At 31.8% G+C, this 72,089-nt stretch overlaps 2 protein-coding genes across 4 annotated transcripts; both read left to right on the forward strand.

The window, feature by feature from the left end:
* The first annotated feature begins 11,710 nt into the window (after positions 1–11,710).
* On the forward strand, positions 11,711–58,854 carry LOC134710589 (mucin-2-like). 3 transcript variants are annotated; one of them, XM_063570982.1, is made up of 6 exons: positions 11,711–11,934; positions 54,216–55,106; positions 55,844–56,005; positions 56,903–57,013; positions 57,509–57,593; positions 58,538–58,854. In XM_063570982.1, the coding sequence occupies exons 1-6, from the start codon at positions 11,799–11,801 to the stop codon at positions 58,650–58,652; spliced, it is 1,500 nt and encodes a 499-aa protein (XP_063427052.1). In that variant the 5' UTR covers positions 11,711–11,798; the 3' UTR covers positions 58,653–58,854. The 3 variants fall into 3 exon arrangements, with proteins under 3 accessions (XP_063427052.1, XP_063427044.1, XP_063427036.1); XM_063570974.1 differs by lacking the exon at positions 11,711–11,934 and adding an exon at positions 17,683–18,078; XM_063570966.1 differs by lacking the exon at positions 11,711–11,934 and adding an exon at positions 52,378–52,911.
* Positions 58,855–64,151: 5,297 nt separating this feature from the next.
* LOC134697914 (mucin-17-like) lies at positions 64,152–67,729 on the forward strand. Its single transcript, XM_063560234.1, has 2 exons — positions 64,152–64,193; positions 66,882–67,729. Exon 2 carries the CDS (start codon positions 66,962–66,964, stop codon positions 67,727–67,729), a length of 768 nt encoding a protein of 255 aa, XP_063416304.1. The 5' UTR covers positions 64,152–64,193; positions 66,882–66,961.
* Positions 67,730–72,089: the final 4,360 nt, after the last annotated feature.

Consider the following 72,089-nt stretch of genomic DNA (forward strand, 5'->3'; position numbering starts at 1 on the left):
TTGATAACTACTAGTAATTAAATATCTAGTGCAAAATTGATGATATTTTTTCCCATGTTTAATTTTAATGTTGTTTGTCTAAATATATAAATTAAAAAAAAAGCTAAACATAACATTAACGAAGCATTTTTAATATTAATTCCCATTTTTGTAAACATTATCAATGCATCGCTCATATATGGTTTTCCTAAGCTAATGCATACATATAATATTGATGATACTGATATCTTGGCCATTTACATACGAATTATAGGACTTTAAACGTTACAATTTAGTTATACGGTCTCAGCAGTAGAAGAAATGGTTAAAGCAGTTTTTATTATTCTCATATTTTCTGACACATTAGTGAAAGTCCAAAATCAATGCCAGAATGGATTTCAAACATGCGACATAATGTCTTGGATTGCGTGGTCAAAATGTGATTCCACCTGTGGAGGGGTTAGATATAGAATGAAACCAATTTGTTGCGAACAAATACCACATCAACAGACATTTGATGAATGCTTGCTGGCTTGTAAAATACCACAAGCATTGTATTATAAAATTTACTATGAGGAACAAGCATGTAAAACATGTAATCACGGTAAGATTGACATCATTTGTTTATGGATCATGTTAAGTTTATGCTTCTAGTAAGCCTTTATATTTTGGACTATAAATATAATATCAATGGTTAATCAAGACGGGGAGACATTTCAGTGTGTGCAGTTAGTATTTAAGTGGTAGATTATAACATAATAATATAGTGTTTGTATCGTTTGAGTAGTTTGATTTACACTTACAAGTTCATAAGTATTCAACTTACAGAACACAAATTATGTCAATTCTAACATGACGTCCTTCAAACGCTTTGATTTTGGTAAAATATGAATATATTGTTTGGGCTGTTCCGATCGTAATCCCAGGTCATATGCTTATTTATGATTGAGATACCCGACGTCATAGAACGATGACATCAGAGTAGAAGCTTTTTACGGGAAAACCCAAACATTGAAACCAAAAATCATCACAACAAGAGAATGCAAACAAACGATGCTAAAATGTGTTATATAAGCCATTGTTTGTATACATAAAAGACAAATAAGTAAAGTTATCATTTACAAGCATCCAAACACATCTAAAAACGTTATTGTGAATAGTTTAAGCATGTCATTTATTTCGTTTGCTCCGTTCTTTTACGTCAATTTAACAGTGCGTTAATTTATTGGTACGGCAAATAATGCCTTAACCTAGAGCGCTTCAATCCAAAGGAATTACCGTATTCGTCCGATTAAAATCGAAATAATTCATTTGGGCTTGAATAAATCATGATTTTACAAACGGGTTGTCCCGTAATGCCGATATTTTACCCCTCGCTGTCGCTCAGGGTAAAATGTTTGTCATAAAGGGCCAACCTGTGGTAAAATCACGATATATTCAAGCCCCCATATATTATTTCATAATAAGAATACCCTACAGTTTTCCACATAACCAAAATCTTTGAAAGCAGATTGAAGAAAAGCGCATCGGACGAATGAAATTGATGATGTGGTGCTTTCAATTTTATTCTGCTTGTGGACTAACAGTTCCCATCGGTTTCATCAGTAGTCAGTGCCTTCGTAATGACATAACTTATAACTAACCTTTCTAAAATAGATATACATTTTGAAATCATAGAACAACTGAATTTTCAACTCATGCGAGTAAAGTTGGTCTAGGATGGGTTTGGCTATTTTTTTTTATATCCCTTTATTTGAGTTGAATAGCTCTCCAACTGTTATGGTTGCATACATCCTTGTCTTTTAATTATGTTATCACAGGAAAATGTTTGAAACGCATGACCCTTCAATGTTCTATGAATAATTGTCGGTTCAAGTAAACTGCTATGTAGGATCATACGCTACTGAATATAGAAAATGTAAAGTAGGATATTGTTGGTTCAATCAAAACAGATAAAGTAGGATATTGTTGGTTCAATCATTAAACAAAGTGAGGCAGTCAAATAACAATTCTCTTTTGCATAGACAGTTTGGTTCATTTTTTTTAAAACTTGCATAGAAATATCGCTGAGGAATTATTCACTTGCAAGTTAATAATTGAACCTCATTGAATCCGTATGTATTTGACTTTAATTTTACCTGTTAGCTAGAGATGTGTGAAGTATACGCGTGTTTAGCTATTAAAAGAAAAGGAATGTCCATATTTAAAGTGGAACATAGGTTAAATATTTAAATGATTGATCCTATCTACAAAAACTCATTCCTATACAGGTGAAAAAGATGATAATCATATTTTAAACCTTTTATACGAAATCAAACCGACCTAAACAAAATTCCAATTGAACGTGATCCCTTTACAATGACAAATTTAAAACAACGTTCTTACCTATGATTGCGTTTGATAAAAACCGCAATTTGTTTACGTTTGCATGTAAAACAAATTTCGTTGAAGATGGGTCTAAATACAGCACAAACATTTTTTTTAAATTCCTTAAAGAATGAAAAAGAATATTTTAACAAAATGCATTCGACTAACACATTGTAACAGGTCGAACAACTGGTATTCTTAAACCCTGCTACCATTAACGATTGCCAAACAAATTGATCACAAAGATATAAAAGACAATGGGTAAAATTGAGAATGAACATGGGGAATGTGTCAAAGAGACAACAACCCGACCAAATAAAAAACAACAGCAGAAGGTCACCAACAATAATACATAAATAACAACAGACTACTAGCAGTTAACTGACATGCCAGCTCAATTAAACTGACTGAAAGATTATGATTTCATCATATGAACATCAGGCACAATCCATCCCGTTAGGGGTTTAGTATCATACCATCATAACATATATGAGAAGAACATTACCCGTGTCATACCAACAACTGCTTTAAGAATAAATGTGTTTAGTTCCGATGCAAAGACCTTATCAGTTACTCAATATTAACGATAAAATATGAAATCTTTAGTGACTTGACAACAGTATCGTAATTATATCCCTTCTTAATTAGTCTATTCAAAGGTTTTGTAAGTTTCTGAGGTGAATACTGATACCTTTGTGCTTTATAAAGAATATTTCCATAAAAAATTAGATGTGAAATACCTGAACGTATTAGAAGTCTGCGTGTTGAGCTATATTTACGAATGATGTCTTTATACCGATGATAAAATTTAGTTAATGTTTTGACTAGTTTGTGATATCGAACACCTTGGTGTTATAATTTTTCAGTAATACATAAATACACAGGGGAACGTCACCATCTAAAAACGGATAATTCACGATAGGAAATGAAAAATCATCCTTTTAATCATAAATGTTAGTATTCAGCTTTCCATTAGTGATATAGATATCAAAATCGACAAAAGGGCAGTGGTCATTGTTAGTATTAGCTTTATTTAAAGTAAGTTCAACAGGATAAATTTCATTAAAATACATACTGAAGTCGTCATTATTGAGAGCCAAAATATCATCCAAATATCTAAAAGTATTATTAAATTTGTTTATCAGATGTTGTTTCGATGGGTCTTTGCTTATTTTTGTCATAAATTGTAACTCATAACAATACAAAAACAGGTCCGCAATAAGTGGTGCACAGTTAGTCCCCATTGGAATTCCGATAATCTAACGATATACGGAATCCCCAAAGCGGACAAAAATGTCATCTAGTAAAAATTTAAGGGCATAAATAGTATCAAAGCATGTCCAATTAACATATTTTTTTTGTTTATTGCTACTAAAAAATGACCTAAAAGAGTTTAAACATATATATTCACATTCTGATTTTTTGAATGCCCATTTAATTAGGTGTGTGAATTTTTTCTTAATGAGAATGTGGGGCAATGTGGTATACAAGGTAGAAAAATCAAAACTTTGAACAAATTAAAAATCACCAATATAAGCATGCAATTTATCAAGACTTAGTACTTCCAACGAGTTCTTGACACTCCAAAAGTAATTTATTCCACTATTTTCGAAGGCCTTATTTGAACAATTTATTATCAGGTTTTTAATTGTACCAAGTGTGCTGGTAAGAAGAATAGACAATTTAGTAGTTGAACAATGGCTTGAAGACGAAATAAATCTATATGTGTAAGGGGTTTTGTGTAGCTTCGGAAGCCAATACAAAGTATGGACTTTCATTGTATGTGTCTCTGCTTGTAAAGCGGGGGCTAAAAGTTTATGTTTGTTACAGATTTCGTTTCTGAAAATGGACAATGGATATTTATATTAGTTTTATACCAAATAGAACACAATAAACTTGAGGCAAAGATGTTTATATTAGGTAGTAATACACAGTTAGGAGTTTAGTTTCGCATTTTGGCCCCATTGGATTTCATAAATATGAAAGTAATTGTGTAATAAAATTCATTTTCAGACCGCTGAGTATGAATTTAGCCTTCAAAGATTGTTTAAAAGAACCTCAAGATTATTTTTAACATGTTTTATGGGCTATTTTCTGTTTGACTCTCCGTATTTTCATAGCTAGACCGGAAATGTTTACAAACACTTATTTTCTACACGAAGTTTTTGACGCAATTTTACAAAAATGAGAAGAAAGACATATGATTTTCATTTGATTAACTGAAAGATAAATGTGAACAACTTCAGAAAAGGTATTATTTCAGGCGATTGAAATTCTACATTTAGCCAAATTTGGGGGAAATATGTGACATCTTTTCCCCCCCTATTAACAATATTTTAAATCAAATGAATGCAGTTTGTTGCCATGGATACACCCAAAAGAAACTTTTTTTTACCCTTTTATATACTGGATATAAAATCTATGGAAGATTCTGATTCCATACATATGCACATATATGACACAAATAATATGCTTAATATTGCAAGAAAGTAATGAAAAGGGGATGGTAATTTTTTTTAGGGCTAATTTTGAAATTTTTTCCTAACTGTTTATTGCTGCCTTATGGCATACTTACCAAGCTCAGAATTGCATAATTAAAGACTTTACATACCACAAATCTATTGATATATAGATTCTAAATCAACTTCTGAGGAAATTGAGTGTTTAAGAATGTTAATTTAATTGTTTACAATCCTTAGCAACCAAAATTAGACATTTTGACACAAGGCTTATATTTGTACTCTATTTGACTAACCCTTGCTTTTGATTGATTGCGCTGTATGTAGTAGACTAAGTATTCAACGCTATGGTTTTTTTCTTGCGAATATATCAAATTATTATTTTTATCAAGTTTTTCATGTTACATTTTGACATATATCAAATGTATAGTTGATTCAGATGTAAGAAATTGATTCCCTATTACCAAGTTATTTAATCAAGTATTTGGTATGCAATAAACCTAAAGATTAACATTTTCCTGCTTGAAATTGCTAAATTTTGGACAATTTTGCATCATCAGAGATCTTATTAAGATTTTCAACATTAAAAAACTGACAAAAGAGGTATAGTTTTTGAGATTTTGCCAAAAATTGAGGAAGAAACAAGATTTTTCACTTTGCACCTTTCTTTAAATCAGTTTTTATCGCGTTTCGGTGTCAACTTCTAACCTTCATAAAATATTCATTACTCAACCAATTTAAAAAAATAAAAGGCCACTTTACTAGTTTAATCTAGCAGAATACAGAAAATTAGTTCAAAGGGAGAATTTGAAAAAAATATTTACTATTGAGGTAGCATTACACAGTTAGGAGTTTAGTTTCGCATTTTGGCGCCAGTGGATTTTTTTAAATAAGAGAGTTATTGTGTAAAAAAAATCATTTTTAGACAGCTGAGTACTAATGTAGCCTTCAAAGATGATTTATAAGAACCTCAAGATTGTTTTAACATGTTTTATCGGCTATTTTCTGTTTGACTCTCCGTATTTTCATAGCTAGACCGGTCATCGGTCTAGAAATTAATGTAATGTTTAAAAACACTTTTTTTCTACACGAAGTTTTTGACGCAATTTTACAAAAAAATGAGACGAAAGACATATGATTTTCATTTGATTAAATGAAAGATATATGTGAACAGCTTCAGAAAAGGTATTACTTCAGACGAATGAAATTCTACTTTTAGCCAAATTACGGGGAAATATGTGACATCTTTTCCCCCCTTTTTACAATTTTTAAAGCAAATGAATGCAGTTTGTTGCCATAGATACACCAAAAAGAAACTATATTTTACCATTTTATATACTGGATATAAAATTTATGGACGATTCTGATTCCATACATATGCACATATATGACACAAATAATATGCTTAATATTGCAAGAAAGCAATGAAAAGGGAATTGTAAATTTTTTGAGGGCTAATTTTGACATTTTTTTCTAACTGTTTTTTGCTACCTTATGGTTTGAATCCATTGCTTAAACTAGAGGATAATAAATGTTTGACCAAAAGAAAGAAAATAAAACCACACACACAAGAGAGGCGAACATCCTTATTAATAAACAAAATAAGTGTTAGATACACAGATATTAGCCAGAGTAAGGCAAATGTAAGGAGAAATGTTGAAAGGAAAGATAAAATCAGCTTAAATGTAACACATTAACTACGTTTTAAAAGAGCATAAATTGTATATTCTAAGGTTGCAAAATTTAAACACAAATCTTCATATTATTCTTGATAGAAACGTTTTAATAAATACTTAAATATTAGTATCCTCTGCTGTTTGTTGAAACTAATTATATGTATGATAGAATATAACACATTTGATCTTATCTGACAATGTCTGATAGTTGTTATTGAATCGAATAAATATAAATGTAATAAAAATAACACATGATATGTTAAATTAGCTTCAAATTTCCGATAATGGAATAATATAACAATCTGTGTGTTTAACTTTCAGCTGATGGATTGGTTCAACACTTTAATAAATATTTCATATATTAAGATGAAATCAACAAAGGTAAATTTGGATAGTTCGAAAACCTTTTGTCCTTATTATAAATGACACATCACTGTTTTATTAACTGAACAAAATTATTTTCTGCTAACAATAAACAAACCGATATTTCCTACTAAAAAATAAATAGACGAAAATAAAACCACACACACAAGAGAGGCGAACATCCTTATTAATAAACAAAATAAGTGTTAGATACACAGATATTAGCCAGAGTAAGGAGAAATGTTGAAAGGAAAGATAAAATCAGCTTAAATGTAACACATTAACTACGTTTTAAAAGAGCATAAATTGTATATTCTAAGGTTGCAAAAATTAAACACAAATCTTCATATTATTCTTGATAGAAACGTTTTAATAAATACTTAAATATTAGTATCCTCTGCTGTTTGTTGAAACTAATTATATGTATGATAGAATATAACACATTTGATCTTATCTGACAATGTCTGATAGTTGTTATTGAATCGAATAAATATAAATGTAATAAAAATAACACATGATATGTTAAATTAACTTCAAATTTCCGATAATGGAATAATATAACAATCTGTGTGTTTAACTTTCAGCTGATGGATTGGTTCAACACTTTAATAAATATTTCATATATTAAGATGAAATCAACAAAGGTAAATTTGGATAGTTCGAAAACCTTTTGTCCTTATTATAAATGACACATCACTGTTTTATTAACTGAACAAAAGTATTTTCTGCTAACAATAAACAAACCGATATTTCCTACTAAAAAATAATATATCAAAAATACTGCACTCCGAGGAAAATCCAAAAACGGAAAGTCCCTAATCAAATATAACTATAGTGATCGTAGTGTCACTGGTGAGTCTTATATAGACGAAACGCACGTCTGGCGTATTAAATTATAATCCCGGTACCTTTGATAACTATTTGAAATACTTTCAAGATCACATAAACGTTCGAACTATCCCCGCACTACCTTATAAGAACAGAGTTATGAGGAAGAAAGATTAAAAATGTCAGTCCGTATTTTTATGGACACCATTACGAATTGGGTAATCTATACGATGTGCCTATGTCTAAACTTACGAATGGCATTGTTATTACGTCTTTGATGATAATTTAACGTCTATGTCGTCTGTATGTTAGGAACCAAATGTGACCTTTTCCAGATTAAAATTGATTTGCCTAGTGAGAAGTTGCAGTGCTACACGACGTTTCTCGGTATTTTTTATTTCAACATTCATGTATTTAATTATGATGTTTCTGTTGTGGTTTTGGTTGGATAAGATGTTATGTCTTGTCGTTTTTAATTCAAATAATTATAAAAATAACTTTTCAATTCCGTAATTATCATGATAATTGTTTGAACTACAATAGTAAGAATGATTGTATGAATTTGAGGATCATATATTCGTTACTAAAATACGTCACTGTTTGTGACTTTTCTATCTCTATGAACAACAAACATTTCAGCGCCTTCCTATAAAGTATGTTCCAGTTGAAACGATATGCAGTGCTTGCATGTTCTATCCCAGTTCACGTTGCTGCTAAAAAATGAAATTATCAAACAAAGACTTCTAGTAAGTGAAGTAAAACATCTTCTTTTCGAACCGTTTAGGGACACCATCACGAATAAGTTCCAATTTTCAATACCATAATCCTGTCCTCTTCTTGGAATGTAAACTACCGATTTCATCGGGTTTTGAATTATATGAGTTAAACGATGGCTACAACACGTGAAGCAGGATATGTTTGCCCTTTTACAGCAACTGAGATATTTCTTTTGGATTTCACAAAAGAGGGACGAAAGATACCAAAGGGACAGTCAAACTCGTAAATCTAAAACAAACTGACAACGCCATGGCTAAAAATGAAAAGACAAACAGAAAAACAATAGTACACATGACACAACATAGAAAACTAAAGAACAAACAACACGAACCCCACCAAAAACTAGGGGTGATCTCAGGTGCTCCGGAAGGGTAAGCAGATCCTGCTCCACATGCGGCACCCGTCGTGTTGCTTATGTGATTACAAATCCGGTAAATAGTCTAATTCGGTACGTCAAATTCATGAAAGGGAAGGGGATTGTAGTTACGACGTAAGGAACATATCCGATATCATATGTGAAACGGTTATTCCATAACGGTCAACCAACTCGTGATGGCGTCTGTAAAACTTACGAAGGGATGATTTCAACTTCACCATTTGGAACTCTAGGTTTAATAGCTTCCTTGTGAGCAGTAACCCTCTATCAAGAAAATCATGATAGGAAATGCAAGTACGGGAATATCGTATCAATTGGGAGATATATACCCCGTATGCAGGTTCTGCTGGAATGTTGCTACTTAGAAATGGAAAGTTCACAATTGGAAAGTTAAAATCATCTCTTTTGTCGTAAAGTTTTGTCTTCAACCGACCCTCATTGTCAATTTCTAGATGTAAGTCAATATATGAAGCCGACTTAACTGTATTTGTAGTATCCTTTATCTCCAATTCGATGGGATAGATGCGATCCACATAGTCACCAAATTTTGAATTGTTTAGTGAAAGAACGTCATCTATATAGCGGAAAGTAGAGTTTAAGGATATTGCTAACTTCTTATCTTTTTTCCTAAGAAGTTCCTGCATGAAGTCAGCCTCATAATAATACAGAAACAAGTCAGTAAGTAGAGGGACACAGTTTGTTCCCATTGGGATGCCGACAGTCTGTTGAAAAACACGTCATCCGAACGTAACAAATATGTTGTCAATCAAGAAATCAAGCATCTTGATAATATCGGTTTCAGAGAATTTTTTGTTTGAATCAGAATGATTCTTTACAAAGTATGATTTATCCATCCCTAAGACAAGATACTTGTATCTACGTTGGCCATTCTTTTTTATGAAGCAAAGTAATACCAACTCTTTTAATTTGTCTTTTAGTTTGGAATGTGGAATACTTGTGTAAAGAGTAGAAAAGTCAAATGTTTTAATACTGCTACAAGATGAAAGATAGTTAGATTGTATGTACTCTAAAAGATATTTGGAATTTTTAAGTATCCACATCTGATTCACGCCACCTCTAGAATAGGCAGTTTCACAATAACTTTGAAGCCCGTCTTTGATTGCTGATAAAATGGATGTTAATAATTTAGAAAGGGGTTTCGTGGAGCACTTGGAAGACCCAGCAATATACCGTTGTTTGTAAGGACACTTATGTAGTTTAGGTATCCAATACAGTGATGGAAGATCCAGTTCTTCATCTTTGGTTGAAATACCAAAGGAACAAAGAACAGACCTATGATTATCCAGGATTTCCTCTTTGGTAAGTGTCGTGAGGGTATATGTTGGGTTTCCAAGTGAATTGTCTATACCTAATTCGTTTATCAAGCAATTAATGTAATGACTTTTACAGATAAAAACGATGTTATTTGGGGCTTTGTATGCGGGGACAACAACATATTCATCATGGAGGTCAGATAGGTTTTTAGCAAAATTTGGATCTTTGAAGATTGACGTAGCATGGGCATTGATGGACCCATTCAGTTTCTTAATTCTGATTTGTATTAACGACCTCACTGCCTTAATCCATTCGGATAGAGTGTCAACGTCTTCCTTCTCGCGCTTAGCCCATTGCCTGGCATAATCCTCGACTGAATCCATCAAAATTTTAAAGTTGTGTTTCCAATTGATGGATTTAGGCTCACGATATTTCGGACCTTTCGATAACACGTTTCGTAGAGAAGTGTTATTAACAATGTTAAGGTCACCGGTAATAACGTGGCCAGCAGGATTATATGTGAATTGGTAACTAGCACAAGTGCAATCAGGAGGTTTAGACTTGAAGTCGTCAATATCGAGATCCTGCAAAACGCGTTTGTAATTGAAAATTTTAGTTCCAATAGGTTTGGTATAGGTTTAAGAAATTATTGGTACAGACTGGTCTTTGAAATAAGGAGATATTTTCGATTGAACTAATTTATGATGAAGGATATTGCCTAGGTTGACGTTTGTTCCGCCTTTGGTCATTTTCGATTTTGCCATGACATTTTCAATATATTATGAACTAGTCAGCTTGTATATCCCATTTGGTATCATTCGTTTCTCTTTCTTTTTTAAATTGGTGTCATTATATACATTATATAAACCTCCATGGTTTCATCTTGTAGAAATATATATATCTTTTTGTGTGTGTTCTCTCTCCATAAAAGGTGTGCTTTATTCATTTAACATGTTTAATGTTTATTAATAAAAAAATCTTCAAATCCATACATTCAATTTCTACATAACTTCATAATCTCGGTCAAATATTTATAATAATGATCTTTTAATCTTTATGTTCGGTTTTCAAAAAAAATTGAAAATGGGAGTTACATCATCATTACAATTACACGCCCATATTTAAGTTGTTGCAAGTTTATGCCTGTCACCTTTACTTGTTAATAATTTTTCTGGTTTAATTGTTTCACATTTTGCCTTGTCTGGGCCGTTACAAGGTGAATATACGATATTGGTTTGCTTTGTTAGGGAGATACCATAACCTGTATATGCTTACATTCTTGTGATTTGAACTTATGGTTTTGAAAATAATACTACGTATCCTTATTTTTATAATGTCATTAATCTAAAACCCACATGAAGGACATGTGATAGTCACAAACTTATAAGAGATATTAAAGCAAGTTATCCCTGCATTATATGTACAATTGAGGTGTTCATTTTAATCTATATGCACAAAATAGTGTACATTATAGATTTTCTTAGATATCTCGACTATTTAAATACGAACAAGATATTTCAACGTTAATAAAGTTCAGCAGTTTGAAAAATGTTTATTATACATTTTTGTATCATCACATTTGTCATCTCCGTTGTAAAAACCCAAACTCATTGTCAATATGGGTTAAAAGCATGCGAATTTTATGCTTGGATTGCTTGGACACCATGTAAACCAAGCTGCGGAGGTGTGAGACACAGAATGCAACCATTGTGTTGTGAACAAGAACTAAACAAAGCAAAGACATTTGAGGAATGCTTGCAGTCTTGTGATATTAAAAGAGAGCATTATTTTCAAACAAACTATGAAGAACAAACATGTAAAGCATGCACTCATGGTAAGTTATGTAATTTATTAGCTCCACTTATGACAAACAAATGAAAATAAAGATTATTTCGATTGTATGAAACAGTGCTAGTTAAAATAAGTGAAGAAATTAGAATATTGAGAGGAGGAAAATCGCCAACAATATATATAGTGTTGAACTTTACAGATTAGGAATATATTACGCTTATGAAGACAATACACTTACTATTGTCGGAATAGCCAGTTATTCATATACTATTATACAGAAAGACACTGGTACATATTCAAAGACAATGTATGTTTTTCTCTAAATATTTCAACTATTGTAACTGTTCATAATGAAATAGTTTTTTTTGTTAACCATAACTTTTCCAATTTGAAGCGTACGACGGGAACATTTGTCAATGCGGTAATTGCAATTTGACTGCGCTAACAGAACATTTGCCTTACAAACTATTGTTAAGAAGACTCTTGTGGGGGAGTATGAGCCTGTATAAACGACACTAAAAACACAGAAAAATGTTTTGTTGAAATAACGAACTTGTTCTTCATTTAAAAAAAAAAAGTTAAATCTATTAGTCAATAAGTTTGATGCATACACTCAGTGGTATACTTAGCTCAAACCAACGTTCTACAAAGTAAGTTATTTTCATATGGACAATAAAAAAATAATATTTCTCCATATCCATAAATTAACGGCACTTTGCTTATTTGAAAATTATACTAAATAAATCGAATACGGGTCACGGAAATAACATTAAAATGATAGGGACTTTTAAAAAAATGTCTGTTTTAATTTTAATTTAAATGATAGACAGTTTGCCGGGGCAGAAAATAAATATACACAACAATATACACCATTTAAACGAAACATAATGACTGTTGTTGCAAAAATACAGGTTCCAAAGCTATTTTAAAAATCGAACCGAGAGGCTTTTAACATTGCAGTGTAAAATACAGGCTAAAATGGCTGAGACGTCAAATTTCGTGTTGAAAATGTTGAATTTCCAAATAATAAGCAAGTCCAAACCTTGTATGTGTAGTCGTTGAACTCTAGGTTCCCACGTAAACTTAAAATGTTACTATTTCAAGAAAAATAAACTCACGAAAGCACGAAAATTCACTGAATTCGCGTTCATTGTTTTGATTTTGACCGCCTGATAACTTTACGGAAATATCAAAGTGATTGTAAATATGGACTCTGTGACGGACAACTAATAATATCCGTGTTTTAAAGATTTTATTTATATCAAGCCTATCAAGCCAGTCCAGTTCAAACTACTATCACGTGGTACAATTCTCATTTACATATTATGAATATTAATTAGCAAAACCACTACTCATTTTTATGCAAAACAAATTATTTTTGCTTGTTTTAAAACGATCGTGTGTTGAAGGGGTATTTTTTTTTGCTACTTCAGTTTCTGTCCACTTGTATATGACGTTTTTTCTTTAACTGTAATGTCGATCTCTTTTTCTCATCAAACGATGGCATGGCTTCACAGAATAAGATGAAATTAAAAGGTAAACAACGAGGATAGAGATATTTAGGCCAATTTGACCAATTTATATTTCAAAACTGACTGATATATTTATAAAAAACGTTAGGTTTTTTTTATAGATAAATACATAATGATCACTGTTACATGTATAAATTTCCATATCACTGTTAGATAAGTATTATTATGCTAAATGATAATATTTTAAAATTTGGACCCAATTGCAGAACTATACCTATACAAGGTTTTGACTTGCTTATTATTTGGAAATTCAAGTTTCAAATTTCACCCCGGGACCAGTTTTTGTAAAAACCTTGTAAGCCAATTTTCAACACGAAATTTGACGTCTCAGCCATTTTAGCCTGTATTTTACTTTAGCCTGTATGGGTTACTTATTGAGCTAAAGATTCAAAAGGAAGTAGCAAAAGCGTTATTGCAAATCAAGATAAAATAACCATTTGAAAACCTCCTGAAGCTTAAACAGACAGAAGCAGATATTGTGAAACCGATAAGCCCTGCTTGCAAAACTCAGTATAGGATGTGGTTTGAAATAAGTATATCCAAAAATATATCCATCAAAACGTCTTTTCGTTTGGGCCCATTCAGAGTGTGTAGTTTCAAACCCATTTAAAAATCTTTGTAGACGTGCTTTGTGAACGATCGACTAAACAAATGAGTAATAAAGCCTATGATCCTAATTTTAGCTCGTTACATATTTCCTCAAGACTAATATATATTTATATAAATCTAATAATTAGTTAAACATTTGTGTTAGCTTAAGTCGTATTTATATTTAAGAAACCCTTTGTTACCAGGACTGATTGCACATATTTTATCTAATTATTGTTGTAATTTCAATAAAAGTTTATCATCTGTAGACATATCAATCTCGTTTGTCGACAATCGAACTTATTTCTAATAATATCATATATAAAGACTACAATTTTTACTTATTGCATCATATTGCAAATGTAGTGAAAAGGGTAATTACAGATATTATTTGATTTTATGTCTTTTTTCTGTGGACATCGGGTTGGAGAATTCCCTTTGGTTTATGATATATATTATGAAAATATGTTCATGGTCATAAGATCTATATGATTTTGACCTTTTGTGGGTAAAACAAGGCATATATTTCTTTATAAGCTAATAGAAAAAAAGAGCAACCTTAATTTATCAACAGTAACAACTAAATATAAGAAAACGAATTAAAAAGCTTACAGCAGGGGTGAAACTAATTCCTAGTCTTCGAACTTACCTTTTCGTCGTGATCCTTTATATCGTAAAGTATCGTAAAGCACTTGAACGAATGAAATCACGGTACCTCTGACAACAAAAAGGAGGTTACCAATAAAACTGGACTTAGAGATATCGTAACAATTTTTTTTTTATGATATTGACTATCTTTTGATGTAAAAAATAAAGAATTCATTATTATAATAATGGCTGCTTTTTTATGTTTGCATAAAAAATAGCAATAGTTGTCCTGATTTGTACAAATCTCTTTCAGAAGGAAAACCTTTTTTCAAAAATTTACACGATACAAGTGACAACTTAATAATGATTATTGCTCACATCTGGCGTGTCAAATAATAAGCCTGACAATTTTGATAACTATTTACACCACTTCGGTGGAGATTTCGTGCCCGAGGGTATCACCAGTCCAAACAGCGGGCACTTTGGTGTTGACATGAATAATAAATTAACAGTTTGCAAAATTATGGAGTATTTGAAATGCTACGGATTGTCTTAACCCAAGCACAGATTACCTTAATGCTCTTCAGGTTTAAACTTGATTGGCTTTCAGACAAAGACTTAAGAGTGTTCCCTTGTCTTTAATAATGTATTGACGGAGACCAAAAGTGAAAACCTATATGTTCCATCACAATTGAAACCATGGACAGAGTAGGTGGACATTTAATGAAGAAAAAAAACCATATACACAAAACGGTAAAATTGTAGTTCGATAGAGGAATCCTCCAGTGAAACGTTGCATCGATGTCGATAATTCATTCAATTTCATACAAAATGTATAACAAGCATAGACAAGTTGATTAAGTGTTTTAATAAATAATAGTACAATAAAGTATTTTTGTAATTTTACTTTCTACAACTGTCATATTCCTGACTTGGTACAGGCATTTTCTTATTTAGAAAATGGTGAATTCTACCTGGCTTTATAGCTAGCTTAATCTCTCACTTGTACAGTCGCACAAACATCCATTATATTGACATTTGACAACGATGTGTGAACAAAACAAACAGACATAAATGATAAAAATATGGATACATCAGTCAACATTGCGTTATAATTTTAACGATTATGAAAAAACAAACAAATATGTTAACAAAGAAAAACAAAAAGGCCAATAGACAAAGCACATTAACAAAACCGAAAGACAACCCTTTTTAATTGGACCATTCATTATATTAAGCATATCACTACACTTCCGGTAACTGTCTCATGATGTATTTCAAACCTATTGTATTTCAACCTATATATGTATTTCAAACTTACTTTAAATAAATCAAATGTATTCGGTAATAACTGTCCTTTCCTGGATTAAGATATAACGGTTTTAAACGGGAAACTACACACTAAAATTTACGACAAAAGAGACGATTTTTCGTTCCCTATTGTTAATTTTCCATTTTTAGATGGTGATGTTCCTTTGGCACCATCTTACGGTGTTTATATTTCACAACTTGTTCGCTATGCCCGTGTCTGTTGTGACGTTTTTGATTTTAACGGGGAACGCAACCTATGTATTACTGGTAAATTAATAAACCAGGGATATCGTTACCATAAATTACTTAAAACCTTTACTAAAATTTTCCATAGATATAAAGATTTGGTTTTGAAGTTTGGTTGTACCTGCAGAAAACTTATTTCAAACGAGATAGCACATCCTCATTTTCACGGAAATGTTGTTAACCGTGCCCGGAAATTTAGAAATGATCCATGTAAACTTGTTGTTCCTTTAAATAAACTTATTCTAAGAGGTTACCTATTCAACACTGTAATAAGATCATTGAATATTGTTTTTATTGGTATAAATATTGATTTTGTTATCAGTAGATTAAAAGCTAACTAAAAATTACTAGTATGTTATATACATATACATTTTCATGGATCTACATTCTGTCGGTACCTGTAACTTGGCATTGCACAAGGTCATGTTCTTCTCTGGCTGTTTATGACGTCTTTACACTAAATCCATTGTATGTTGAATGTGTACGGATTGAGTGATTAGTCTTAGAGGCATGAATTTTTTATTAGTTGTTAGTGGCTTTGAACACGCTGTCAGATAACTGCGAGTACTCTCAGATTTGTTCATTGTGTCTTTTTGTGTCGGGATGTATAAGTACCCGGCCACGTCAACTTGTATTTTTTGTCTATCTGATGAGGTAAGCCATTTTCAACTGATTTTTATAGATCGTTCTTATGTTGTACTGTGATACCACTGTCCCAGGTTAGGGGTAGGGTTGGGATCCTGCTTACATGTTTAACCCCGCCACATTATTTAATTATGTGCCTGTCCCAAGTCAGGAGCCTGTAATTCAGTGGTTGTCGTTTGCTTATGTGTTACATATTTGTTTTTCGTTCATTTTTTTTTTACATAAATAAGGCCGTTAGTTTTCTCGTTTGAATTGTTTTACATTGTCTTATCGGGGCCTTTTATAGATGACTATGCGGTATGGGTTTTGCTCATTGTTTAAGACCGTACGGTGACCTATAGTTGTTAATGTTTGTGTCATTTTGGTATTGTGTGGATAGTTGTCTCATTGGCAATCATACCACATCTTCTTTTTATACTATATTGCAATTATCATTTATTAATGCCTATTTGTTTTTGTTGTATGTGTGATATATCAGAAAGAAATTCAGGCAGAATTTTTTTACGATAATACATCGATTCAGGTGCTGAATACATTGTAGTCTTGATGATTTCGAAAACTTCGCGAATAAATTACATTAAAAGAAGGAAACACGTTTAAAATCATATTTGATTAATTTCACATTTGTGATAATTGATTTTCCCTTAATAAAATGTCGAGCTATCAGATTTCTTGAATATTTATAAGCAGTGAGATTAGCATAACAAAATAATATAAATTTTGGATTATTTACAATGTAAATTAACCTCCTGTCCATGTGAAAATTAAGACCAATTGAATGAAAGTTTTACCTATTTCACTGATCACAAGTATTAAAATTTGAATTTTGTTTTACGAACAACTGATATTCAATAGTGTCTACTATCGTGTACTGATATGAAGTATAAGAACGTGTCTGGTTAATGATACCTATCTTGATCATTGTAATACAACTGTGATATCGTCATACTTAGATAGGTTAACAAAATTTTAACATTTATTGATAATGTTTTGGATCTTGTACTGTAGCATCATTTATTGCAGTATTTCTTTATCAAGGACACAAAGTTCATGCTCGTATGGACTAAAACCATGTGAATATTATCCTTGGGCTCCGTGGGCAGCATGTAACAGTACATGTGGAGGCTTTAGGTATAGAATGAAACCACTTTGTTGTACACATACACAGGGACAGCAACAGTCATTTGACGAATGCTTACAGTCATGTAATGTTACGAGATCGGTATATTTTAAAACGCAGTACGAAGAACAGTTATGTGATAAATGCTCGACGCACGGTAAGCTATGTTCTTTCTTTCTTCTGGTTCGGTGTATATCGAAATTGTATGATAATTTAATTCAGTAAATATCAAACAGTCACTGGCGCTGTTATTTAAATTTGTCTACTAGCATATTAAAAGTCCAATACAAAATGAATTTGAAAATATTATTAGGAAACACAAGATACTTATGATTTTTGAATGATAAAAGTCAAAACATAAAGCGTGTCAATTTTTTTTCTCTACTAAACAATGCTGTAAGCTTATTCCTTATTTACATAGGAAAAAGTAATTTCCTTTTTTTTTTTTTTTTAGAAATTCAATAAACTATTTACAATCGGCTACATGAGCCATGTGAAAGAGAAAATATATTTTTTTTGAAAATGAAAGCTTGATATTTTGACAATTTAACAGCGGTCTTTGACATGCAGAAAAATATTCCTTCAAAATTCATGACAGTTCATATTTTGATATTAATGTGTTGTTAACAATTGTTTTATTTGCTGTTTACAAAAGCAATTATGCATCAGAGTTAAAACACAAGTACATAGATGTATACAGGGTTTTTAAATTATAATTCTTAGAATGGTATGAAAATAGTTTACTCTTAGAAAGAAAATGTAGTAAATTCTTGAAAGAAACATTTAAATATATATAATTCACCACAATGTTATTCAATAGGTGAGGCGTACAAGTACTTATGATTTTGTAGTTGTGTGACAAAGAGTGTGTGTGTGTGTTAGTTTTGTGACCAAGTTTGTTTGTAGGTACAGGTGTGTGTGTGTGTCTGTTTATGTGACAGTAAATACATTATACTCCATGTACTAGCAGAGCAATATCATGTTTTTCATTTATGTTTTATGTATACTGTTTCTCTGTTTACACGAAACGATTGTCAATACTTTATACAAAGTATCAAAAAACATCTCATTCTTTATCCATACCATGTTAAATTACCATTAGAATGTCATCAATGTTTGATACTCATAATAGGCTAATGCATCAAGTTTTTTAGTATTCTATAGTGCATTCAAATTATCGTTAAGGAAACAAAACAGTTATATCATTAAATTTTAAACTTACCAAATAAGTTAAGAATATTCCAACATACAAGAATGAATAAAATACACGTGTTCGAGATACATAATAAACATCTATACCACGTGATATACAATTAAAATAATTAGAAAAACGTAAACAGAGAGAACGTATGTTTTCCGAATTTAATTGCTAAGATTTTATTGCGGATTTTGTAAACTATACAGATTGTAATAATTTATTAACCACTTTTGAAACTTATAATAAGTTTATCTTGTGAATCCCCTGTTTCATTTGATAATTCACACACAGGGATATACCTATCTGGGATAGTTGTACCTTTTAGGGTATTTGTTAACAACCAATAGTGCAACAAACTGAATAATTATTTAAAAAAAAAAAAAAAAAAAATATTCTTTCAATGCAAGTATAGATTTTAGAATAAAATAGAACTGAATACTCCTCAATGTTAAAGCAATAGTAGCACATATTTAATCCGAAAGGAAAATCTGGAGGTCAACATGCATTCTATAAAAATAGACATATGTCTATACATTATGTCAAGGTTTAACCATAGGCACATGGGGACAGGAAATAAACTCATCATAAATACCAGCACTAATTTTTGTATATACACCAGACGCGTGTTTCGTCTACAAAAGACTCATCAGTGACGCTCGAATAAAAAAAAATTAAAAAGCCCTATTTTCCCAAAATCCGTAATTTTTTGGTGTTTCCATTAATTTCAATTATTTTTGTAACTTACAGTACATTATGAACATAAATGTTTTAGGAATAACCATTTATGTCAATTCAAAGTTTGCTATCAACAGCGGCCTCTGTAGTAAACTTTGTCAAATGACCATTTTGGCAATCTTGACTCATTTGTAGATATCAACATTATTGATGTTTATCTATATCTATATCTGTGTTAGCTTCAAGATAATAACCCAAACTGCAAAATTTCAATTGAATTACCAATTCAGGGGAAGCCATCCAATTACGGGTTGTCTGATTTGACTAAAAAACTTTATTTTATCCTCCTATTCTATGTTAAGCAAAGTGCGAGGGTATCACCAGCCTAGTAGCCAGCACTTCGGTGTTGACATGCATATCAATTATATGGTAATTTTTATAATTTTCCTGTTGCAAAACTTTGAATTTTTCGGAAAACTAAGAATCTTCTTATACGAGGAATAGATTACCGTAGCCGTATTTAGCACAACCTTTTGGAAGTTTGGGTCTTCGATGCTTTTCAAATTTGTACTTGTTTGGGTTTGTAACTTTTTTGTTCTGAGCGTCACTGATGCGTCTTATGTAGACGAAACGAGCGTCTGGCGTATTGAATTATAATACTGGTACCTTTGATAACTATTTGCACCACTAGGTCGATGGCGCTGGAGGTGGACGTTTCGTCCCTTAGGGTATCACCAGCCCTATAGTCAGCATTTTGATGTTGACATGTATATTAATTATATGGTCATTTTTTAAAATTTCCTGTTGCAAAACGTTGAATTTTTCGAAAAACTAAGAATTTTCTTATCCCAGGAATAAATTACCGTAGCCGTATTTGGCACAACCTTTTGGAATTTTAGGTCGTCGATGCTCCTCAACTTTGTAATTGTTTGGTTTTATAACTATTTTGATCTGAGCATCACTTGTGAGTCTTATGTAGACGAAACGTTTCGCGCGTCTGGCGTTTCAAATTATAATCCTGGTACCTTTAAGAACTATCAGCTTTATGGGTTGACAGGCGTGGTCATTGGACACATTTTCAATTTCAAAACTTGATACCCTTATGATGATCGTGTCCAAGTTTGGTTAAATTTGGCCCAGTATTTTTAGAGAAGAAGATTTTTGTAAAAGTTACGACGGACGCCAAGTGATGATAAAAGTTCGCAAATAGAGGAAAAGTTAATTTTATTCAAGTGGCATAAGAGCTAATACAACCACAGCTGAACCACTTAAACTGAAATTAATACCATGTAAAAGAATGTTTCAGTTCATGAAAGAATTAAAATCGAAGTTGATTTGAAAATGCTATAGACATTTTAAAGGCGATGTCTGAATTTAGTCTGAGCTGAAAATTTCAGCTTTATTTAGCTGTTAATTTAATCTTTTAATTTCACAGTAATGATCTAAACAATCAAATAGCATCGAATTTTGTAAGTTCATTCAAGTTGAGATAGATGGTCTGATTCAGACCTGTCGATACCAAATTTAAAGGTCTAGACTGTTAAGAAACTGTTTGAGAGTGGTAGTTACTTGTCAAGACAGGCCGAGTATTGATCGAGAATGGTCAAGCATTCGTCAAGTTTGGTCGGGCATTTGTCGAAACCATATTCTTTCTATACTAATATCAATTGCCCACTCAGACTTATTTTAGAAGTAAAGTCGAGACCAAAGTCGAATACAGTTTAGTACCGTCGAGATTATGTCGAGTCTTGTCAGGTAAAATATGTGCTCGACTTTACTGGTCGACCGCAAAATATGGTATTATTAGATTATGAACAATTTGTAGTATTACCTTATCTTACGCTAATACGGAAGAGATCAAACAAGATACGATATTTCAAGTCTGTTTTCACTATGATATAGAATGAGAACAAAGGATTTCAATAAAAGGCTTATTTTACACCGAAAATTTGATATCGGATACAACATAAGTAGATGGAGAGAAAGAAAACAAACTCTATCTAAGCATAAATAAAGAATCTGGAATTAACTCTTACGCTTAAGTCATTAAGTCAGTTATAGATACGATTTGTATTTGATTGCTTTGTTTGCTTAAATCATTATGATCACTTCTATGTGGATTCTATGTGTATTCTATCGAAATTAAAAAAACACGCCTTGTACTTTTCCCCGACATTTGGTCTTATAGTCTGTCATTCACCTATAAAAATTTTCATATTTCATGTTGGTCAAACTGTGCAAGATTTTGTGGACGACCATTTGATATAAGGGGAAAAAGGAGGGGGATATTTAACGGCCTGAATTTTTTCCACAGACTCATTGCACGAAATTTATTTTTACTTTTGTACACATTTATACCTGGAGTGTGTATTTCCTACTGTTTCTACAGTTTTTGATGTAATTTACGTATACTTTCTTCTTAACAATACTACTTAGTATTTTTAAAAGCTTGGATAGCCTCGGTAGTTATTATACAATAAAACAATATGGTGGGTAGTTGTTATAACACGTTTAGTCACAAATAAGGAACATCAGTGAAGACGTTAGTTAGTAACGAAATAAAAAAAAACACACACAGTGACAGTTTACTAAATAATGAAAAAAATAAGTTGTATTCTTATAAAATTCATTTAAAACAAATAAAAGAATTGTAAAAAGATACATCTGTATTAGAGAAAATTCTTCTTCATATCATTAGGTTGTTACTAAAAAGATTCAGTGACATTTAGTCAATATCTGGTCGTGATCTACCCCGCAATGAATTACAATCAAATTCTTCCACATTTGATCTACCCAACTGTGAATTACAATTAAATACTTCAACTTCTAGTCTACTAAATATATTCATTTAATAATATAATGTATATTATGATTTCTGATGAATATGAGATAAATATTGGAATGATTTTTATTGTCAATTATATCTTTGATTGACAGTATTCCTAATGTTTATGAATACTTTGAACATTTTGTGATAATGTCCCCAGTCTTCTAGTTAACATTAAATTAAATTCTTTCTCTCCCAAGGAAAGTATCTTCATTGGATACGTAAGATGCAAATAAGTAACTGTTAAATATCAGTGATATAGCGTTATTTTGGAATATAAGATTATATGCACTTTAATATAATTCATAAATTATTCCCACAACAGTACATATATAACCCATATCAAACGGAATTTTTGCAGCACTTACACGACAAATTAAAATGCACCACATCTGGAAAATGTCTTGCATGAATGTCCAATGTCGATTTTCGCCGTTTTGTACAAGTAATCTATCAGTAGCGAAGTCATTTATTGATTTTTATTGCTTTTCCGTAATTGTACTTAATCTATACAAAACAGTTAACTACTTTTTGATAATTTGCGTTGTCGATACGGGATGCTGTATATGTCTTTTAATATAAAATCGAATTGTTTGTTTGCTTTGTGTTTTGATGTTAAACGCAACTTTAAGAACCCTTGGTGTATCATATTGGACAGTTGTATATGGTAGAAGGAGTTGGAGAACCTTGGTTGTCATATGAATTGATTGTAAATCCTTGGAACAGACTCGAAAAAAATATACTAAAATATCCACAAATCGTGTTACAAATCTCCTTGTCCCAGACTTATCGTGTATCATTTGTGATGACTGATTTAATGGAGCATGCTATGATTGCAAAAAAACGCTTTTATTGGAAATTACAAAAAGGTAAAAATAATTACGAAATGTCAGGAACTCGAACTTCGAAAAAAGAAATGATGACCATTGCGATTCAAATTATAATATAACCGAAAAAATGGTTAAAAAAGACATGATAATTGCGGTTTGGCAGACGTGAAGTTGTAGTAAAACAAAACCACACACTATAGTGAAAATGCTGTATTACGAAAAAATAAACAAAACAGCAATTGATTTTCAAATTTGGAAAAGCGTAAAACCGTGATTTGCTATTTCTCTGCAATACGATTCATATGTATAGAAATTAATTATGAAATTGAAATTGTAATACCTTAGTGGTTACATACTCCTCTGTAGCACAAAAAGCTGGTTAAGATATGGGATGAATATAACCATTTTTCTGATAATGTTTTGTTTCATAGTTTAAATATTCTGTTATCAAAAAAGTTAATTGTACTTTTTAAAAAGTCCAGTTTAGGTATCTTGTATGAACGGATATCTTCTACTTTCAGATTTAAATTGGAAAGCATTGCATTTTATAACGTCTTATGTCATTTTAAAGGACACATATATTTATTCTAGTGAGCTTCCTCTAGGCATGCTTGGAGGATGCTCCGAACATTTTAGAGAAGCTAATATCGTTAATACACCATTACATTCCCATTAATGTCAATCAAATATAAAAGTTATAATTAAGAGCCTGTATGAGCTTTTTGTAAGCCTTTTGTACGCCTGTATACTAAAGTTTTACCATGTTGCCCTAGAAAATTGGTTAATTGATACAAAAATTGATACATCAAAACTTGAGGTTAAAGGTTGAGGTTTAGAGACATTTTATCAACATGAGAACGAAAAGCTCTAATATAACTAAAACATATTTATATAAAGCCGATCAAAATAACACAACAGTGCTTGTAAATAAAATATATAACATCAAAACAGAAACAAGACAATTTAACAGTTATCATTATATGAAATAAATATTAAAGTTGTTGTCAAGTCTATAAAATATATTGGTGAAAAACTATATAGGAAAAAAGAAATAGATTCATAAACTTAAATTTTTGAAGAATTATAACGAATCAAAACATGGACACATATACCTTCTTTCAAAAATTTATAAAATCAATCTAGAAATAATTGATGGGGCATTTCGAACTGGTCAAATAATTAGCAACATGAACATTTCTTATTGACCAATCATCCATAAGTGTAACTCGACTATGAGATGCATTGACAGATTACCTGATCTAATTCTGAAACTGTTATTGAAGAGTCACCATTTTAACATTCAAGATAAGGAAGACTTCATTTATAAAATAGAGTTGCACAAGGTCAAGAAAGAACGCATCCTTATTGCCTATTATGTGATGTCAATGTACACAAATATAAAGATTAATAACTAAGAAGAAGCAGTTATCAATGCTCTTTCATCAGTTGACAAACAAGAATAAGCTTTAAAACTTTCAAACAAACAGACTAAACGGCATTTGTAAAGTTAAGAAATAATGAACCCGAAGTAAATGAACAGTTATTCAAACAAATTATAGGAGCGCCTATTGGTGGAATATTTTCTCCGACATGCAGATTTACACCTGTCTGACCTATCAGAAATATCTTAGACAAGTTCCAATGGATAAAAAACATCAAATTGCACTGTCAATACAAGGACGACAGTTTTATGTTTTTTCACAGGGACATTAAAACAGGTTGAAGATTTTCTTAACTTAGCGAACAACATTGACCCTCTGCTTAAATCTCATTTGAAATGTCTAGATTTAGTATGACCTATTAAGAATTTACCGAGGTGTACAAAGGTGAAAGATTCCATAATAATAACAAACTTGATGTTAAACCAAATATACAAAAACATGAAGCATATCAATATTTACCAATCACATCTTAGTTATATTAATCTTAATATCTGAATACTTTTTGGTAATGATTCAAAATTTCATTTATGAATTATTGAGTATTTTGTAAAAAAGGGGGAGCCTTTTTTACATGCCGCGCCGTATCTCAAAAACGATTAAAATTATTGCTTAAAATTAACACGCTACTTTGTTTTATTAATCTGAAGATCTGTAAACTTTGTAGTCTTGATTACAAATTTTGTTTTTGAGTTATTGAGTACATTTTATTTTGTGTATCAGTGTATCTCAAAAACAATTTATAATTATTGCTTAAAACTTTACACACTTCTTTGTTATATTAATCTGAAGATATGAATACTTTTCAGTCTTGATTCAAAGTTTTATTTGAGTGACATTTAGTTTTTATAAAAAAACTGGGGGGGGGGGGGGGGGGGGTTCACATGTCTTGCGGTATCTCAGAAACAATATATGGTCATTGCTTAAAACTTTCTCAGAAACTATTTATTATTATTGCATAAAACCTCCACACAAGACGTTAGGCGTATCATGCGCTCATGACGCAGCTGTTTCTTTTATATTTAATTTAACATCAAGTATTTTATCTTTATTGAATCTTTCACCTTTGTACACGTCGGTAAATTATGAATAGGTCATACTAAATCTAGACGCCTCAAATCTGATTTTAAGCAGAGGGTCAATGTTGTTCGCTATGTTAAAGAAATCTTCAACCTGCTTCAATGTACCTGTGAAGAACATAAAACTATCGGCTTTGTATTGACAGTGCAATTTGATGTTTTCTATCCATCGGAACTTAATATCTAAGATATTTTTAATAGACCAGGCAGGTGTAAATCTGCATGTCGGAAAAAATATAACACCAATAGGCGCTCCTATAATTTGTTTGTATAAATGTCCATTTAATTCAAGTTCATCGTTCCTTAACCTCACAAATGCTGTTTTTTCTGTTTGTTTGAAATTTTTAAAGTATATTCTTGTTTGTCAACTGATGAAAATGCATCGATAACTGTTACATCATAGGCAATAAGAACGCATTCTTTCTTGACCTTGTGCAACTCTATTTTATAAATGCATGAAGTCTTCCTTATCTTGAATGTAAAAGTGATGCCTCTTCAATAGTGGTTTTAGAATTAGATCCAGTAATCTTTCAATGCGTAGCGTGGTAGAGTTACACTTATGGATGATTGGTCGGTATGACATCTTTATGTTGCTAACTATTTGACCAGTTCGAAATGCCTCATCAATTATTTCTAGATTGATTTTATGAATTTTTAGGAGAAGATACATGTGTCCATGTTTTGATTTGTTATTACACTTAAAAAAATTACAAGTTTGTAAATCTATTTCTTTTTCCAATATAGTTTTTCAACAATATATTTTATAGACTTGACAACAATGTTAATAGTTATTTTCATGTAATGATAACTGTTAAGGTGACTTGTTTCTGTTTTGATGTAATCGATTTGATATAACCACTGTTGTGTTATTTTGATTGGCTTTAAATTAATATGTTTTAGGTTAGAGCTTTTCGTTCTCATGTTGATGAAATGTCCCAAAACTGTTTAACCTCAAGTTTTGATGTATCTAATTTTGTGTCAATTTACCAATTTTCTAGGGCAACATAGTAAAACTTTATTATACAGGCGTTCAAAAGGCTTAAAAAAAGCTCATACAGGCTCTTAACTACAACTTTTATATTTGATTGACATTAATGGGAATGTAATGGTGTATTAACGATAGTAGCTTCTCTAAAATGCTCGGAGCATCCTCAAAGCATGCCTGGAGGAAGCTCACTAGAATAAATATATGTTAGTATATGATTGAGAGTTGTCTTATTGGCACTCATACCATATCTTCTTTTTTCATAAACGATATTTTCTTACCAAAATACATATATTGTGTTGTTTGTTGGTTGCGTTTTTTCCAGTGGGACATATTTCATGCATATTCAGTACAACTAAACCTTTAGAAATATTTATTACAGCTTAACATTTAGAAATTTTCATATTGATGTGAAAAAAACAAATAAACAATTATCCTCAATAATAGGCGTATACGTCATATTTAGACGTTACCAATTGAAACACAAAAAGATTCACCAGAGTTCAAATGAAGTGGATGTGAACAGTTATAGAAAAAAATAAAATCACAAAAATACTGAACTTAGAGGAAAATCAATTCGGAAAGTCCATAATCACATGGCAAAATCAAATAACAAAACGCATCAAAAACGAATGGACAAGAACTGTCATATTCCTGACTTGGTACAGGCATTTTCAAATGTAGAAAATGGTGGATTAACCCTGGTTCTATAGCGCTAACCCTCTCACTTTAATGACAGTCTCATCAAATTCCGTTATATTTACATTGATGCGATAAATAAACATAGCAACCGCAACTCCTTAATTTTTTTTTAATATAAAACACCAAGAAGCAATCAATCCATTATTTATCTGATGACAGTATAGGGCAACCTGATGGCAGAAATTAACTTGTAAAACGGTAAACTTAAGTAAACGTTTAAAATTAATTAAAATTGTTTTGAAAATCTATCACAATAAAAACTAATACATGATTGATGATCGGTTAAATTCAATATAAGAGATTAAGGAGAACAATAAACAAATAAAAAATATATAAATAAAGTTTCACCTTGCGAGGTGTCATTGTTGCCAAATATTATGATGTTTTATCAATAAATATATTTTGAACTACCGTTACATAAGTTTAGTTCACTTTGATTCGTAAAATGGAATTCTAAGATATTTAAAATGAAATACCTGGATGTGAAACTTTTGCTGATATGTTGCATCCTCCTCTTTAATGGTATTTCCCTATCAATGTCAAAATGTAGTCATGGATTAAAAATTTGTGACTATGAACATTGGAGTAGCTGGTCTCCATGTAGTGCAAACTGCGGAGGAACAAAACACAGGTCCAAACCGATTTGCTGTAAAGAAACGTTAAAAACATTTGATGAATGTTTGCAATTTTGTCATATTCGGAGAGACAAATATTTAAGGACCAACTATCAAAACATGACTTGTGGAATATGTAAACATGGTAGGTTACAAAAATATGTATTTTGGAATTGTTGACCTCTAGATGTACTATGCAGGGCAAAACCGATTTGTTGTAAACGTTACAACGGTTATCATTGAACATTTAATCACTACGCATTGTGCTGCTGTCCACTGGACGTTGTCTTATATCATATTTTGTTCGTATTGCAAAAGATATTTTTTAAATATAAAAAAGTATAACACACTTACAGGCAGTCAAAATATTTGTAAGAAAAATCACTCAAACTGAAAACAAATTTAGATTTCAACATCAAAACCGTCATTGGAATATACATGTAATTTATAAAATTACTTGGTACTACTTGTTGAAACCCTGTCACAATTCGTTTATTTCTGTGTCTAAAGTCAGGAATATGTTATTGAGTGGTTATCACTGGCAGCAGTATGCCAAATTTCTTTTTCCGTAATAGTTATTCCACGAGGACGCGGTGTGTTAGTGTAAGATCCCCCGATTGCCGAATCCCGTTTAAAATATTTTTAAAAACAACACGCGATTTAAGAAATAATTCCTTCGTGTCATGCTCTATGCTCATTTTAACATGGGTAGGCATTATATTTATCGATATTTTACACTGAGTGTTAGCGAGGTTTATGGTCAAATATAATGCCTATCCATGTTAAAATGAGCATAGAGCATGACATAAAGGAATTATTTCGATTCTAATAGGACAAATACAGTATTTTTATAGGTCGAAGCGTACGAAAATACCGTAAAAATGTTAGATTTTCCCAATTCCTCCCAAGGAGTCTGTGCATGACATTTAATATTTGATAAGTTTAAAATCTATGAGCAGGGTAAATATATGTTGTTTTATAAAATTACATAATAACAAATTTATACTAGCTGCTTAAATGTATATATTTTAAAGGATAACGATGGAAATAACGTTGATATACACAGTAAGTTCGTGCGTATGTGTCAAACATATTTTTTATGCTCATTAGATCACGGCTTTGTTTACAAAGCGTAAAAAAGACGTCATATTAGAATCTCTAGTTTAATCGGAGCTGCTTACCTTTCTGGCTCACAAGAGTGTACATACGTTGAGTGAAGTTCGAGTACTAAGTGTTTGTTAGTTTTTTTCTGTTCTGTTTTATGGATAATTGTTTATTTTTTTCCTTTTTGTTTTCTTCGTAGATTTGTGTGTCCAACATTTACACTTGTATTTTGAGTATCCCCCAAAACCTCAAAAATTAAAACATTCAAATAGAAATGTATATCAACGATGAGGAGTTACAAGTTGACATAAAGTAAAAAGCATATGTATTTCAAGAGTTGTAATGACGAGAGTTACACTTCGTTTCCTTATTTTCTAAAACGAGACACTTACTTTACAATGTTTCCAATGGTAAAATATATTTTCTACGTCAAATGAAAGATTATGGATTTATGTTCTCTCAAAATCACCCCACTAGATAAGAGTACATAAATAACTGAGAATAACGGATGGGAGGGTTCAAATCAAAGACGCAATCACCTTACATATATTGTATGGTCATCACAATGCAACACTGTTTTATCTTTAACGATATGGCTGCTTCCAAAGAGTACTTTAAAAAAAAGTTATCCTATTCCAAACAAATGAATGGATACTGTTTTAAGAGCTAGCTAAGTTTTGCACATTTAATTCGATCAGATCGAAATATGTAACTTGAATACCTTAAAAGCAGACATAGCCGGTAGTGTTGATTGATTGATTGTTGATTGCTTAACGTCCAGTGGCAAATATTTCATGCATATTCAGGACGACCGGTAGTGTTGAAAGTGACGTGATGAGGGATGAATATATACCTTCCTATGTCCTTTCTGTGTTTTGATTGCGGTCAATCTTTATATCAATCTGAAGTGTTAAACTTTTCAATTGATATTTTAAGTTTTTTCTTATATCGTGCTGTAAAACCACTGTCCACGGTTTTGGAGACGATTGAGCTCTGACAATAAAAACCACAAAGCCGTGGTATGATTGCCAATGAGACAACTCTCAACAGAAGAGCAAATGACACAATTTTATAACCATACATGTATGTCAAAGTACAATACAACCCATACCGCATGGTCCGCTAAACAATGACCAAAAATGACAAATATACAACATTTCAAACGAGAAAACTAACAGCCTAATTTATATATAAATAAGAAACAAATGTGTTAAATAGCAACACATGACTACAGGCACATACATACTCATTTTGGGATTAAACTTGTTTGTTGATGCAACCCATCCTCATACCAAGAACAGTGGTGAAAAAGGCTTACCTCATCAGATGGATACAAATATATTTACATCTAACAAAATCATAAGAGTGGGCGGGGCAGCGTAATTATATAAACTCGTATCCTATAGACGCTAATTACAGGTATGTGCATACTCGCAGTCACTGACAGCTAGGTCATTTAATAATAACAAATCAATTATATATTAATACATCTAAGACCAAAATACAAATGAGACATGTAAACTCCGCCCCATTTTGTATGTCTGTTCAAAAAAGTTGCTTGTCTTTGGTTTATGTCTGTCATATTATTTTTTTGTAGATTGAGTTGATATAAATTTGGCCGTTACTTTTCCTTATTGAATTGTTTCATATTTTTCACATATCGGGGCATTTTATAGCCGACTAAGTGTAGGGTTTCTTCTCACAGTTGACGATCTTACTCTGTGCCTTTAATTACGAACATCGACTTCTTTTTACCTATTGTGGATAGTTGTCTAATTGGCAATTATCCTCATCTCTTTGTCTTTATATTAAATACGAAAAAGCAATTTAACCATTATTGACCTGATGGCAGTATATGGAACCATACACGTAGAATTTAAACTAAAATTATCCTTAAAAATATGGTTTCATAATACATTTTCTTCTAATATGGAAAGGTAATCTCAGTCTTATTTATTTCCCCCCTCAAATGAGGTTTACCATACAATTCTGAAATGCAGAATTTAAAATCTTTTTGCAAATCTATAGCACAATAAAAAAAACATGACTGATGATCAGTCCACTTCAATATAAGAGATTAAGGAAAACTAATAATAAAATAAACAAACATATAAACAAACAAGCACACCGAGAGGGTGTCATTGTTCAGAATATTATGATGTTTTATCAATAAGTATACTTATGACTACCCATATATAATTTAGTACGGGTTGATTGCTAAAAAGGAACATTAATATATTTAACTTGAAATATATCGATATGAAAAGTTTGCTTATATGTTGCGTCCTTCTCTTTAATGGTATTTCGCTTTCCATGGCAAAATGTAGTCATGGAAGAAAACCTTGTGAATTTGAACCGTGGACCATTTGGTCTCCATGTAGAGCTAACTGTGGAGGGAAAAAGCGCAGATCACAACCTATTTGTTGTGAACATGATCATGGTCGTACAAGAACATTTGACGAATGTTTGCAGCTTTGTCATTATCCCAAGGACAAATATTTCAGGACTCACATTCAAATACGAAGCTGTAGAAAGTGTAAATATGGTAGGTTTGATACTAAAACTTTTACTTCAGATTTTGAAATTGAAGCGAAAATATAAATGCTTGTGTAACAAGTTAATCCAAACCTTCTATTGAATAATAAATTTAAGATAATGAAATAACATATATCAACATGAGGATGACTGAAGGTTGGAATAAAGGTTAGTTCTATCGTAAGATAGGAACCTTGCCAGTGTTTAGTCACTTGCTTTCTCATGTATTTGTCATTACGGAATTCACTTGTCGATGGCCAGTGTTTAGAAATCTCTGTTGAACCTTTTCAAAACATATATAGACCTGCCAGGTTGACATCTAGGAGTGCCTGTTTGTATCACAACACACTGTGTTGTTGCCAGTCGTCGTTTGTTTCATATCGTCTTTTGTTCGTATTATTAAAGAGTATTTTTCTATCAAGTAAAAAAAGTATAACATTAACAGGCAGCCAAAATATTTGTAAGAAAAAATACTAAGGATTTTCTTATCCCAGTCAGATAATCTAAGCCATATCAGACACAGTCCTTCCCGTTAGGGGTTTAGTATCATACATCATAACATATATGAGAAGAACATAACCCGTGTCATGCCAACAACTGGTTTTTGAATAAATGTGTTTAGTTCCGATGCAAATAATGTATACTATTTCAGGAAAACGAAGCATACACATGAACCAAAAATGAAAACAAAAACATTCAAACATGCAATTTATTTAGTCTTAGATGCATGATTTTTTATGATTAGTTGTTAGTGGCTTTGGACTAACTGCCTTCTACTGCGAGTACTCTCATATTTGTACTCAGTGGTTTTTTTTTGTTTGAATGTACAAGTTTTCCACCACGTCAACTTGATTTTGAAGTATTTGTATTTTTATCCATCTGATGAATTATGCCTTTTCAAATGATTTTTATAGTTCGTTCTTATGGTGTACTGTTATAGCCCTGTCCCAGGATAGGGAAGGGTTGGGATCTCGCTAACATATTTAACCCCTCCACATTCTGTATGTATATGCCTGTTTTACATTGTCATATCGGGGCCTGTTATAGGTGACTATGCGGTAAGGGCTTTGCTCATTGTTGAAAGCCGTACGGTGACCTATAAATATGTCATTTTGGGGTTTGGTGGAAAGTTGTCTCATTTGCAAGCATACCACATCTTCTTTTTATAAAACTAATAAAGAGATTACTAGCGCAATCATGTGGCACGGTTAAACATGTTTTGGGAAAACTCAACCACCACCTTTAACTCTAGTCAATGTGATATAAACACACGAACAAAAAAAAGTGCACAGCAAAACTCAGATTATTAAAATAGGTCAATAAGTAAAGTGATCATGAATTCATAAATTTAATTAACCAAGCACTTTTAGCAATAACTGACATGCCAGCCTCCAGATTCAATAATAATGATTATGTCTTTATCATACTAAAATCACACATTCCCTCCCGTTAGCCCGAATTTAGTACCAAAGCAATTTTGAATTATACGAAAAGAACATAACCCTTACCATGTCAACAAACGGGTTTATTTCTGATGCATGTAAAATATATCTGTTTATAAATGCATATCTTGAAATTACGAGGGCCTTTAAACATATGATCTATAATGAATCTAACTTTAAATTTGGCAGATTTTAGTGGCACTTCTATTTTTTCTTATAGACTTAAAAAAATATTTTAGAAATTAAGCAATGGTTCACGTTTTAAGTCAATACATGGTCGTGATCTACCCCACAAAGAATTACATTTAATGTTAGCTACTTCTAACTTACTAAGTATTTGGATGAATTAGACGATGTTCCTTATTAAAGTTTATGATTTGAAAGAAGTATGGGATAAACATACATAACATTTGTATTGTTAATTGATTGACAGATTTCCGCATATTTAACAAAAGGTAAATCGATGCTAATATAAATACCCCAGTTGTTAATGTTATTACCAGACCCACAGCTGTATTCTCCATTGTTCTGACAATAGATGAACGGCGTATACGTTTTATTCGAACATAAAATGTAAAATTAAAGATTTTATAAATCAACATAGTTAAGCTTTTCAAAAATTATCGCAATACAATGTTCTATTTGTGTATAAATATGTAATAGTAATGTTTCATTATTAATGAACATATCTATTGTTTTTTATATTCTTTGTTATGCATATATTTATTAGAAGTCATTCTAATTTTCGTTCGTGATATACCCTGTAATGACCATCTCTAAAGTATTAGAATTATCAGTGAAGAATATATCAGGAGTTTATCAATTTAGATAATTAATACGATAAGATTCTTGTTTGATGTGTGTTGTTAATTTCTATTTGATTGACACAATAACTGTGAAATTTTAAATATATGTATGAATTTCCTCGATCACATGTCCAGTTTGTCATAGTGTTGGATTTGATGATGTCAATTTTTTTTTTATGAATTGTTAAAATCACACACAATTTCAAATTAAGGACATTCCCCTCGAATGGATTGCAGTGATTACATTCCATATTTCATTTGTGACAGATTACACTCGCGTGTAACCCGTCTTTGAGATTGCCTACCCTTTGGAGCCCTTGCTACCAGCCCTATAGTCCTTTGCTGTCTTGTTTAATTTTTTGTCGTTTTTTTTTACCAAGGCGTAGTAATTTCCTCTACTAGCTTTGAATTTTAATTTTTTATTTTACCATTAGTATATTTCGCAGTTTTGGTTCAGATTAAGACCTTAGATATCACATATTGTCGTTTTTTTAAGAAATTGTCTGATTCGATTTTTCCAAAAAAATTAATATAAATGTAAAATTTTAGTGACAATGAATTTCAAGTCGTCTTCTGCTTCCAGCACAATCTTTTATGATAATTGTACGATGAATGCATGGTTATTATTTTTTTCCTAAACAAATCAATTGTATACATAAAAAAGAAAAAAAATATTTTTGGTAAAATGATTGGCTGAAAGAAAGAAAAATAAAAATAAATATCAATTTACAAAAAAAAAAAAAAAAAAAAATAGTGACGAACTATTCAATATAAAAAGACTTTTCCTGTATGCTGCATTTAAACTTTTGTTCATAAAAAAATATCCTTATTGTCGTACAAGTCTTGCGCACTCAGTACAAGTTAACTCCCCGCACTATTTTCTCACCTTTTCTCTTAAATAAAACCATATGACTGTATTCATTGTCACTTTATCAAGTGTCATTGATGAGTTACATAATTAAAAGGTTTAAAAGCTTGTCATATTTTCAATAACATTTATTCATTATATTTTCTTATTGTCTAAAGTTGTTTCAAAAGGCATGTTGAACGTGACATTTCTGGATATGAATTTGTAATTGTCAGTGGTATTACTCCTAGATAACAAGATATTTGTTACGAAATTATTTCACGAGCTTTCTAAATTTTGATTTGAACAAGATATTTATTAATAAATGAATTGCATATTATGTAAAGTATAATCATTATATTCCAATATCTGAACAATTTTATTACCCTATGTTGACCTTTTCTGCAGGTTATTCAATAATCCGTTGTATATTTTTAAATATGTTGTACTTCCATTGTAATGCAAATAAAACAAGAGTACAAGTAACATGCCCGTGAATCTAACCATACGTTTTGACAGTAATGACTTACCATTTTATAGCAACACATACCTACATGTATATCATATATTATATCAAAATTTAGAGATTTGTTGATATCTAGCTTGATCGATGCAAAAAGTAAAATCACAAAAATACTGAATTTAGAGGAAAATCTAATCGGAAAATCCATAATCATATGGCAAAATCAAAACAAAACACATAAAAAACGAATGGACAAGAACTGTCATATTCCTGACTTGGTACAGGTATTTTCAAAAGTAGAAAAGGGTGAATTAAACCTACAAAAATAAAAAATAAACACTTTTACATCCAGATTTTCTGTGAAATTGTCTTAAAGCGAACAACAAGTATAGATATTATATATTATTACACTTAGAATCAATAGATATGCGTAAACTAAAAAAAGGAAACCATATCTTATATTTTGTCCAAGTTCCTTTCAAAAAATAATTTCTAACTCTGTTATCTTACCGTTGCTATGTGGAATCTACTTAGAAATACCACTACCATTTAAGGCGCAATAACTACATAAGTAAGCCGCCTACTAAACCCAGTAACAACAACAACTACCATTTCAATAATGCAAGATTGCATATTTTTTTATTTTTTTGTCATTTAGTACTTCTAGGCTTTCTTTTTTCGGTATAATTTAATGTTGAGTATCTTGTACTGTGTGATCTTAATTTTATTTCACAAACTGTCATAGCACAAATTAAAATCACAAAAATTCCGAGGAAAATTCAAGACGGAAAGTACCTAATCAAACGGCAATATCAAATGATAAAACACATCAGACGAATGGACAACAAATGTCATATTCATGACTTGGTACGGGCATTTTCAAATGTAGAAAATGGTGGACTAAACCTGGTTTTATAGCGCTCAACCTCTCACCGTTTGCTTCCTTTTGCGCAACATTTTTTTCTCCAATGCTACGTTTGCGCGACCTGTTTTAAAATTACATGGTATCATGTGTGCCAAAAATAAAACATACGATTGCGCCAATTAGAAGAAAAATGATTTCCCTCCTCCTTTATTCGGACTTGGAACCGGCATTTTACACGGCAAATGTTTTTTTTTCTGAAACATAATTTCTTCTTACTACTGCTGCATGGGTAATTCTCAATTTAATGTATGTAGTAGATTGTAACCTCACTTTATTGCCCAAAAGACAATTATTAAAGGATGAAATGCATAAAACAGTTCACAATAATTCCTGTGAAATACTTCTGTTCCATTACTGATATATGAATTTCAGCCCATACGGATGGTGGGAACACAGCACTGTGTTATCAACATATGTGGCTAAAACATTATCAGCAAATAAAGCTTCTATTTTCTTCTCTTTTGGTATATCTGGTATAATATATTCAGCAAAACAATAAGTTCTCTTCTCTCTCTGTATATGGACTGTCTACTGCACTGCAAGTCATTTCTCTCCAGATACTCATCTTCATGGTGAAATATCTCCGAACATATGATATATTAACTTTATTTCCTTCTTATCGAAGATTTTGCATGTATTAAACAGTTTTGTACAATAATAATATTTACATATTGGTCAAGACATCAGAGTGATTGAATGATTTAAATGTCATATATTGATAAAGAGTGTTTGAATGAGTTGAATGTCACTTTAAAGTAAATGATAATATTACATCAGTTGAATGTCACTTTAAAGTAAATGATAATACTAAATCAGTTGAATGTCACTTTAAAGTAAATGATAATATTTCTGAAGGTAAGTTAACTGTTATAAAAAACGCTGCACATCCGTTGAACATGTGTAATACAAGTTTTTGAGAAATAAATACTGTTATCATTATCCAGATCATATTCCGTATAACATGACAAAAGTGTTGCTGTGAATGTGGATGACGTTAGATTGTCTAGATACACACTGAACACAATCGGATTAATGCTTATTAAGTCCTCCCAAAGCTTCGCTCTTAAGTCTGATAGACGATCGCACATACACATGATGTGTTCAATAATGATGTAGAAAAACTGTCCACATTTATCGCATAAGAGAGGTGACTCTTCTGATCAGATGACGGAACATAGGTCAACAATATACTTAGCTCCTTCTCTGAAGTTTTAGCAATAACCCAAGCTCTGTGTGGTACAATGTGTGTGTGAATTTTACGGAAAACTTCAAAGTCACTGTCAACTGATATTCTTTGTTCAGTTGGAAGGCAAACGCCTGAATCTGACAGATAAAGGTCAATTTGTCGACACAAAAAGGACCCGTATGTAAAAGGTTTACGCCCACAAACAGCGCCACCTATAATTTTGTCTACGGCATCTTTGAGAATGATGTCCCGTTCTGTAGTAAATTAAAACATTAAATTAACTAAAACATATAAAAGTAAGTATAAAAAACATATTGAAAGATATATTTGCAGATGACTGGTTATGCATGATACGCTGGCAATGTGCGCAATGTCCTTTAATCGAAGATTGAAAATTAGTTTGTTTCCTACGTCAAAATGGCGGATTTCAATGTTTACATTTTTTCCTCTATTTATAATCTGACACAATTTCATATCCAATCATTTATTAGCAATTTTATTATTGATCTTTGGAGATCATCCAATTAGATTTGCCGTTAGAAAGTGGCTATACGTTACCAGCCATCGTTACAAAGTAGCCATGTGTTTTGTGGGGATACCTTGGGAATGTTGTGTATTCAAAAGTTACGGTAAAAATCAATGTTTTCTTCATTATATTTCCATGCATACACAAGTCATACCACCAAATCCATTCTTTACAGACCTCATAAGGTAAACAGACATATTTAGCTGTCTGCTTTAGCAAAAATTCGTGTAAATAAGGACTGATGGGTCGTTTTGAATTCAAGTACAGCCGACAAACACGTGGTAGATTGTTTATGTTTGACAGTTTGCTTTACCTTAATTGCACGTCGATGTTACTATATACTTAGCAATAACCTTTATCGTGTTATACTTTCAAGAGTTATATAAAACATCTCGTCTAAGAAACAGGTCTAGCGAGGTGTAGGGACTTCCTTTACTAGGTCTTTAAATAGTGAGGGTGTAATATGATGTTTACAAATTACCATATTTACATTACAGCATTTTTTTTGCATTTGATATATTTCATATACATGTACATTTTATGTACACAAAGAACAATAGAGTAAATAAACATGCATGGATTTAAGACATTAATTCCCACCCTAGGTATAAAATTTTATACTCATTATTCATTGGAACAAATAGAGCAGATTGCAATTGACATTATTATGTATTAAATGTCTAAAATCCTGATTGATGGGGCCAAATCCTCAACATATTTTTTTCTATAAAGTATACAGCAGCTCCTCCAAGGATTAGTAAGGGAATACTTTACATATAGTCCAATGGCTAAGTTCTGTCTTTTTTGTCTCTGATTATTCCTTATTTATATTATCATTTCTATTATTCTCTTGTACATGTAGTAAGACAAAAGCTATTGGTACTCTTATTTTCCTCATTTGCCTGAAAACAATGGAATGTATTCATTGTTGATGTATGTAAAGTGACTTGTAATTTAACTGTCACTGCTAACAGGTACTTGGACTCTGGTGATAAGTTTCTAGACTGTTATCTTATTGGCAATTATACCATATTTAAATGTCAGTTTCCCCTTTATAACTTTTAAAGAAAAGAATTAAATGACAGTATAATAAGTTGTAAAAAATTTGAAATGTTTAGCACAAGTGCAAAATTTAATTGGCATATTCAAGAAAATCTAGAGATATTGAAAAATGTTGCAATTTAAAATAAATGTTTTGCACTCAGAAAACTATAAATACAGTACAGATATTGTTTTAATTAAGACTTTGAGAATATTTGCCTGTTTAATAATCATGATAATAGAAGATATAATTGTTATACCCTTTTTTTCTAATATATGTGTGGCCCTGGTCTGGCTGTGGTTTAAAATCTAAGAATGGAGTTGGTTATATTCATGTTTATCTGATTTATATCAACATTATTGTGTCAATTGTAACACATTACTTTGCTCTTCATGGCCTTTTTTAATTGGAATAAAATATCTTATCTTATCTTATACCACATCTCTTTTATTTTAGTACTAACAGGTTAATTTTAAAAGCATTTGAAGTAAGTGAGATGTTGACAAGCTTTTATATAGTCCATGATTGTAAATACAGATAATATCATGATTTTTTTTTTTATAAAAGTAAATAATGTGATTAAATTGATTTAATATCTCAATTAAAAGAACTGACATTCTTATTTGATACTATGAGATTATTTCTGATATCAGAATAATAAATATCTTATTGTTGTCCTTTTTACAAAAAAAACATTAACATACTTTATTTAAGTCAGTTTTATTTTTGTCTATGACTACTATAACATGGGAAGTGGCCGTGCAATCTCTATGTTATACATTGTAGTGTTCTCAGGTTTTTGTTTTTCAATTGATTATGCATTTTAGAGCAGGTAAGTATGAATTTGGATTAAATTTGAAGTTGATTCAGTGTATTTTATGATATAATACCACTATTGTATTTCAACAAAGCATTTTCAAACTTTATTTACTGGTCAGCTTTATAGCTTATTATTCAATCAATAATTTAATTGAATGCACTCAACAGTTGGTTGCAGGACTTTTGAATTCAAATATAAGAAGAAGAAAAATAAAGCAAAATTTGAAATAATACATATAATAGGAATTATGATGAGAACTGCATGATATCAGGTTGCAATACAGCTTTTGCTCAGTTATCTTTGTGTTGATTATTATGTTCTAAATCCCTTTCTGGTTCTTTGGGTTCAGATATTTTCTCTTGATTAAGGCAAGCAACATAACTTTCTTATCTCAGGGTGAATCCAGACAATTTTAAACATAAGTGGTGGTATTCTCAACCAAGGATAAAAAGGAGAGTTAACTATATGATCCCTGAATTCAAATGCATTAATCTTCCATAAAAGAGGAGGTCACCAGAACCCCTGGGATCCACCACTGTATCTTAAAGCAGGTACAATAAAACAAGCATTGTACATGTACTTCTGTCCACTGCAAATTCATATTATTTTCATTCAAAAGTATAAATGTTCACAATTTTAAAGACTATATTTCCTTTGTTTCCATATTCAGTTTGCTTTCATGCAATGAAAAGTTCAATTCTATTGTAACACAGGTTCTACTGACAACTGATAAACCCCTCTTGTATCCTTCTATCTACCAAAAGGGTGTTTGAGAAAATACAATAAGTCCAAGTTCAGAATTTTCTTCTTTGGAAGTGTTCAATAACCTGTAAGTACTTGAAAAAATTGTCATATTCAACCTTCCCATGACTATTTTAATGTTACAACAGTAGAGGAACATGGAATATTGAAAATTTACTGAAGAAATTGTCAAAATATATCTGCAATCATTAATTTTACTCGAATTTACTGTTGTGAACTTGCAATATCCTACGATGCGCGTACCGAGTTATCTCCCTTTGATCTCCGCTTCGCAACGAATAATCTGACACAATTGCGTATCCGGGGTTTTTGTGATCTGATAAAGTATTATAAGAAGCAAAAAATGGTTTTACTTCATATTTTATACCCCTCAAGACGTTACCAAACCTATTTAAGGAATTATAAAGGATTTTCCGTGGACCTACGCAAATTTTCAGAAAAAAAGTTTCACTTCACTCGTGAATTTATAACATTTTTACAACACTTTTTAATGATAATTATATAAAATAAGGAAGCTTATTCAATCTAGAATTGAACTCTTTGGTTTTTATCAATGTACGAGTACAAATAAGACAATACGAGTCCAAAAACCACGAGGCGTGCACGTTTACCAAAAATCGTAAACTCTGACCTTTTATCACGTGACCAATGTCTTGACCTTAGAAGCCATTAAATCGTTTGCCGTTCAACTGTGTTGCCATCTGTTGTTTTCAGATTTCGCTATTGAAGTGGAAATATATCTGTTCCATACAGTTTTACTTGGGAAGCTGCCTGATTTCACGAAATCTTCAACAAAGTTATTTAACGGCTATTTTGATTAGATCTGGTACAAAACCATCTTGCTTTTTGGAACATTTGTTTCTAAATTCTAAATGTCGTAGTAGTAGTATACGCTTTGGTAATAAATTATTGTCCATTCTACATAGTCTTCCAAAAAATTGTAACTTACACTTGTCAATATAGAACTCCAAAGGAAGCCAACCTAGTAGGCTTGTGCACTTGTCAGATCGTGTTCGTGCAGGAAGCCCTTGAATTGTTTTACATATATATTTGTGAGAACGTTCTAACATTGTTAATTCAGTATTTGAAAGACCATACCAAAGCTCGCAAGCAAACATTGCTTTTGGATAACACATCTGAAATACTAATTTGGAGCACGTTAATGGATTAAGGAAGGATGGGTGTATTCCGGATTTCATTACGGATAACGCAGTTGCACGCAAAATTCGACATGCATTTAAAGTTCTTGACATGCTCTTTAATTCGGCATTTAATAAAATTCCAACATGCTTGGTTGATATTACTACTGGAATGTCCGCTCCGTAAAGTTTCAATGGTTGGGTTATGGTAGCACATTTTGAAGAACAAAATTTCAGCACTTCACTTTTTGCTGATGAGAATCTGAAGCCCCAATTTTCGCTATATGTTTGGCAAATGTCTATTAAAGTTTTCATACCTTTTGATGTTGTAGATATGAGAGCAATGTCGTCCGCTTGTACGGTACTGCTTACGCGAAGATTACATAGCATACTTCCATAAGGACTTTCATCTAATTGTTTTAGAAGATCATTAATGAACACTAAATAAAAAAACAGCAGACAGCACCCCGCCTTGTCTTACGCCTCTTTTGAGGTTGAACCATTAAGAACACTTTCCTTTAAATTGCACACAGCTTCGCATGTTCTGGTACATTTCATAGATCAACAGCCAAGTTAAACCCCGAACTCCATATATATACAACTTAACTAATAGTCCTTTGTTCCATAGAGTATCGAATGCTTTCATGCTGTCCAGAAGTGTGACGATAATATTGCTATGACGCTCTAAGTTATGGTGTACGACTTCTTGCATGTTAAAACTTGCATGTGTGCTAGATAATGTCTTCTGGTAGGCAACTTGTGATTGGTGTGGAAAGTTGTGATGAAGCGATGGTAAACGAGTATATAATGCCTTTTCAAACAGTTTTGATATGCTACACAGAAGAGAAATTCCACGATATGAATTCGGATCAGACTTTGATTTGTTTCCACCTTTGAATAGAGGTATGATACAACTGTCTTTCCAGCTTATCGGTGTGTAGCATGTTTCCAATACAAGATTAAACAAACTACAAATATGACGCTGAAGTAGCTTTCCGCCGTATTTCAAATGTTCGTAACAGATTCCATCTAACCCTGGAGATTTGTTACACGGCAAATTATCACAACGTTTATATAGTTCGTCGAAAGTAAGTTCCTCGATCTTTTCATTTGTGTTTGTACGGGCAGTTTCTAACAAGTCGTTGATAGTATTATCGATAGCTTTTTCGTTCACAGGGTTGATCAAGTTGCTATCGAAACTGAATACAGATTGGAAATGAGTCACCCAACCGTCACGTATTCCGTCTGAAGAAATGAGTTGAATACCGCTAATATTCAATTGTTGACAATGCGATACACTTTTGCGTCCACTTTTTATCACAGACCATACAAAACGTTGATCACAGTCGACAGATTCTTCGATTTTACGATTTATTTCACTAATGTAGTTTTCATATGCTAGCTCAAGCTGTTTTCTAAAATTCAGTTTAGCGCTTTTGTAATCACTGTAATGTTTGTCATTACGGTCATGAAATATGCCATTCTCAATCCATGTTCGACGTTGTAATCTCATAATTGTATGAAATCCTTCACAGTCTTTGTCCAGTACGGTTTTAAATGTTTTACGTACTGTTTACCGGGAAGAGTTTCCATATCGGCTCTCAAAATAGCATTGACTATTTCGCTGTAGCATTGTTCAATATTAGCCGGATTAGCAGTTGGTGATTTAATGTCCCATAAGAATTGTGACACGGCAAAGGAATAATCGGCAATAGCACCGTTCTGTACAGCTTTAGTCCATGATATACGCCTTTGAACAGTAAGATCGTCGTCTTTAGATACATAGTTTGTATTGTCCGATAAGGCAAACGAACATCTAATGGGCTTATGGTCTGAAACATTAAACATATGTTCATCCGGGACTTGGATGTTTGAAAATTTGGTGAGATTTTCCGTGCTAACAATTATATGATCAATAGCGGTTTTGGGTCCTCCTTGGTAGGACTGAAAGGTACAAACTGGTCCAATTCCATTTGTTTCCAGATGTAGAGAACGCAGATTACATTCCTGCATAAATGATCGAAAACTGTCACTTCGTTTATCATAATCGAACGTGTATCTTGGACCTTCAACTTTACAATTGAAATCTCCCATAAGGACAACAGTTCCCATAGTTGAATAAATGTTATAGACATCTATCAGAATTTCAACTTCTTTCGAGAATAATTCATAACTTTGTGTTACTGCTGGTAGATAAACAGATATGAGATAAATGTTTGGTGTGTCCGGAATATTTAATTCGATCCCCGTTATTCTATTACTTGGAATGTCCAGTACTTCAATAAAAGGCTGTAGCCTTTTCGAAACCAGAAAGGCGGCGCCGCCTCTGATATTAAAGTTGAATAATTGGTGACAATTGTCGTCAGCGCCTTTTCCGTAACCAATATAATTAGTCGGATCAATTGTATCTAAAAACATCAACTGACAAGACCGAAGCCAGTGTTCCGCAATAGCAATTACATCAATTCTATTTGTATTTAAGAAGTCAATAAGATATGGAACGCCAGACATTATTCCACGACAGTTCCAACAAGCGAGGTTTAGTTCCATAATTAAGCGTGTCCTTTGTCGTGAATGAATGAAGCCCAAGGCTTCCAATCTCTAGTAAAGATTCCCTTCGGCCAAAAACTGGAGTCGTGTATAATATGTTCATCTCGTGCATCGATATTGAGTTGAGCGGAAGCTGTTTTGAATGATTGTTTGTCAAAATATCTCAGAAATGTCACTCTAATTCCGCTTTGTTGTAGAAAATATCGCATTCCTTGTTCTGACGAAACAGTTTTGTCAATACCACCGACATAGAAACGAGCGACTCTTTTACGTTCAACATGAATGAGACCCGTAAAGTTATGAACTGGGTTGCATACCGATCTAGGGAAGTGAACTAAAATGTTTTGATTTCCGTTATCTTCGGAATTCTTAATATGGTCTTTTGCTGATTCAGCATCGTGAAACGTATTATGTATTTCAGCTGTAGTGACAGAGTCTCTATTTGACAGTGCATCTAATCGTGTCGATTTTGGTTTCGAATTCAGTTTGCACGATGCATCATTACTGTTCATACCTTGACTACTAACATAATGGGCCGTTGACTTACAAAAGTGTTCGTTGACCTTGTTCTCTGTATTGTCTTTGTTAACTTCGTTGCCATTATTTACATTATTTATTTTCCTTGTTTCGTTGACTTTGTAAGTTTGTTTGTTCTCAACCAATGTTAATGGGGTAACCTTTTTAACAATTTCTGAATAAGTTTTCTGTTTTTTGTTTACCGTTTTTAATTCCTTTTCTGCATTAACCAGACGTTTTCGGACATCGGATACTGATACACTTAGTGAGCTATAGGTTTGACATGCTAATTCTACTTGGGCATCAAGGCCTTTAAGCTTTGAATTAATAAGATCTGTTTTAATTTTCAGGCTGCTTACTCCTATTACGCGGGTATCGGACATTCGGTTTAATCGCTCAGACTCTGCTTTCACTGTTTTGTCTATTGATTTCATGTTCACTGCGTGTTTCGTTATATGTTCCTGAATTTTAGCAATGTCTGATTTCATCTCTGTTACTGTTTTGACACTATCCAAAAATTGAGAAACCAAAGATTTTAGATCACTTTTTGTTTTACTATTCTGTTCACAGTTTTGATGTAATTGAACTTTCATTGTTTTCATGTCCGTTTGAAATGTTTCTGTACATGTTTTTATTACATTGATTTGATTTTGCAGGTTATTGAAACGATCACTGTATTTGAAATCGCGGTCTTTGAGTTGTTTATTCTCCTTCTTTAGTTCTTCAATTGACCTGTTAAACATCTCGGAGTCGCGTGCATATTCAGATTTTAATCAAATCATATCATTTTCTAGACGAACTAGCGTATCCTTAACTGCAAGGTTAACTGTTGCGTCATTTTGTGATCCAGATATCTCATCAGTACACGATATAGTTCTATTTAAGCTTGATCAAGATTTTACACTTAGCGCGTTTTTCAAATCGTCACCAAATTCCCCGACTGAGGCTAAATACAATGCATAACAATCATTTCCAAGTTTACTTTCAACCGAATCTCCCGTTAATTTTCTAGGACATAATCTTTTCTTTAATATTGCATTTGGATATGGAAAATTCTGTTGACGTTTAACGACGTCAAAAAGTTCATGTCTAACTGTTTCGATGTCTTTGTTTGATGATTTGCAGTTTTGTATTAATTCTTGAATGAACGTGTCTGTAGGAAGCGAACCTAACTCATTGTATATTAAACTTATAAATTCGTTGGAAGTGTTTTCTAATGTATTAGAGTCATTCTCTGCGTACGGACATGGTTGGGATAGAGGTAAATTGTAATACTGTTCATGTTGGCTCCCGTCATAGCTTGGATGGATTAATAAGTCACTAGATTGAAGTTCCGTTAAATAAGACATACTGTTGGAATATGGATATAAAATCGATCAATAATACGTGAAATGCCCTCTAGAAATACACAAAGGTAAAGGTACAAAGTCCAACTCCGTTCGAAGTGTTGTGAGCTCTTTCAAAGTACCAAAGCAATTTTAAATTATACGAAAAGAACATAACCCTTACCATGTCAACAAACGGGTTTATTTCTGATGCATGTAAAATATATCTGTTTATAAATGCGTATCTTGAAATTACGAGGGCCTTTAAACATAGCTTTTTTTCCTAATCAAAGGATCTAAAATGAATCTAACTTTAAATTTAGCAGATTTTAGTGGCACTTCTATTTTTTCTTATAGATTTTGTCATTAGCAAATTAAAACATAACTAAATTTCATTACCTTTTGAGGCGAGATGTATAGGGGACACAGCCACGTTAACTTTTATTTCTATAGAAGTCGCTCTTCACTATACTACTACCTGTCGATACATTTATTTTTGGCATTGCACTAGTCATGTCTTCTTTGACTATTAATGACGTTAAAATACTAAATCCCTGTGATGTGTTTTAGTCGATTTTAGTCTCTGATGCATGATTTTTTACTATTAATTGGTTTTGGCTTTAAACTAGCTGTCAGTAACTGCGAGTACTCTCAAATCGTATTTTCTTGTTAATTCGACCTGTTGATACTGTTTATAATGCTTTTTTGTCATTTTTTTATTTATATGGATCTTGGCTGTATACCAGCTTTGATTATTTGTAATATCTTCAATTTTTCACTTATTCTTACAACATTTGTATAAACTTCAAGATTATAAAAAACCGGTTTTTTTCTAAAGTGAACATTGATTGGTTAAATATTTCTCAGTGTGTTTGAATTTGTTTGATAGCCTTTTGGTCATGACTGTTTGTCTCTAATATTTAATTAACTGTGCATTTGTACTCAGATATCGCAGATCAAATTTATTCGTTCTTTGTGTAATCATACGTTTTTTGATTGAGTTAAGTCTGCTAATTGATATTTTATCGTATGTTTTTATATGTTGTGATGTTATGCTATTGTTTCAAAAAAAGGGAGAAGGTTTGGGCCCATTAAAACGTTTAATCCCGCTGCAAATGTTTGCACCTGTCCTAAGTCAGGAATCTGATGTACAGTAGTTGTCGTTTGTTTATGTAATATATACGTGTTTCTCGTTTCTCGTTTTGTTTATATAGATTAGACCGTTGGTTTTCCCGTTTGAATGGTTTTACACTAGTAATTTTGGGGCCCTTTATAGCTTGTTGTTCGGTGTGAGCCAAGGCTCCGTGTTGAAGGCCGTACTTTAACCTATAATGGTTTAATTTTTAAATTGTTATTTGGATGGAGAGTTGTCTCATTGGCACTCACACCACATCTTCCTATATCTATTAAAAAAATATTTTTAAAAATATGCAATGGTTAACGTTTTAAGTCAATACATGGTCGTGATCTACCCCACAAAGAATTACATTTAATGTTAGCTACTTCTAACTTACTAAGTATTTGGATGAATTAGACGATGTTTATTATTAAAGTTTATGATTTGAAATAAGTATGGGATAAACATACATAACATTTGTATTGTTAATTGCGTATTTGATTGACAGATTTCCGCATATTTAACAAAAACTAAATCGATGCTAATATAAATACCCCAGTTGTTAATGTAATTACCAGACCCACAGCTGTATTCTCCATTGTTCTGACAATAGATGAACGGCATACGTTTTATTCGAACACAAAATGTAAAATTCAAGATTTTATAAATCACCATAGTTAAGCTTTTCAAAAATTATCGCAATACAATTTTCTATTGTGTATAAATATGTAATAGTAATGTTTCATTATTAATGAACATATTTATTGTTTTTTATATTCTTTGTTATGCATATATTTATTAGAAGTCATTCTAATTTTCGTTCGTGATATACCCTGTAATGACCATCTCTAAAGTATTAGAATTATCAGTGAAGAATATATCAGGAGTTTATCAATTTAGATAATTAATACGATAAGATTCTTGTTTGATGTGTGTTGTTAATTTCTATTTGATTGACACAATAACTGTGAAATTTTAAATATATGTATGAATTTCCTCGATCACATGTCCAGTTTGTCATAGTGTTGGATTTGATGATGTCAAATTTTTTTTTATGAATTGTTAAAATCACACACAATTTCAAATTAAGGACATTCCCCTCGAATGGATTGCAGTGATTACATTCCATATTTCATTTGTGACAGATTACACTCGCGTGTAACCCGTCTTTGAGATTGCCTACCCTTTGGAGCCCTTGCTACCAGCCCTATAGTCCTTTGCTGTCTTGTTTAACTTTTTGTCGTTTTTTTTTTACCAAGGCGTAGTAATTTCCTCTACTAGCTTTGAATTTTAATTTTTTATTTTACCATTAGTATATTTCGCAGTTTTTGTTCAGATTAAGACCTTAGATATCACATATTGTCGTTTTTTTAAGAAATTGTCTGATTCGATTTTTCCAAAAAAAATAATATAAATGTAAAATTTTAGTGACAATGAATTTCAAGTCGTCTTCTGCTTCCAGCACAATCTTTTATGATAATTGTACGATGAATGCATGGTTATTATTTTTTTCCTAAACAAATCAATTGTATACATAAAAAAGAAAAAAAATATTTTTGGTAAAATGATTGGCTGAAAGAAAGAAAAAGAAAGATAAATATCAATTTACAAAAAAAAATAAAAAAATAAATAGTAACGAACTATTCAATATAAAAAGACTTTTCCTATATGCTGCATTTAAACTTTTGTTCATAAAAAATATCCTTATTGTCGTACAAGTCTTGCGCACGCAGTACAAGTTAACTCCCCGCACTATTTTCTCACCTTTTCTCTAAAATAAAACCATATGACTGTATTCATTGTCACTTTATCAAGTGTCATTGATGAGTTACATAATTAAAAGGTTTAAAAGCTTGTCATATTTTCAATAACATTTATTCATTATATTTTCTTATTGTCTAAAGTTGTTTCAAAAGGCATGTTGAACGTGACATTTCTGGATATGAATTTGTAATTGTCAGTGGTATTACTCCTAGATAACAAGATATTTGTTACAAAATTATTTCACGAGCTTTCTAAATTTTGATTTGAAAAAGATATTTATTAATAAATGAATTGCATATTACGTAAAGTATAATCATTATATTCCAATATCTGAACAATTTTATTACCCTATGTTGACCTTTTCTGCAGGTTATTCAATAATCTGTTATATATTTTTTTAAATATGTTGTACTTCCAATGTAAGGCAAATAAAACAAGAGTACAAGTAACATGCCCGTGATTCTAACCATGTGTTTTGACAGTAATGACTTACAATTTTATAGCAACACATACCTACATGTACATTTTTGTATATCATATATTATATCAAAATTTAGAGATTTGAAATCAAATAACAAAACACATAAAAAACGAATGGACAAGAACTGTCATATTCCTGACTTGGTGCAGGTATTTTCAAAAGTAGAAAAGGGTGAATTAAACCTACAGAAATAAAAACATAATTTTTACATCCAGATTTTCTGTGAAATTGTCTTAAAGCGAACAACAAATATAGATATTATATATTATTACACTTAGAATCAATAGATATGCGTAGACTAAAAAAAGGAAACCATGAGCCCGCCATATCTTATATTTTGTACAAGTTCCTTTCAAAAAATAATTTCTAACTCTGTTATCTTACCGTTGCTATGTGGAACCTACTTAGAAATACAACTACCATTTAAGGCGCAATAACTACATAAGTAAGCCGCCTACCAAACCCAATAACAACAACAACTACCATTTCAATAATGCAAGATTGTATATTTTTTTTGTCATTTAGTACTTCTAGGCTTTCTTTTTTCGGTATAATTTAATATTGAGTATATTGTACTGTGTGATCTTAATTTTATTTCACAACTGTCATAGCACAAATTAAAATCACAAAAATTCCAAGGAAAATTCAAGACGGAAAGTACCTTATCAAACGCCAATATCAAATGATAAAACACATCAAACGAATGGACACCAACTGTCATATTCATGACTTGGTACGGGCATTTTCAAATGTAGAAAATGGTGGATTAAACCTGGTTTTATAGCGCTCAACCTCTCACCGTTTGCGTCCTTTTGCGCAACAATTTTTTTCTCCAATGCTACGTTTGCGCGACCTGTTTTAAAATTATATGGTATCATTTGTGCCAAAAATAAAACATACGATTGCGCCAATTAGAAGAAAAATTATTTCCCTCCTCCTTTATTCGGACTTGGAACCGGCATTTTAGACGGCAAATGGTTTTTTTCTGAAACATAATTTCTTTTTACTACTGCTGCATGGGTAATTTAATGTATGTAGTAGATTGTAACCTCACTTTATTGCCCAAAAGACAATTATTAAAGGATGAAATGCATAAAACAGTTCATAATAATTCCTGTGGAATACTTCTGTTCCATTACTGATAGGTGAATTTCAGCCATACGGATGGTGGGAACACAGCACTGTGTTATCAACATATGTGGCTAAAACATAATCAGCAAATAAAGCTTCTATTTTCTTCTCTTTTGGTATATCTGGTATAATATATTCAGCAAAGCAATAAGTTATCTTCTCTCTCTGTGTATGGACTGTCTACTGCACTGCAAGTCATTTCTCTCCAGATACTCATCGTCATGGTGAAATATCTCCGAACATATGATACTTTTTAAGCCAAAGATAAGGATAAATATTAAACATTCATATTGATGAAAAAACTTGTGGTTACCAAGTTATTGTTTATTAGTTTGTTATTTCGTTGACTGAAATTAAAAGGAGGAATGGGCAAATGAAATAACACTTATTCGTATCTTGCCATTTTTCAGTAATCGTGTGTGCGAATGCTTTTTGATAAATTATTTTTTTAATTTTGGAGGGGGATGGTTGTCGCTTTTTCATTCCTTTTTACATAAGTATATATGTATTTGATACGCAAATCTAAAAAAAAATAGATGTTACGCCTATCTATATCTATGATGTAGTTACTAGTATATCAAAGCAAAACATTTTAGGTTACGAAGAATTAAGATGTTCCCTACTATTTTAGAACCTTTTGACAGGAAGAAGATCCAACAAATATAACAAATAATCGGCTGTAATACAAAATAGCAAAATGCCATGTAGATGCCTTAAGAAAATGCACTATTATAGAGCTACCTCGCGTTAAAACGGCAATTTTAAAACTTTAAAAATCAAGCAAAACAGAATTTACCTTTGTACAAAGATTAATATTTATAAGTTATAAACTTATAAATGTGTTCTTTAAAAGGCAAATTCGCATTAGATATTTGCACTCCTGCATCAATTTTGCTAACTTGATTGACAATCTGGACCTTAGATTCTATGTTTTTACAAGATGGCGAAAGACATCCATACCACCTTAAATGAACTGTTGATATATTTTTAATTTAAAAACACAATGATTTATTGAGTTTTATATCTACACTAGAAACATTTACTTATACTTATAGTTCTATTCAAGCGATGATCAATACTTATTATAAATCAATACGAAAATTGATTTATATTACAAAGCTTGCTTTTCCCGTTGTTAACATAGTGTTCTACGTAGGCAGAGGATGGGCTAATTCTGTTAACCTGTGTTTGCTAAGGTACAAGGACCGGTGGGTGTTCGAAATACCATTATGACAACGTCGAGTTCAACTTATCATATGAACCAACCCTTTATAGATTTTTTTTTATAACTCAATGTGACAGTATATAATAAAGCAACTGTAAATGTATTTTTAATATAATAATGTGATGCTGCAAGTAGGTTTTAAAGGTTAAAGTAGTCCCAATGAGGAATTTTTCTATATATGAAAAAAAGTCAAACAAAATATTTGAAAGTGACACTCATAAAAATCATGAAGGGAAAGATGACCTTTGATCAGCAGGCGCATTGATTTATTTACAACACGCGACGTGTCAATGGTAACGCGTCACCTAATGATTCTTAAGTCAATGTCAAATAAACGCATGACACCTAATTTTTATGCTGGCATATTAAACATAAACAATACAATCATGTTTTCTAAAATTACTAACGCAACTTATTTATTAGATTTTATTTCATTTAAGTAAAGATACACAACTATGTGTTGACAGATAAAAGGACCTTTAATATAATGACTTTTCGTGAAAGGAAAAGTAAGAACAACTGTTCTAGTGAGCTTTAAAATGAACTACAGTGACTATAAAGTTTAGTAAAGACATTGCCAACAGTTATGTCACAACATACTATTCTTTATCTATTACTTTTTATTTTGCATCTTGCGACTTCTGAATATTTGTGCCATGGAAAATATCGTTTTTGTGAGATCCAGCCTTGGCAATCATGGACACCATGTAGCGCAAAATGTGGAAATGGAACCCAATGGAGAAATAAACCCGTGTGTTGTGATCCTAATGTTATTGTACCATTCGATGTAGGACGATGCATACATCATTGTAAAATAGATACAAATCAAATACAAGAAATCAGAAAATGTGGAGTATGTAATAACGGAACATACAACCATATTCTAAATAAATGCGATTGTTTACCTAAATATTCTGGTTTTTGTTGTGATCAAGGTAGGATCAAATGAAGATTTGTAATGAATTGTTAATTTTAGTTATGATACTGTTAAGGAAGAACATTGATCTTAATTTCAAATTCACTACTCTGCGTAGGTTTCCGATTCCAAAATATAATTGTAGTTTTATGAGAAATTAAGTATTCGTATTCGTATCAATTATAATGTGTTTATAGAATCTTCATGGTTCTTGCTTTGACATGTGCTTATCAAAAACATGGCGGACATTTTTTAAGAGGCGATGTATATGTGAAACTGGGAACAGTTATACATTGTTATTTAGTTTATTAGTTGTCTGCTTGCTAGTGAATATTGCAATTAATATTCAACCAGTTATGATAGTAATTATATATATTTCAATTAGTATGTTTCTGCCTACAGGATGGATGTTTTACACATGCTACTCGCTTCATGTCATTTAAAATTTAAGAAAGGAAAAAAAGCCATACCGTAAGCACACTATTAAATACTAATATAGAACAACCCCTCGCATGTGCAAAATATCCTTGTCGACTTTATTCCATTTCGGCCGACCTTCATCGCAGAATTCTCCTAATGCAATCATCAACCAATCAACAGATTTAATATTCAAACTATTATAACTTTAAAACCTAAAACAAATTCTTGGAATGTACTGCAATTATTCTTTATACAAAGCGCTGTCAAGATGCAGACCTTTGCTTTTCTCTGCCGAATGACGTAAACACAATTGATTGAAAGGTCTAACGCATACCATACACAACTGTTTTAACTTATCAACAGTCCATAAAAGCCTTTGCCCAAATTTTTTCATTTAAACTATACTCCAATATGATTATCAATCAATTATAACTAGAAGAATCTATTTAAAACGCCATTTTTTAAATATTTTTTTTCGAATTTCATTTTTGTCTCTATATTCCAAAATAATTCTCAATTAATAATTAGAAGAATCTATTTAAAACGCCATTAAAATGTTTTGTTTTGAGTTTCAACTATGATAATCTTTATTGTCCAGTTGTAAATATTGCATGCATATTTTGGGTAATTTATTGATAAGTATGTATGATTTATATTCAAACATACTTGGTTCTAGAACAACAAGCGTATTTAGATGTTAAACCTGTAATATAAGGTACATTTGATAAATCCCAGGCTAATTTTTCTTACTTTACCGGTCATCATCTATAGATTTAAACAAGTGCCATATCTCTCGCATTATCATTTTTATTATCAGTATTGATTGTCAAACAAAAAAATCTTTATATTTTTGTTGATAACAATTACATATCAATAACTGTGCTTATGTATTTTCTATTTTAGTTGCTCCAACGACTAAATTTGTACCACGAACAAAAGCTAGAACTACAACAATTGCGCCAACAGCTAAACCGACTACAACTCCTAAACCAACTACTACACCTAAACCGACGACTACACACAAACCGACGACTACACACAAACCGACGACTACACGAAAACCGACGACTACACTAAAACCGACGACTACACGCAAACCGACGACTACACACAAACCGAAAACACCTAAACCAACAACTACACATAAACCGACGACTACACACAAACCGAAAACACCTAAACCAACTACTACACATAAACCGACGACATCACCTAAACCGATAACTACAGCCAAACCGACTACACCAACGACTAAATCGACACCGTCACCTAAAACGGTAAACCCTATCACCAAAGTTGCTACTCTAAAAACCAGACTAATGATATCAACAACTAAGTCGAAACCACCAAGAAACAAAGCAGCAAGTACCCCAAGGAATGTTCACAAAGCGCCGACAGCTTCGATCACAAAATTGATAATCAAACCGACCATCGTAAAACCGATTCAAGGTCGTTCGTCAAGTAAATCACGAGCACCAGGTAGCATTACAATACACGGAACGCCAACTGTGAAGTCAAATCTTGGAGGTAATGGAGGAACAAAACACAGTCTGATATTAAACAATGTAAATATGTTTATCAGGACGACAGCACATCAGGGAATAAATCGTGGTACAACAATACAAAGATCGGGTGGAAAAACTATACAAGGAAACAGTTTGAGACCATTGAAAACAAACTTTCCATCGACACGTCAAACACAAAATGTGGGCCAACAGACTATTAATGGTGCAAATTCAAAGACAAAAAATAATAGTCCAACGCATTTTCCTCAAAGTGGAAATGGAAATCATGGTATGTGTGATTAATTGTTTTGGGTGTTTACACTTAAAACGAATAATAATAATATCAACACATATAAAAAGGTAGCAACTTTTACTTATATGAAACATTATTCGTAGCTTTCACTCATCATATGTAAAATTTTTGAAGAATATGAATTATCAATGAAGTTTTTATACCTTTTTCTTTATCTGCTTTTTCATTTTTTTTATTAACAACGTGTGATTCACACGATTTCAGTCCTTCAGTAGTCAAATCATTTTCATCATTACATTTTTTTTCTTTGCTTTTATATGACTTAATTGTCAGGTCAAGAACAAAAGGCACGACAATGTAAAATGGCGTCACAAAGAAAGATCACAATCGTTTTACTGATCATATAAAGAAGAGTATTCTTCTTATTGCTAAAAATCATTACAGAAGCAGATCCAGTGGGGACTCTGGTGCAACACTATATTTCTGTACTCTATTAATAGAGCTTAATTTCATACATTTTAAATTGTCTCGAGAGGAGGAATATCATAATCACATCCGATTCAGTACACCCTCTATAACCGATAATCGAAACGGTAAATTCGATCGGTAACATAGATCATAGAAATGTCTGCAGCATCGCACATGTATAAAACTACGAGTAAGCAATAACACGAATAGAACGCAATGTAATGTTTTCCAACTGATTTTCCCCCCATTCGATTGATGTTTTTGATTGATAACAATTTGATTTTTAAATTTAATTTTTGAAATAGGCACAGGCAACATTTCTTACAATTCGCCCAACGGAAATGGGAATATGAATATGATGTCTAGTTGTCTTGGTGATCCATGTCAACACGGAACTTGCCTTCCGATGAGTAACCGGTATTTATGTTTTTGTGATCCTGGGTACGAAGGGAGGAACTGTCAAATTAGTAAGTTTTACAGATAATATAAAAAACGAAGATGTGGTATGATTGCTAATTAGACAACCCTCCACAAGAGGCCAAAATGACACAGAAATTAATGATAGAATGGAATAGATTACTAATAAGAAAGATAGATTTGTGTTCATTTCATCAAACGTCTTATCGATTTCTGAAGTTAAAATATGAAATTTAATACTATTTGAAACAGACTTTGAAACGCTGTAACCAAAATTATACGCACATCCAACAGAGATATCACAACTTTTATTAAGGGACATGTTTCTTATTCCATCATGCAAGTATATTTTCCAAACTCATTTTTACAAACTACAAATGTAAGAAACCATTAATTAATCATTGATACTTAGTGCCTAATTTTTTGTCTTAATTCAAGAACAATCATATGTATCTCTATCCTTAAACGTTAAGCGTTGTCTTATAAAGTGTAAGAATGTTTTGTTCAGCTGTAGGAAATGAAAATAAAGAAATTTAGTAAAAAATATCAGTTGCATTACAATGTCTACTTTATAAGCAGTTCATAATATACTGCAAGTCTTTACACGTTTGATCTTTAAGTTCCTTAAAATGCAACTTTGACCACATGTGGAGCAGGATCTACTTACCCTTCCGGAACACCTGAGATCACCCCTAGTTTTTGGTGGGGTTCGTGTTGTTTATTCTTTAGTTTTCTATGTTGTGTCATGTATACTATTGTTTTTCTGTTTGTCTTTTTTCATTTTTAGCCATGGCGTTGTTAGTTTGTGTTAGATTTATGAGTTTGACTGTCCCTTTGGTATCCTTCGTTCCTCTTTTACACATGTATATATTCAAGAAGTTAAGATCAGCTTTTTACGTAAAAGAAAAAAAGAAAAGAGGTTTGGATTTGATGATTTCTATTGACAGATACAGATGAATGTGAAGATGATCCATGTCAGTATGGACAGTGTATCGACAAAGTGAAAGATTTCCACTGTCAATGTAATGTCTTCTTTCAAGGAAAAAAATGTACAAAATGTAAGTTTATTCATTTCATCAAAAATATCGGAAGGTATCAAGAGACATGATAATTGTACATATTTAAATGCACTTGTACCAATTGAATTGACTGTCTGAATAATGCTTGTTGGATTTACACAATGCGTTAACAATCTGTGCTGTTAATCCGTAAAAAGGGACCCTTAGGGCGTGTCCGGAATAATAATTGAAAGGAATTTATAGTTCTAATTGATACGATATTGTGAAAATATTTCAGAGATGAAACAAAAATATCAAAAAAATACCGAACTTCACGATATATCAACCATCGGAACGAACAAAAAACAACTGTCAAATGCCTGACTTGGTACACGCATTTTCCCTGTTAAAACGAAAACTTAGAATGTGTGAAGTATACAAGTAATTTACAAAATGTACCCAATTACTTGAATTTGGAACATTATTCTTGGATTAGAAATTGAAAAGATTTTATACATATTGATACTGTTAATAAAATACATATTTGTGTTGTAGTGAAGACATGGGCTATTGTTTTCATAGCCTTGTCAGCTTTGGCTTTATGTCTGACATGTTGTTGTTGTTTCTGGTGCGTTTCAACGTAAGTACAATGTAAACTTACAAAAGTTTATAGATTTTGTGTCATATGCATTTTAACATTTCAAATGAAAGCAGTTATCAATTTTAATTAAAAAAACATTTTACACGTGTACATGTATTAATTCATTTCCGTAATATATGTGAATTTTAGAGTTGTGATACAGATTAGCATTAATGACAAAACTTAATGAATTTTCGGTCGATAGACAAAACATGTAATGTCACATGTAATTAATTTTGTGAATTAAAAAAATAGTTTTCCCATAATAAAACATACCCATGCTATGTCAATGAAAGTAGTCAACGACATGACGTGATATAATCTGAGGAATAATTTAGGAAGATCTCTTGACTTTGATGAGAAATGTCTTAGCGTGTGAAATAAAACTATCGCAGTACAGTTCTATGATGATATTAAGATTATTATAACAAAATAGAGAAGGGAAATGAGGATGTGTCAAAGTGACAACAACCCGACCAAAGAGTAAGAAACCGTATAAATAACAAAAACATTCAAAACAAATAGAAGAAGAAAAATATAAAGAGGTTATAGGTGTGCTGTAAGTATAATGCATACAATATTATTATTATTATTATTAATCGTTGAAGGCCGAACGGGTACCTTTACTTGTTAATATCTTTGTGATTTGTTTTCTTTTGGAGAGTTTTCTTGTTCCCCGCACAGTAATATATAATCGGACCTAAAGTTACTAGTGTTAAATCGTTTAAACGGGAAAAAGCAACTATATAAAAAAAACCGAGAAAGACGTAAGTCTTAGGAATCACATCAACAAACGACAACTACTGAAAATCGGATTCCTGCAGGTGCAAACAATTGCAGCGGTTTTAGACGTTTTAAGTGTACATATATAAATACATGTACTTCACTACAATTGTTTTGAACATATAAAATTAGATGGATCACTCATTTCAAATTATTTTCAGATGTATGAAGAAAGATGGCGAAAAAGGCAAAATTGGGCCAGTAGTAGAACCATTACCAGAAAAACCTATGCCAAGACCATCGCCAATTGGAAAACCAAACGCATGGTTACGATGACAGGCTTGTGATTTTCAAACCGGATATAGGTGCCAGTCAAAAATATAAAGAAATAGTTATAATGCATATTAATTTGGACTTCAAATGTATTTATAGATGACATTTGTTAATAAAAAAAAAATACATTTGGAGGCTCAACGCATCTTATTGTTTTTTCTAATTTGGTTGCAAAAAGCTGGTTTGAATTTTCATTATGCACAGTTGGAAGACAGTATTCATGTTAATTTTATGTCAGTATTTACAAAACATATCAATTATTATTACCGCTATTTTTATTTATTTTCAAAACATTTTAGTTTTAGTCTTTAAAATTTATTCTATTTCGCAATCAAATCAAAACATATAAGTGTGTGTGAGGAAAATAATTGGTTCTTGAATACTGTTTAATTTATATGTGATTTAAAATAATAAAAAGAGTGCCTTAGGTACAATTATGCATTATCATTCTGTATGTTTGTTCACCTCATGTTCAATTGCAGGATTAATATATTTGAAACAGTTTTAAAAAAACCCAACAAGAATGTATCTCCAGTACACTGATGCCCCATCCGCACTATCATTTTCTATGTTGAGTGGACCGTGAAAATGGGAGAAAATCTCTAATTTGGCATTACAAAAAGAAAGATTATATCATATGAAACATGTGTACTAAGTTTCAAGTTGATTGGACTTCACCTTCATCAAAAACTAGCTCGACCAAAAACTTAAATTTGAAGCGGGACGAACGGAATATCGAACGGACGCACAGACCAGAAAACATAATGACTATAAATGGGGCATAAAAACGAACGTGCTACACTTACACCCAATCTTATCATGAAAAAGTTGTAGAATTTGTTGAAATGGTCTTGTCGGCACGAGTATAGTTTTATCCTATCCATTATTATAGGCAAAATTGCACATAGCATTTCATTCCATATCAGAAAATAACCATAAAGGAAAGTTTACCTAGCAAATTTCCACCCCATTGTGTCATGTGTACAAGCTTTAAGACTTTTCCCCTTTGCAATAGTATTAAAACATTTGACTTTTCTACAATTTACGCAAGTATTTCCAATTGTAAACTAAGAGACAAGTTGACAGAGTTGGTATTGCATTGTTTCATTAAAAAAAGGCCAAGTATCTTGTCTTAGGAAGGAATACATCCTACTTTATAAACAAATCACTCTGATTCAAACAAAAAATTATCTGAAACTGGCATTATCAAGATGCTTGATTTCTTGATTGACGATATTGTTACATTTGAAAGACGTTGTTTTCAACAAACTATCGTGTTAATTTATGTTTTTTGATTTAGTTAAGCCTTCCAATTGATATTTTATCGTGTGGTTTTCTATGTTGTGATATTATGCTATTGTTTCAGAAAAAAATAGAAGGTTTGGTACCATTAAAACGTTTAATGTTTAAAAGAGGGACGAAAGATACCAAAGGGACAGTCAAACTCATAAATCTAAAACAAACTGACAAAGCCATGGCTAAAAATGAAACAGACAAACAAAGTAACAATAGTACACATGACACGACATAGAAAACTAAAGAATAAACAACACAAACCCCACCAAAAACTAGGGGTGATCTCAGGTGCTCCAGAAGGGTAAGCAGATCCTGCTTCACATCTGGCACCCGTCGTGTTGCTTATGTGATTACAAGTCCGGTAAATAGTCTAATTCGGTAGGTCACATTCATGAAAGGGAAGGGGATTGTGGTTACGACGTAAGGAACATATCCGTTATCATGTGTGAAACGGTTATTCCATAACGGTCAACCAACTCGTGATGGCGTCCGTAAAATTTACGAAGGGATGATTTAAACTTCACCATTTGGAACTCTTGGGTTACAAGCTTCCTTGTGAGCAACACACCTCTATCCAGAAAATCATGATAGGAAATGCAAACACGGGAATATCGTATCAGTTGGGAGATATATACCCCGTATGCAGGTGCTGCTGGAATGTTGCTACTTAGAAATGGAAAGTTCACAATTGGAAAGCTGAAATAATCTCTTTTGTCGTAAAGTTTTGTTTTCAACCGACCCTCATGGTCAAGTTCTAGATGTAAGTCAAAATATGAAGCCGACTTAACTGTATCTGTAGTATTCTTCACCATCACGAGTTGGTTGACTGTTATGGAATAACCGTTTCACAAATGATATCGGATATGTTCCTTACGTCGTAACTACAATCCACTTCCCATTCATGAATGTGACCTACCGAATTATACTATTTACCGGATTTGATATCACATACGCAACACGACGGGTGCTAGATGTGAAGCAGGATCTGCTTAACCTTCCGGAACACCTGAGATCACCCCTAGTTTTTGGTGGGGTTTGTCTTGTTTATTCTTTAGTTTTCTATGTCGTGTAATGTGTACTATTGTTATTTTGTTTGTCTGTTTCATTTTTAGCCATGGCTTTGTCAGTTTGTTTTAGATTTATGAGTTTGACTGTCCCTTTGGTATCTTTCGTCCCTCTTTTAATCCCGCTGCAAATGTTTGCACCTGTCCTAAGACAGGAATCTGATGTACAGTAGTTATCGTTTGTTTATGTTATTTATACGTGTTTTATATAGATTAGACCGTTGGTTTTCTCGTTTGAATGGTTTTACGCTAGTAATTTTGGGGACCTTTTAGCTTTTTGTCTGGTGTGAGCCAAGGTTCCGTGTTGAAGGCCGTACATTGACCTATAATGGTTGACTTTTATAAATTGTAATTTAGATGGAGAGTTGTCTCATTGGCACTCACACCACATCTTCCTATATCTATCGGCATTCCTACGAGAACCAACTGTGTCCCTCTTTTTGCCGACTTGTTCCTTTATTCTTATCATAGTTATGAGGCTGACTTCAAACATGCATTTCTTGATAAGAAGGAAAAGAAGTTTCCAGTATCATTTAATTTTACTTTCCGCTATAAAGATGATATTCACTTGCTAAATAATTCAAATTTAGTGACAATGCTGAACGCATCTATCCAATCAACCTCGAGATAAAGGATACAACAGATACAGTTAATTCTGCTACATATTTTGACTTGCATTTATAAATTGACATTGAGAATCGGTTGAAAATAAGAATCTTTACGACACAAGCGATGATTTTTGCTTCTTAACTGTAAACTCTCCGTTTCTATGTAGCAACATTTCAGCAGCGCCTGCATATGGAGTATATATTTTCCAATTGACACGATATTCTCGGGCTTGTACTTCTTATTATGATATCCTTGATACAGTGATGCTGCTCATAAGGAAGCTATTACACCAAGAGTATAGAAACACCGAAAAGAAATAATGTTGCTTTCAATTATCAAGATATATTCTTATGACAAAAAATTCAAAACGGAAAGTCTCTAATCAAATAGCAAACATCAATAGCTCAAACACGCCAGAGCTTTCAAATGCCTAGATGATGTTCACTAACGAAGTGAGTAGCAGGCCCATGTAAAAAAATAAGCGATTGTTTAACTATACTGCTAGTTGAGTGTTATTCTTCGAGTGTATCGTCAACTCACAAGTAATTTAACTGACATGATTTAGAAGATATGTTTCCAATATCAGTCATTTAAAAAAAGTAACCGTCAAAGATGTCGGGTTTATAATTTTGTAAGAAATTGCCTGTCAGGAAGATGGCATTTGTTATTCATTCGTTAGATGTGTTTGAGCTTTTAATATTGCCATTTTATATGGGTCTATTCTTTTCGAATTTTCCTCGGAGTGTAGTATTTTTATGATTTTTTTTTGTACTTCAAACGCGTGGTACAAATACGACACATGCACATGCAGAACTAATTCTGAAACTACATCTTAAATCCTTGTTAATAAAGCTCTGCAACGACCAGTTTGTTTTATGCATACCAAATAAAGTGATTGCAAATCTTTCCCTGGTCTCCTCAGTTCTATATTAAGTCCGAGAATGTTCTGACGTATGAGAGTCTGGAAATCGTAATATATACATTTTCAAACAGTTCAATCATACATTATTAACTTCCATACTGAAAAAAAAACCTATTAGCATGCAAAATGAGTTTTTTTTAATTACGCGTATTTAACTTCATATAATTAAAAGAAATCGTAACCCGACCATGTTATTTAGCATATTTCTTTTAATATCTGTGAATATTACAGAAATAAAATATTTCACAAAAACTTATATATACCGGCGTGTCAACTATTTTGATCGACATAAATCTATTTTAAAATACAATATCATGACAAATGTATAACTAGGTAAAATGTTAAAAATCTTTTTTGTTGCTCTAAACAACACCACATACATATTTGTTGACTCAGACATTAATATGTTCAAAGTAATGACAAACAGTGTAGAATTAAGTGAAAATATTATATCTTCATGCTTTTGTCTAGGTGATTTCATAAAAATTACATATTTTCTTAAAATGTATTTGTATAGATTTTTTGTCAATACTGGCCTTAGGTTATGCTTTTGTTACATTTTAGTTGAACAGTTTCTCGTTTGAACAAACATTCTGTACAATGGCGTATCAAACAGATGTCTGACACATACAAAGCAAGAAATAAAAATGAAGATTCAATCCGTAACAAAAAATCCTTCTTCACGGCTGCTCTATAATGCCTGTAGCAAATCAAAATATGACAGTTGTTATCCATTTGTTTGATGTGTTTGAGCTTTTTGTTTTGGCATTTGATTAGAAAATTTCCTTTTTGAATTTTCAGATCAGTATTTTTGTTATTTAATTCTTGATATCAAGTGGTCGTTCCCTATGTGAGTCACAGCCTCACTTTAAATCTTATACTGGCTTTTGTTCACTTTTATCATATCAATACTTTAATAATTTATACTGCATATACAATAACAGTTTGTGGTTATATATTTTTATAAGGATGTTCATAACAGTTCCTTTGTAAAAGGCTGCCTTAGACTGAGGAACACGTTTGAAATTGTCAGTGTTTTGTGTACTATAGTTCGTTCGTTTGTCTTTGTTTTTTTTAGTTATTCGTTTTCGACTTATGAGTTTGAATATTCTCTGGTATCATTCGCATCTTTTTTGAAGCATATCATTATATAAAAAAATCAATATCAAACGACCCTTGGTCATTGATTGAGAGGTGTATATTTAAAGACAATCATCGATTGCGAATTGATAATGATCGCGTACGTATTTTGATGATAAACGTGGATTTAGCTATCTAACATAACGTTCATGAATTATCTAACTCATTTACGTACCATAGGTCTTATTTTCTGTTATATATATGTTGTAAACAGTAAATGCCAACATGGATACAAAGCATGCGACATAGAAAAATGGGCTCCGTGGTCTTCTTGTAGCGCTACGTGCGGAGGCGGAGAACAAATAAGACAGAAATATATGTGCTGTGATGATACAGTGAATCCAAAAACACTCCAGAATTGTTTAGATCATTGCAACCTAACACTTAGTTGGTATGAGTCAAATGCTGAAGAAAAACGATATTGTGGATTTCACTGTATACATGGAAAGTACAACATCAAGGAGCATCAATGTAAATGCGAATCTGAGTACAGCGGCGTATGTTGTGAAAAAGGTATGGAAATATTCGAATTTTATTGATTTAAACCAATGCTAGGTTATTGCTACATCGACTTATATAATCTTGCTAAATGAACAATATTATTTTACATAATTTTAAAACAGTTTACCCACAACAACGTTTTGTTATAAAACATCGTATAACAACGGGTAATAACTAAGATTCACGTTTCAAAGACAAATATTTGTATTGAATTAAGAAATGCATTTTCACGAAATCATTTATTTGGAAAGCTAAAGCAAATACTGAAAGAAAAGAAATAACGTGATAAAAATGAGGCAATGTACTGATGCCTACTTTACTACTGATGAGTGCAATCAAATAGGTTTATGTAATACGTTTTTTTTTCCAATTTAAGAGGCCTATGTGGACTCTATCGAAAAGAAAAGAAGTCCAGTTGAACTAATGCAGTTCAATAATATGGAACGACTCATGATTTTGATGATTTTGATATAACCTAAATATTGTATGATATAATTGCGTTTAGACCCATTTTCATTGATATCAAAAGTCACTAATATTAAGTAGTTATTTACATCGAAATGTATTGGTCAAGGTTGCTATTGGAAATTTCATGTCTATATTTTGGTTAATTTTGTTATTTTGACCTTGTTACTAAAATATGTTTTATTATCCTTAATATGAGAAAAATGTTGCGAAATAGGTTGGAGCAATGCTCAAATTATCAATGATCTTAAGTTTAAACAAAGTTTTTTTTGTAATTATTAGATTTTGTCAAACATAGCAATAAATTGAAACATATATTAGACAGGGAAAACAGTCAGAAGGCTACGTTTTATTATTCATAACAAGGTTAAATAATAGGAGTCAAGGTCAATACAAAAATGCGTAGCAACGACCTTTATTGATATAATCTCATAGCAACCATTTATTGGGTTCAAGACTATATTAACCTTTGTATAGATCCTATGAGAAAGGTGCCAATTAGACAACTCTCCATCCAAATAACAATTTAACAAAAAGTTAACCATTATAGGTCAATGTACGGCTTTCAACATGGAGCCTTTTCTCACACCAAACAACAAGCTACAATGGGCCCCAACATTTCTAGTGTAAAACCATTGAAACGGGAAAACCAACGGTCTAATATAATTGCCTAGCAACCATCAAAGCTTTTGTTCCATTGGATAAAATTCAGAAATGTTTATACTTAATTATGTCGTGTGTCAGTAAAAAAACTACTTTACATATATTTTGAATTCGAATAGCGCTCACGAATTACACAGATAAATGAAAACAAGCACATGGGAATACTCTAACTTTTGCGATATAAGTAGTTTATAGTCCGAAAATGGATTTAACAGGTAGATTTTGCTTTACAATATAAGCATTTTTTTTTCTTTATTTGTCCACAGAGTTTTGAAATGAATGACGAACCTATTAGTTCAAAGAAAGTCCTTAGCAATCACGATAGCTTCCAAGTTCATCCTGTAAAAATTCGATTTCATCAAAACATTTGTTTCTTTTTCGGCAGCATTATTGATGTACACAGTGACGTTGCGTCTCATGAATGTTGTGCCACGCCCGTTCAAGTTGGGTGCTATCTGCCATTTTGATGATAATATTATAAATGTTCAAGAATATTCAATTAATTCAAAACATAATTTATCCAACAATTACCATAATAAATAGTAACAATAAAATCAGGTCAGTGTTGGTTTTGTATAGTTTTAAAATTTAAATATTCGTATACAAATGAGTATAATTTAATTGTCAATCATTAAGTATGGATACACCAGGTTGTCATTACTATTTGGAATATAAAAAAAAACATATTTGCAAATTTTCTGTCGTGCATTAAGTTGTTTCTCATCGCACCAATACTAATAAGTTACTGGCGAGTATAGTTTGTTCAGGTTAACAAGGTGCTGAACAAAATAAAAATAATAAAATATAATTCCACAATATTTTACTCGCTGCCGGTGGGAAAATGGCATCGACACATATCGCTGTGTTAAATGTTGTGTTATTTTCTAGGGATCTTTTTTTTAAGTAAGCGTCCGGGTGTGGGATTTGCTCGCTATTTGAAGATTCATTGTTTGCCTCCTTCTAATTTCTGCTCTTTTGTCGGGTTGTTATCCCTTTCAGACATTCCCCACTTCCATTCAAATTCTATTTATCAGAATTACCATTAACAATACCGCTAGAATTAATGAAAAACAAATCTATATTTATATAAAAAAGAAGATGTGGTATGATTGCCAATGAGACAACTATTCACAAAAGACCAAAATGACACAAACATTAACAATAATAGGTCACCGTACGGCCTTCAACAATGAACAAAGCCCATACCACATATAGTCAGCTATAAAAGGCCCCGATAAGACAATGTAAAACAATTCAAACGAGAAAACTAACGGCCTTTTTTATGTAAAAAAAATGAACAAAAAACAATTATGTAACACATAAACAAACGACAACCACTGAATTACAGGCTCCTGACTTGGGACAAGCACATACATAAATAATATGGTGGAGTTAAACATGTTAGCGGGATCCCAACCTCCCCCTAACCTGGAACAGTGGTATAACAGTAAAACATAAAAACGAATTATACAAATCAGTTGAAAAGTGCTAAACTCATCAGATAGAAAAAAAAATAAAAGTGGATGATCATTACGTATTGTATTCAGATCGATTAAGGATTTTATATTTCAGTTTCACCAACAACCAAAATTGTACAGCGAACAAAAACTATAACTACACCAATAATACCGAGAACTACAGCATCGGCCGCAATGACTACAACAAAAGGAACAACAAGACCGTCAACTGCCTTTACAACCCAACTGACGACTACACCACCCACACAACCAACAACCAAACTGAAAATACCAACGACAAAATCGAAAACATTGTTTACACCAATTACAACAAATTCGACATCGGCATTAACAACGGTTAGACACTTTGAAAAAGTTACTTCTTCAAATACCAGATTAACTTTATCAACAATTAAGTCGATTACGCCAAGAACCACATCAACAAGTAATCCAAGTAATGTTTTAAAAAGACAGACAACATCTATTACAACTGTACTTCCTTCTTATAAAATATCTAAATTGGTAAAATTACAAACCGTCGTTAATTCTCAATTGAAATCAACTTCCAAAAAACCAAATGGTCTTAATACATCAGTGTGGAAGCATGTCTTTTCGGTTTCAAAAAGTACATTATTAGCAAGAACAACAACTGTAAAACCGGTTCAAAGGCGTCCACTAGATGTCAATACGTTTATAAGTACGAAAGCACAACTAGGAACATATTTCGGTAAAACAACACACATATCAAATGGAAGGACAGTGCAGGTCAGCAATGTAAGACTAGTGAAAACGACTATTCCATCAGCACTTCAAGCACAAAATGGTCAAAGGACAACAATTGCAAAGCAGACGAATTTATTTGTGGGTCACCAAACTATAACTAATGGAGCGCATTCAAAAACCAATTTTCTATCTTACTACTCTCACAGTGGAAAAGGAAGTCATGGTATGTGCATATTTTGATGTTTTAATAATACAAATGCGTTTAGATCGGCCCCATGCATAACTAATTATGTCAATGGTAAACAAAAAAATAAATAAAAAAATAAATGAAATAAATACATTTAAGCAAGTTTTTTCAAATACGAATAACATCATTAGTTAGTTGCTCGTCATTTGTGAATGTATTACAATCTTTATTAAGTTTAGTTCTTAGCTTCGTAATAATCAATGTGAAGTTCACTCAATCAGCTCCCTCAGTAATCAAATTTAAACGACTAGGTAAATTTCAATACAAAATGCCGCAATGGAGACAACAATAGAATACCAGTGTTCAAAGGTAAAAATCGATAGAGAGAATAAATGTGTTTCAAACTTAAACCTAGGGAAACACAAAAACTTTAAGAGGAAAACAATAGGAACAAAAGGAACACTGAAGTGCAATAAAATCAAATGCCTAATACATAGAAGCAAACTATTTGATAGCAACTGCCATGTTCCTCCTAAAGTGGACCAGGACATTTTACAAAACAAGTGGGTTGAATCTAGGTATTGACTAGCCAAACATTCCGCTTTATGGCAATGTTAATAGATTTCACAAGAACATTTATTACAGAGAAACGCACAATTAAACAATAATATAATACAACACAACAGTAAACTACAGACCAATAGCGAACATATTCGACCACCGACTAACAACACAGGATATCAAAAACAATGACACAACTTTATTTATAATTATTCTTACTCCAATAACCCAAAAATGCTTCTTGTAGGGAATAATGTTTTGTTATTTTAAATCATAAAACTATTTTTCATTTTTTTAAGGTTTGAATGTTCAATTTTAAAGTGATTACATCGTCCTTTACAATTTATTCAATAGGCACCCGCAACATTTCCTACAATTCGCCGAATGGAAATGGGAATATGAATAGGATGTATAGTTGTCTTGGTGATCCATGTCAACACGGAACTTGCTTTTCCATGGGTAACCGGTATTTTTGTTTTTGTGATTCTGGTTACGAGGGAAAGAATTGTCAAAGTAGTAAGTATTACAGATATGCACTATGAAAGAGCATTATTGTACACAACCTTTCAAAAAACACTTATGTCTTTATACGTAATAGAGAGGCGAAATATACTAAAGGGACTTTCAAACACAAGAGTAAAAAAAAAACAGGAAAGAGGGGGGGGGGGGGCATATAAGCTAATATTTTTACTTTTAAACAAGGTATGCAAGAGGGACCATTTTCAATGAAGTAATAGGTAAAATAATGGTGTTGACATATTCTTATCGGAATATCAAAAATGTCTGTAGCACTTGGTACAGAACTGTAATATAAAAAGCTGAAATGTAGCTTCAAACAATTAGCAAATAGGTTACTAGTAAGGAAAAACAAAAATTTTGGCGGGAAAATGGTGATACTGAGTGAAATGTCATTTTGAGCTTTTCAACAATACATAAATGACGATTATATCTTTGAGCGACAAAAATACAATAATTTAACATTTTTAATCAATCAAAATATTAATAAATATAGTGAATATACAGCACAAACTTTTCGTGTGCATGGGAATTCATGCGTGAAATTATATCAGTAGAATATTCCAGATCCCCCTTTAGACTGATAAACAAGCACGCTACCAAAACAGTTGGTGATCTCATATATATATATAAATAACAACAAATTAAAGTAGGCAATTTTATATATTGCATCTATACTGATACTATAGATGACGAGGGCACTGGAATTTTCTGTTAAAATTCAAAGTCAGGTAATCCTTGTATCATTTGTTCGTGTAAAAAGTAGAAATTTTTGAACATTTATCTTACAGAAAGGGGTCTAAATTGATGATTTATCTTGACAGATACAGATGAATGTAAAAATTATCCATGTCAGTATGGACAGTGTATTGACAGAGTAAATGATTTTCATTGTGAATGTATGATTTTCTTTCTTGGAAAAAAGTGTACAAAATGTAAGTTTAATGAATATCTCTAAAAAAAAAGTGTCATGACACACTATTATTGAAAATACTTACTTGATTATATATCATAAATCATTAATTTTTCGGGAACGTCTATTTTCACACATCGATGTCAAAATAATTTTAATTGTTTGCGACTGTCATATCCACCATTTACCACATAAGAAAATTCCTGTACCCAGTCAGAAATATGACATTTGATGTTTGTTATTCATTCGTTTGATGTGTTAAATTAGCTTTTATTTTAATTTTCCTCGGGGTTCAGTATTTTTTTTTATTTTACTTTTTTCATATATAATAAAATACAAGGAATATGCCATCAATGAAAGATGTGATTTGCTTTACAACATGCTTTTATTTTTATTTTTTTAAATCGAAAACATGATACAAAATTGCTGCAACTAATAATCAACATGTTTTTGTTGCAGTGAAGACATGGGCTGTCATTTTCATATCCTTGTCAGCTTTGGCCTTATGTCTGACAGGTTGTTGTTGTTTCTGGTGCATTTCAATGTAAGTACTATACAATGTCAACACACACATGCTTATAGATTTTGTGTCATTTTCTGCTTAAAACTTGGCGATGTATTTAGCTTTAATTAAACAAATATATAAATTTTCAGTCGTGATATAGATTAAGAATAATATTAAAAGAGTGATTATTCATCAAACGGTAGACAACATTATTATTAACGGTACCAGGATCATAATTTAATACACCAGATGCGCGTTTCGTCTACATAAAACTCATCAGTGACGTTCAGATACAAAACATTATGAAGCAAAACAAGTACAAAGTTGAAGAATATTTAGGATAAAAAATTCCAAAAACTTGTGCCAAATGCGGCTTAGATAATCTATTCCTGGCATGAAAAAATAGTTTTTCGAAAATTACTAAGTAAATGGATTGTAGATGAAATTATTTCTTCAAACATTACGAAATACTTATTTTGAACCCCAAATAGCTTATTGTTCGATGAGAGCCAATGCTCCGTGATAAAGACCGTACTTTGACCTTTATTTTATTTAGTTTACACATCATGACTTGGTTGGAGAGCTGTATCATTAGAACTCATACCATAACTTCTAATATCAATTATGATTAAACTGATCTTTCAGAGGACTGTCATGGTACCTAATCATATAACCATATTATTCAAATGCATGAGTATAAGTCGTTTGACTGACTAGAGTAACATACTCAAAGATTATATTCAAACATGTTCTTGTTCTAGTACAGTTTTGTTCACATGACCCCTGACCATGTTAATTGACACTGCGTGTTCACAGACTTATGAATTTTTAGCACGTTTATTTTTAGATGTCAGTACATTTTTCTTTAAATATTTAAAATCAAAATTATCATTCAAGTCAAATCACTTTCAGATGTACAAAAAGAGGTAACAACAAAAGGACAATTGAGCCAGAAGTAGAACCTTTACCACAAAAACCAAGACCATCACCAACTGGAAAACCAAATGCATGGTTAAATTAACATGCTGGGGCTAAGTGAGAACATTTAAAATAAAAGAAATGAGTTATGATGCAATTATCTTGAGCAACTATTCGATTAACGGATGATTACATATAGAACTATATTTTCTTTTTCTTTTTGATTTAATTGAAAATCTAAATCCTATTTGTCCAGTTGACGACAAATAATACATATACTCTGTTTATATTTCTATATGTGTGGATGTAGATGAAATGGCTTGTACATATACTTATTATGTATAACGTAAAATAAATTAGCTTTTGTTTTTTTATAACGTTTTCAATATACTAGTATTTTGTTTCTCCTTTAAATTGCAATTTTATGATTACTATATAATTTAACATATGATTATACAATAATAAAAAGTTTGCTCTGGCAATCATTAGGCTTTGTCCTTTTATATTTTAGGTTCGCCTTACGTACTTTGCAAGGAATACTGAATCAAGTATTGCATTTGAAACAGTACCAAAACAAAGAAACAACATACGTTTAAAAAAAAAAAAAAACATAATAAAAACAAACAAAACAAAATTCAAATAAATATAACTAAAACATCAATCACTATATGTTGCCATGGCTACCAGACTTTTGTAATTCCCTTAAACATGTACTGTTATGTCATTGATTCTAAGTTAAGATGCTCATCTTTTAATCAACATAGTAAAAAAGTGAACAAATCGCTCGCCCAAAAGAGCCTTCTGGTTTTATTTTCAGTAGAAACGCTCATAACCTAATATTTCTGAAATCAAAAATTATTTTCAAATGGGTTCAATTTAGTAATTTACTGCTAAGTATAAGAGCAAACATATAACAAAGTGGCTAGGGAAACCATTCAACCCGTTTTTCAGTGTGTGTGTATACAATGCATAAAATGTCAACAATAATGATATTCAATCT

The sequence above is a fragment of the Mytilus trossulus genome, chromosome 1, assembly GCF_036588685.1.
Source record: "Mytilus trossulus isolate FHL-02 chromosome 1, PNRI_Mtr1.1.1.hap1, whole genome shotgun sequence".
In the NCBI taxonomy this organism is placed as follows: Eukaryota; Metazoa; Mollusca; class Bivalvia; order Mytilida; family Mytilidae; genus Mytilus; species Mytilus trossulus.

Coding starts and splice junctions, on each gene's coding strand:
- LOC134710589 (XM_063570966.1), top strand. CDS start 52,563: ATGTCACAACATACTATTCTTTATCTATTACTTTTTATTTTGCATCTT. Junction 55,107..55,843: donor AAGTGGAAATGGAAATCATG/GTATGTGTGATT, acceptor TTTTTGAAATAG/GCACAGGCAACATTTCTTAC. Junction 57,014..57,508: donor AGGAAAAAAATGTACAAAAT/GTAAGTTTATTC, acceptor TTTGTGTTGTAG/TGAAGACATGGGCTATTGTT.
- LOC134697914 (XM_063560234.1), top strand. CDS start 66,962: ATGACTACAACAAAAGGAACAACAAGACCGTCAACTGCCTTTACAACC.